Source organism: Rhododendron vialii, chromosome 10a (assembly GCF_030253575.1).
Source record: "Rhododendron vialii isolate Sample 1 chromosome 10a, ASM3025357v1".
Classification (NCBI taxonomy): domain Eukaryota; kingdom Viridiplantae; phylum Streptophyta; class Magnoliopsida; order Ericales; family Ericaceae; genus Rhododendron; species Rhododendron vialii.
The window spans coordinates 39,080,018-39,152,106 of NC_080566.1; the positions used below are offsets into that span (position 1 = coordinate 39,080,018).

Consider the following 72,089-nt stretch of genomic DNA (forward strand, 5'->3'; position numbering starts at 1 on the left):
TGCCAAACTGAGATCACTTTTAGCAACTCATGAGCTTGTCTTTATAGGTATCTCGATCACTAGCCACATGTATTATAAATAAAATTTTACTCCCTCCGTCCTCTATTCTTTGTTCGGTTCATAAAATGGAGTGTTAAAGATAATGTAATTTTTTCAAGAAAAAATTCAAAATTTTTTCACAAATTAAAAATAATCATTGATATTTAGTAAATTGTTGAAAAACTTTTGATTTTTTCTTACAAAAATTATATTATTTTTAACACTCTATTTTACGCACCAAACAAAGAATTTAGAAGAGAGGGAGTAGTATTTTATTTTAGTACTCCTAACAATTAAAGGATCCACTTGATGCATGTGTCATATATATAGTATATATGCATATATAACTCCGTGTGCTTCAACAAGAATACCGCGACATTGCAATTTACGTATCTCTAAAATGTAACTTTACACTTACGCTCCGTTTGTTTAGGTATAAAATATTTTTCGGTAGAATGTTTTATTTATTTTTTGGTGTTTGGTTGTATAAAAAGTGAAGAAAATATTTTTCCATTAATTGGATAAAAATGACTTACTCTTAAATTTTCCGTAAGTTATTTTTCGAAATGAATCTGCTGCCTTCTACTGCAATTCTTCCTGCTCAATTTTCTCGATCGTCAGTCTTGATCCATGTTCAATTCCATTATTCTAAGATCTCTCCACCGTTTAAGCCTCCCCCCCTCTCTACACTATTTTGTCGATTTTTGAAAATATTTTTCAAGTGTCAACTAAATACCGAAAAATAAAAGTTTTTTTTTTTTTGCTCGGCAAAAGAAATTTTTATTAAACTCGAAGAGAGTACATCGAGTAGAGGGGAAGGGAGAGCCAAAAAGTTCACCACATCCCAAAAAGGTAAGGAAAATAAAAGGAAAGATACACCCAAAGACACCTAAATAATGAGTCTTCTAACACCGTCAAGGTTTCTTTTGATATCTTCTACCGTATACACCTTTAAATCAAATTTGGCTTTGATCCACAATGCCGCCCATGTTTTTATTAACTCCTTCATTTGATTACGATCCACAACTTTGTTGTTAAATATAGCATCATTCCTTGCAAGCCAAATAGACCATAAGGTTGCGTAGAAGCAACATTCCCAAAGATGTTTCTCCAAAATTTTAAATCGAGAAGAGAACCACCAAGAAGATAACTCTAACAAATTTGAAGGAGCCACCCAAGCTAGGTTCCATCAATCTGCTATCTTCGACCACATGTAATTAGAAAAGGGGCAAGAAAGTAACACATGCACTAGAGTTTCCAGTTCCCGCAAACAAAAAGGGCAAGCCAAAGCATGATCATCTACTCCCACAATTACGTTTCTACTGCTCAAAATTGATCTAGTCGCAATCCTGTTTTGACATGCCATCCACAAGAAAATCTCCACCTTTGGGGGGCTAAGGTTTCTCCACAAAGATCCCAGCCTAGAATTTTGGTTAAAAGTATCAGCTTCCCAAAGATCATACACAAACTTAATAGAAAACATGTTATTTGAAAAAAAAACATTTTACATCGAAAAATAAAAATTTAAAGTTTGTTTTCTAAAAAAACATTTTACATCGAAACAAACAGATGTCAAATAGTAGCAAGTAAATTTGCAATTGCTTTTGCTCGTGGTAGTGATGAGTTATGTTTCTTATGAAAAAATATGGCCAACAAATTAAATACAATATTGTAGCTAGAACTAAAGAGGATTCAACTCAATAGTACGCGATTAACTCCCAAGATAATTTTGACTTGTAGATATATACTAGTTAATTGGCTATAGTATTATTGTTGTATGAGAAAATTAAGGTGACCAAAAAAGTTTTTTAAGGGATTATTTGCCTAAAGTCAATTCTAATCTAACCAGGAAAGCGACTTATTACATTTTTTGTTTTTTGTTTGTTGATATTCTTATTTCTTACTATAATTGGTAGTAGTAGTAGTAGTATATATATATATATATATATATATATATATATATATATATATATATATATATATATATATATATCGGGGCAATTCCGGGGACACCAAACAAAAACACCTTAAAAAACACCTCATAGTTTCCGATCAAATTTTGATGATCCGAGCCGCTCAATGTGATTAGAACGTGATTTTAAGGATACCCGCGAGAAATTAACAAAAAAAATGACCGGGAAGGGCTTGATCTGAACAGTTTCGAGCAGTTTTTTATTGAACGGTTCAAATAAAAACTGCTCAAATCAAGCCTTTTCTAATCATTTTTTTGTTAATTTCTCGCGAGCACCCTTAAAATCACATTCTGCACACACTGAATGGTTTGGATCATAAAAATTTGATCGGGAACTATAAGTTTGAGATTTGGGGTGTTTTTTTAAGTATTTTTTTGGGTGTCCCTTGAACCGTCCCGTATATATATATATATATATATATATATATATATATATATATATATTGTGAATTAGATATATATTAACTTTTTTTTTTATTTGGTTAGGTGCGTTTGATGATCATGAACCACGGCAACGTGTACTGTGCGGGACTCCCCTTTTCCAATCGAATTACGACGATCCGAGCTGCTCAAAGTGATCAGAACGTGATTTTAAGGGTACTCGCGAGAAATCAGCAAAAAAAATGATCGGGAAAGGCTTCATCCGAATAGTTTTTTATTGAACGGTTCAGTAAAAAACTGTTTGGATCAAGCCCTTCCTGATCATTTTTTTCGGTTCAGTAAAAAACTGTTCGGATCAAGCCTTCCGATCATTTTTTTTGCTGATTTCTCGCGGGTACCCTTAAAATCACATTCTGCACACTTTGAGCGGCTCGGATGGTCGCAATTCGATCGGAAAAGGGGAGTCCCCCACGGTAAGCCCGTGCGGGATCCCTCATTGGATTCCGAGTGTGTGTGTGTATATATATATATATATGCTGTTGTCATCCTATTTCTGTAGACTTCGTTTTATTTATTCCTTCACATTACTCATATGGCATTTTTTAAAATCAAGGGTATGTGAAAATGCTTTTTTTATTTGTCGACAATGAGATTTATATGCTGTTGTTTTACCAAGCCCAGAGGTAGAGCTAGGCAACAGACACGAGACACGATAACACGACACAAATCGAAAACGAAGTTAGCGGGTTAGGGTTGAACATTTCTGACACGAAACACGAAAATAACACGACTCGAGAACACGAATTCTAAATGGGTCGGGTTCGGGTTGAACACACGAGACACGAAATTGACACGACCAACACAGTTACGAATCTGTGTCACCCATTTTCACGAACATATATACATAATATATGGTATATCTGCAATTCTATATAGAGTTAGGCAACAGACACGATAACACGACACGAACCAGACACGAAGTTAACGGGTTAGGATTGAGCATTTCTGACACGAAACACGAAAATGACACGACACGAGAAACACGAATTCTAAATGGGTTGGGTGATTTGTGACACGAACCCGACTGACCCGACCCGACCCGATACCCAGGTCTACCCAGAGGGTATTGTTCACTTAAATGGTCAGATAGCTTCGGTTTTAATTAGGCTTCCAATAAAAAGGCGGTGAGATATTAATTGGTCCTCTAACGTTAGTCAAGGTGTGTGTAAATTAGGCAAATAAGCGAAATAGGTGACTAAATTAATTTGCATGCCTTTGTCGTGTTGTAGTGAAGAGTAATGTTTCTTAAGAGTTTGGCTACCAAAATTTTGTATAATATAACGGCGAACTTTAAAAAAAAGAGAGGGGGTTCTATGGTATGAATTCGAAATAGTATATGATCGACACCTAAGATGAATCTGACTCATAAATTTTTCTTTCCTAGCTAGATAATTTATCGCGTATAGAATTGTTATATGAAAAAATTAAGGAGGTTGTATGATAGGTATGTTGAAGGGACGCCTAAAACTACCTGAAGGACGGCTTAAGGGTGAATGGAGTGGACCGGGTGGTAGCTAGGGCCGTAAATGAATTGAGCCATTCGCGAACTGTTCGAGACTCGGTTCGGTAAGAGCTCGTTCGAGTTCGATTCGTCTGCTAAACGAACTGAACTTGAACCTCAATTCTAGGTTCGTTCCGTAAATGAGCCGAATCTGAGCCTAATGGTATTCGGCTCGGTTAGGTTCGCAAACCTATACTTAAATTTAATTAATAATTCAATAGGGGTCTATTTGTAAATGTAAAAAATTTTAAGGTTGTATATATAATTCAATACTTATATTTCTCCCAAATTCTATGCGATCAATGAGAGAGTTTGGGTTCGCTTGAGTTTAATGAGCTGAGCCAAATCAAACCTGAGTCTTGATGAGCTCAATTCAAGTTTAGATTCGGCTCGGCTCGATTCATTTGAGTTTAACGAGCCAAACTCGAGCCAAGATGTTCAAGTTCGAATCAAACCCGAGCCGAATCCGAGCCGAACTCGAGCCATACTAGTATCTTAACGAACCCAACCGAGCCGAACCTGAGCCTTGAAAAATTTTCACGAGCCGAACTAGAGCCAAGTTGTTCAGGCTCAAATCGAACCCGAGCCGAATCCGAGCCGAACTCATACCTTAACGAACCCGAGCCGAACTTAACAGGGTTTGGCTCGATTCGGTTCGTTTACAGCCCTAGTGGTAGCCGAAAGGGACGTTCAATAATTCAAGTTATAATAATAATCGGTCTTTACATACAATGTGACGTTAAGGCGCCTTTTTATTTTTTGTTCACCTTATAATTTTAAGTGGTAGCATTGAGAATTAAATTATGATATTTTTCGCCGGTTAGAGAAATTGCATCTGATGAACCCCACCATAGTTGATGTTGTCATCCTCTCTTTTTTTCTTTTTTTTCTTTTTTTCCTTTTTGGTAGATTTCTCCTTGATTTATAATTACCCATTCACATGTAGTTTCAGTGACTCAAGCTAAGGGGATGTGAAATTACTTTTTGATTTGCTGACAAAAGTGAGAATTAGAGATCCATGCACACCCAAAATGAATCCAACTTATAAATTTCCTATCCTTGAACGTTTCATTGGAGAAGGCTGTAAATTAAGTGAAGAGAAATCCCAAAAAAATGACGTTAAGGATAATTTGTCGTAACTAACTGGGAGAGCAACGTACCTAAAATGTGACGTTAAGGCACTTGTTACTGTTTTTTTATTTTTATTTTTTACCTTGCTAAGACCCTTGCGAATTAAATATGACATCACCATGGCATGCTGATGATGTTGTCACCTCCAATTTTTGTAGACTTCCGATGATTTGTATATATATAATTATTAATTCATTCACACTAGCTACTCATGTGACATGTGATTCAATCAAGGGGGGAATGGGAAATTGCTTTTTTTATTTGGTGATGATCAGAACAAGTGAGAAAACTCAAATGTGGTGCCGGAAGTCACGCAGGAAAGGTTTTTTATGGTTCAATTTGAGACACTATGATGTACTAATTCACACCTGAAATGAACATGTGGCTCGTAAATTTCATATCGTAGCGAAAGCTGTACTGTATCGCTGTAGGGTGAAAAGAAATCTAAAAATCTATGACGTAAGGATCGATTATTCGCTATAAAGTGAACTGTAATTATCTAGTCGAGAGAGAGCGACTTACCGATCATACAACATTAAGATACTTGTTTGTTTGTTTTTATCTGTGACGTCCGGTGGTAGCATTGTGAGTTAAATAGGACTTAGTCTTTCGTTAGCTAGGTTTATTGGATCTGATGAACCACCCCTAAGAGCTGATCATAGTTACCAATTTTTGTGGACTTCTCATTGGCATATAATTATTCCTTCACAGTTCACACTAGTCATATGAAATTGCCTTTTTATATGGTGACAACAAAGTCAGATTCATGTACACCCAAAGGGTTAGTTTCGTGATTCAGGGATGAGACTTAAGGATTTGCGTTCTTCTAAAATTTCAAGTTCGAAATTCTACAGGTGTTATCAACTTCTTCAGAAACAGTTCATATGGAGTTTTGCTAATATGAGTACAATTGGGTTCCCCGCAAATTGACGGTGAAATTGGACATCTAAAATTAGGTGAGATGTGTGTAAGCCGACCCGGACACATGAACTATCAAAGAATTGAAGTGGGATTTAATTACATCGAATAACAAGCCAAGTGTTCTCTGTGTTTTGACAAGTGGAAAGTGGTTTTTTTTTTTTTTGACCAGAATTAAACTCAATGCATATATTAAAGGTACAACACAAAGTTGTACAGCGCAGTGATACGAACATAGAAAAATTGGAGTCAAAATCACGCATGTTTGTGATAGCGCAATACTAGAAACTCAACAACAGGGAGTAATTTGTCACGAGACAGGCGGTATTTTATAATTTTCCAAACGTGAGGCGGCAATATTTATTTTTTAGATACCTCGGGGGTGATGGTAATTTATCCTTTACAAAAATGCTCAATAACGTCATTTGAGTTTGCACTGGGTAACGACAAATCTAATTTCGGAATTGAAAGTAACACACTCGCACCAACTCTCAATAATTTCATAAAAAAAACTATTAAATCAATAAATAAAAAAATTAAACCAGATGATTATTGGCAATGCTAGCCTTTTTTTTTTAAAGAATATATTATGATACAATTATATAGACATACTAACGTAATGTGAAGGAATAAATGAATCCACATTGACAACACCAATTGATAATTATTGGAATGAAAGGTTGTCAACTAAAGCTAAAAGAGTACTAGGAGTACTATTTAATTTGGGCTGTCTATGTCTTAAAACATATATAAAATGAGCGAGGGTACGGTACGAAATTTGACCAATATTAACATTTTTTTGTGATTGTTTTACATACTAATTAATCCGTAACTAATTGGAAGAGTACTTGACAATTAACATAGAAATCGTACAAGCCGGTCTAAACAATATCAAATTCATTTGAAATATAAAAAAATACATAACACTAGAACCTTAAAGTTCAAATTAATTAACTAACAGTAAATATGAATGATGTCAATTTTCATGGTACCTATCAATGTGTAACTACACCAAAATAATACGTGACATAGACAATTAAAGACATATGTAGCATTTATCATGATGCACGGCTACCTGATAACTATATCACAACAAGGAGTAATTTGTCACGAGACATGCGGTATTTTAAAATTCTCCAAACGTGAGGTGGCAATATTTATTTTTAAGATACCTCGGGGGTGATGGTAATTTATATCCTTTACAAAAACGCTCAACAACGTCATTTGAGTTTGCACCGGTTAACGACAAATCTAATATCGGAGTTGAAAGCCACATACTCGCACCAACTCTCAATAATTGCATACAAAAAACTATTAAATACAATTTAACCAGATGATTATTGGCAATGCAAACCTTTTTTTTAAAGAATATATTATGATACAATTATAGACATACTAACGTAATGTCAAGGAATTAATAACTGAATCCCCCTTGACAACACCAATTGATAATTGGAGTGAAAGGTTGTCAACTAAAGCTAAAACACTACTATTTAATTTGGGCTATATATCTAGGTCTTAAAACGTACCGAGAAACTGTACAGTATCAACCAGTCAAATAATTTTCACATATTTTTGTAAATAGTCGAAAATATATTTGTAACATGTTTGTGAGTGTCTTACACGCTAATTCGTAACTAATATAATTAGAAGATTACTTGACAATTAAGATAGAAATCGTAAATTAAAGCCTGGTCTAAACAATAACAAATTACTAATTTGAAATATACGGATTATATAATAATACACAACTCATGAACCTTAAAGTTCAAAATAACAGTAAATTTGCATATATGATGTCATTTTCCAATTGTACATAATTATCAACGGTATCATAGTGCACTTTACAAAAGTGCCCAAACCGCTAAAATATTATAATAGAAAAGTACACCCTAAAACTCCTATAAAAGTATCTAAATCTAAACTTTAGGGCTCTATAAAAGCGCCTAAATCTAAACCCTAGGGTACCCTAAACCCTTAAACCCTAGGGTACCCTAAAACTCTAAGGTGACATTTTCATTAATGATAAATGTATTTTTGAAAAAATAGACTTATTGGTAATAAAGTATTTCGGTCTATCTTTAATGAGAATTAAGTTAACTTTTCTATACTCAGAGGTACAAATCTCTTTTTAAAACCATACGAAGAAGTCAACCAGAAAGATTTTCCAAATTTTGGAGGGGCCAGCTGTCAAGCAATTCATGTGCACTCTTGTTAATTACTCCTATCAGGCCGTACAACATAATGTTGTGTTCCTCACATGAGGCTTCAAACGATTTTTTTGGGAAGGACATGAAGCATCATTAAAACACATAGAGTCCGTTCGTTTTGAAATTTTAGATTTTGATTTATAGATAATAAGTGTAGAGAAAAAATAGAGTAATAATTAAAAATAGAGGTAATAATTAGAGGGAGATAGAAAAAAAAAAGAGTAATGATTAAAGAGAAATAGGATAACGATTACAATTCAAAATCTAAAACCCTTAAACGAATGGGGTCAGAGGGTTCGTCCGTGCGATCAACACGTACGCATGGCCCAAATTTTATGAAGAAAATGTACATGCTCTTTCAAATGCAGGATGTATGTCCGAACCAAGTTGCGAGGATCTTGAAAACTTTTTGAGAAATCAACCCTATTGTGCACTAGCAGAGGGGCTCATTTATAGCTGGGATGAAACCCCGTATAAGCTATTCACATACACAAGATTTGATAGCACTTAAATTTGAAACATGAAAATTAATAGTATAAGATAACAAACCTCAAAGTCTCGAACCCTAGAAATGTACGTGCAATAGTTATTCAGAAGTACTCGAACAACAGAAAGTCTACACACACATACAATCTGTGCATAGATTTTATTGTGGGGCCCACCACGGGTCCCATACAAATTATCCGAGCTGTTCATTAAATGTAAAACATTTTTTCAAGGGTCCCCGTAAAAAATAATCTCAATCCGATACCTATAGGTGTTCGATTCAATCATATAACTTTTCATTTTCTGGAAATCTGAATGAAAAGTTAGATGGTTGGATGAAGCACCTATAGGTATTGGATTGAGATTATTTTTTACGGGAACCCTTGAAAAAATGTTTTACATTTAATGAATGGCTCAGATGATTTGTGTGAGACTCGTGGTGGGCCCCACAATAAAATCTGTGCACAATCTGTGCACAGTTTGCTGTGTATGTAGCAGTACTGCTTGAACAATGCATAATTTAATATGCACCTAGGAGAAAAATTTCAGTGCCCAACGGGTACCACGTGGTTCCCGTTCATGCATCCGAGCTGTCCATTCCGTGTTTGAACGGCTCGTATTTGGAGAGAAAAAAATGAGAGAGAAAGTGTTGGGGTGAGAAGAGAGAGAAAGTTTCAATTCTAACCGTCCAAAAATATATCGGACGGCTTAAATGTGCCAAACGGATACCGCGTAGAGTATATCCGCTCGGCACTGAAAAATCTGTGGGCACCTAGAGCTAGCGAAGACTTTTGTGGCGCGCTAACATCAGCTGAAAGACATTAATTAGACCCGAATGAGAAGGAATTGCACATGGGCATGCCCCTATTTTTGTGACAACATAATCTTCATCGTCATAACCTAATTATTAATTGTTAAACTCGATCATGCCTGCTGTTAACTTAGGACAAAGCTAGGTGGGCGTGCATCGCGGTGGTAATGTTACGAATATCTTTTAAAAAAGGGTTTGTGCATCCCCACACCCACACCCACACCTCCACCTTAATTAATAATTAAGTGGGACCCATCTCTCATTGAAGGGGTGTGAAAATTCTAGCTGTCATATATTTATATATAAATAACTTCTTCTTTTTTTACACACACACACACATATATATATAGAGTCCGGTTTTCCTAAGGGATCCTGCACGGCTTACCGTGCGAGACTTCCCTTTTCCAATCAAATTGCGACAATTCGAGCCGCTCAAAGTGATCAGAACGTGATTTTAACGGTACCTGCGAGAAATCAACAAAAAAATTGATCAGGAAGGGCTTGATCCGAACAGTTTTTTATTGAACGGTTCAGTAAAAAACTGCTCGGATCATGCCCTTCCCGATCATTTTTTTTGATTATTTCTTGAACGTACCCTTAAAATCACATTCTGAACACATTGAGCGGCTCGGATCGTCGCAATTCGATCGGGAAAGGAGAGTCCCTCACGGTAAGCCCGTGCGGGATCCCTCATTGGATATAAAGTGTGTGTATGTATCTATATATATATATATATATATATATATATATATATATATATATATATATATACAGTCAGGTTCCGGTGAGGGATCCCTTATTTTTTTAAAATGCGGGACTTTCCTTCCCGATTGAATTTCGATGATCCGAGCCGCTCAAAGTGATCAGAACGTGATTTTAAGGGTCTCCGCGAGAAATCAGCAAAAAAAATGACCGGGAAGGGCTTCATCCGAGCAGTTTTCATTGAACGGTTCAAAAAAAACTGCTCGGATGAAGCCCTTCCCGATCATTTTTTTTGCTGATTTCTCGCGGGGACTCTTAAAATCACGTTCTGCACACATTGAACGGTTCGGATTTTCAAAATTTGATCGGGAAATGAAAGTCCCGCATTTTAACAAAGTAAGTGAGGGATCCCTCACTTGATAATTTGTGTATATATATATATATATATATATATATATATATATATATATAAACTGAACAAGACTTTGAACCCATTCTGTACGAGGTAGTACTATGTATGTTGATAAGGAAACTTGACGAGAACAAAACCAAGAGTTGAGTGCATATTTACATATATGGACGCTTTCGTATTTAATTTGTTGTTAAAAATAATTAATCATTCTTTTTTGAGGTTTTGTTCTCCTCTGACGACATATCATGGGAGTATATTTTTCCATAATTACTTCCTCATGGCATTTGAATTCCACGATCTTCATATCCCCAGAAGGATACATTAAAGGCTTTTCTCGGAATTATCCTACACGTATAAAAGATTATTGTGGTGCAGCCCTCAAAGGATTAATCTGGTTGGTTAGGGTCAAGCTGCAAGAAAAGAAAAAAATCTTGTGAATTTTTTAGTTCGGTCGCGGATGACCTGGTTTTGATTGAGCCGAGAAAGGGGATTAAGTAAGGTGCGCGTAAGCTGACTCGAACAACCCATAACCTTCCAATCGATAAAAAAAAGATAAAAAAAAGAAGAAAGAATGTGCTGCATGCTCGGGTGATCCGTGCTTGCTTGTTGCTTTAAGAGTTATATACATATATGACAACAATGCAATTACCTGGCTTTTAATGTTTTGATTTTAAAAAATGTTAGGCTAACAACAAAATCATACAACATACTTACGCGTCAGCACTGGGGCAGTGCTGATGTATAAGTATGTTGTAAGATTTTGTTGGCTCCAGTGCTGACGCGTAAGTATGTTGTATGATTTTGTTGTTAGCCTAACATTTTTTTATTAATTTTGGTGTGCTAGCTTACTAGTACGTTAATTACTTTTATATTCCTTAAGTTTATGTATAACTTTCACTGACACCCCTAAGGTTTGCCTTAATGATGAAAACCCCCACGCATATGAGAAATAACAAGCAACCCGGCCACTGTGATTTCTATGTGCGTTCTCAATTGATAATTGTCTTTCCAAACACGTAATGGAATGTGCCACAAGTGACTTGTATCTAAAAAGTCACCCTATGGAGTAAAAAATATCACCTCTCTTGTTTAGAATCAAAATGATCATTACTCATTGAAGAAGCTGTTATGATAATAAAAAAAAGGGGGCTAAAATTAATGAATAACTATTTATTTTTTACTACTCAAAAGAACAATTTTTTTTGTCAGAAATGACAAATTTATTACGTTTGGGTAATTTTGTTTGAGAATTGACATCTTTTTATTATTTATTCTGTTATTAAAAAGAGTGAATTTTGTCTATATAATATATATATATATATATATATATATATATATATATATATATATATATATATATATATAGAAAATATATCTTTTGGGTTTAAAAATGCACGGATTTCCTTAGAGGATATTTAAAATGGGACGGAGGGAGTACATTTTTGACTAATTCTATGATATGTTTGGTCGAACAATTGTTTGTTTTTGTAGGTAAAATGAACATTGAAAGCACGCGGAATTCATAATCATTTCTAATGCGTAAGGAAAATATATGCATTAAGGCAACCTTAGTGGGTTGTCAGTGAAAGTTACCCTAATAAGTAGTTTATTTCTTTTTCATTTCAACTCTCAAAATTAAGGATTTTTTCAATGATTTTCCTAATTCGCAAGAACTTGTAACTTCCGTGTATTAATAATTAATATGGGACGTACCATGCGAAACTGCCCCTTGATTACTAGTAATTGGTAATTTGGGATTTTTTGTTTGTTTGTTTTGGTTTTGTTTTGAGATTCAAGTGTATTGCGATGAGATCGAGGGTAATTATTAATTTGGGATTGATGTAAGCTAATGATTTTTAAAGTTTGATAGTACTAGAAATCAAGGAGCAACGCGGATCGATGGATCGCTCTGAATAATAGCTAGAGCAAAGGGAGGGCCGGCCGGGTATCAAAAAATGAGGAAAATCAAAACAAAAAAACATACCCCGGGCTTTTTGTCTAGCTAGCTAGGGCCCCAGCTTGTCTCTGAGCATGCAAGCAGTGCAACTGGAGTACTATCTCTTAATTAAATTAATTACCAGCAGTACTCAATTAATTAATTAGCTCTAGTACTGCATGAGCGCATGGTATTCAATTGTAATTAGTTGTTTGTTAGAGATGCATATATATATATATATGCTACTGATCTCATATAACATGCATTAATTAATTCAATTCAACATAAAAACATATATATGTATTACATTTTGGAACTCCTTAATTAATTAATTAACTCTAATATTGCATGCATATATTATCGGCTTCATCATAAGTTGATCATACCGTAATTCGAACATTTGAGATTTGCTTGAACAAAATACGTCGTATATGGAGTACTATTACCCAACTTACAAAAACTGGAATTGCTCCTCCCGGTGGTGGAGGTGGAAACACATCGATCAAATCCATAGGATTCCGGGACCCAATAATGACTAATGAATGAGAGAGAGAGAGAGAGAGAGAGAGAGAGAGAGAGAGAGAGAGAGAGAGAGAGAGAATTTTGTTGATACTATATGTTTGTCCAAAAAAATGACGCAAGAGAGTTGGTAAATGCTCGGTAACAACAGAAGCAATGGTGGCCACATTATCGACAGTACAGTATACAAAAAAAAAACAAAAACAAAATGACAGCCTACTTTTCGTGTAGTTCCTTTCAAGTTTTTCACCATTGCTAGCTAGCTAGCTTGGATTAATTTGTTTGTTTATATATTATTACCCCTCCTTGGATAGACAAACGAAATCACACCGGAGTTTTCCGATATCGTACTGACTTATATTTGTCCGATCGACCTTTTTCGTGTTTTGGCCGATTTCTGAGGACTCCACTTTCGTAGAACCATCCCCCTTCAATGGAGGGACGCCTTTGAACCATCTCTCTCTCTCTCTCTCTCCAATTTCCTTTTCCATTTTTTTTTAAAGGCAAAAAAACTTCATTAAATCTCTGAAATTGTTACAAAGATTAATAAAAGCAAGAAATGATGGCATCAAACCCCTAACCCGAGATCCAAACGATCTATAAAGGTACGAATAATCTTATGCCCTTCCGAAACCCAATTCTCAAATTTGACAAGAAACCAAACACGGAAAAATCCATTCGAACGAAACTCACACCCGTTGGCCGACTATCATGAACCCAATTTCCTATTTGACCGACTATCAAACTATAGACTACATAATAAAATTGGCAAAATTTCTGGTGTTGAGTTAGAATACGTAAGATCCAAGTTGAGTACCATCATATCCATAATCTAACAAAATGTCGATTTACAAAGATTGCGGGATCGGGTAATTTTTAATATTTTATACTCTCTTTTTTTTCTTCTCACCAAGTACTTACTTTTTTTTTTGTCCTTCTCTTTGCTTCAAGAAGTTCTTGTAGTTAGAGACTTGGCCGTCTCGATTTACCCTTTGTCGAATTCTAATAAAATTTTGTTACCTATAAAAAAAAAAAATTTGTTATCCAATTACTAAAAATATAGCATGTGAGACCACTGGGAGACATGGCAAGCTTCAAAAAGTCGCATATTTTATTAAAATTAGTTTTAAATCTTAAAACTTTAAATTTCCAACACATTCGAATCATGAAACTTTTTTCCATCCAATATGCATGGCAGGAAGCTAATATTACCCCCCAAAAAAATTCAAAGCATACAATTAATAATTTTTTTTAACACATGATCAGCCTTTTTAATGTTTCCATTATTTTTTCGATAAATACTTCATCCAAACAACGCCTTAGTCTGCCCCATACCATGGCAAAACACGAGCTAATTAATCGACTCCTACTAAAAGAAAGTTCATCCTTTTTTTTTTTTTTGATTGGCAAAAAAAAAATAATAATAATCGGAATAATCTACAGTGGCCATGGAGATTAATTAGTGAGGCAAATCCAATGAATGGTCTGATATTTTACCTCCTCTCTGCATTATTTGGAATGTAAATGTTCCATGATACTGTAGATCCCATTGTCGCCTATCTTTATTACCACATGACAACTATTTATAGCAAGAAGAAAAACAACCACAAACTAGCCCTTCTTCTAAATGTTCCATCACACATCCCATTGATGCCTTGCTTTATTACCACATGACACGTACCTATTCATAGCAAGAAAAACAACCAAAAACTAGCCCTTCTTCGTATGGGTTGGCCATGGCCCATGAAAGGGGGTCGGTCCAAGCCGAATCCCATTCGGTATCTCTACTTAGGCCATATCTTCTTGGCATCATTCCTTTCGAGAAAGTCTTACTCCACCTTTCAATTTGATCATGACTGTTCTTCCAGCATAGCGCTCAATTTGACCATCCGTCTCGACAATTAATGGTCCGATTTGGGAGCTGGCCATTTTTGGGTTTCGCGGTGGCGTGGGCTGCCATTGTCAAGTTCTGGTGGTGGTTTTCTGCTTGCAGGGTGACGATGGACGGCAGTTGGGTGGCTGAGAAGTTTTGTCTAGTTACGGTAAGGGTTAGGGTTTGGGGTTTTTTGGGCTTTGTCCCATTGGGTGTTTTTTTTTTACCCAACATTTGGTTAGATTATTCTCCCCTACCGAACTTTTGGTTGGATTCCTCTCCCCTTTTCCCCAACTTGATGTATCTTTTGTCAAGTTTTCCTTAATAAATTTGTTTCCGATCAAAAAAAAAAAAATTAATGATGGGGGAGTGATGAATATCGAGAGCGGTGGGGTAGACCCTTTGATTCCTTTCGGCTTTTAGTATATATTACGCACAAGATGCAGTATCTCTGCTTTTCCTGTACTAGAATGACTGATAAGATCAATCAATTATACAAAGAAGCTAGAAACTAGTCCAGAAGAATTTTTTTAAAAGAAAAACTAATTAATTGTGTGATTATTAATTGAAGATGAAACTTCAAGAACCATAGTCTGATCAATTAATGATCACACAAACATTTTGAAATGGTTTTGAAATACATTTGAAGTCTGTTGCAAAAAAAAAAAAAAATCACGACAAGAATAATTATGAATCTATAATTTCGTGTTTGTGAATAACAAGTATAATTTTTCTTGATTTAATTGGTTAGCATATGTTAAGTGGGGTATAGGATTTACGAAAAAACTACTGCCATTTCAGGACCAAGGCACTCATATTTATTGATAAGAAAAGTGAGTAGTAATATCAGTGAAGACAAAGAAGCAGCAGGCTAGGTAGAAGCATGTTTTTGCTTGAGCTAATTGAGAGGCTTCTGGTCCATAGATAGGTTTGTAAAATTTACTAGGATAAGTGGTATTATTGAACCAGACAAAAACCAGTGGCGTACGTAGATGTAGGGGGTTGATGTGGTTCATATCATCCCTGTTTCAAAAAACAAAATTATTTTACACAAATGAAAGTTGATTTGGTACGTACCAATACTCGAACAACTTCATTTTTTTTTATACAAACAATGAAAAAATATCAACTTAAAAAATAAATCATTTGGATCATATACTCCATCTCAATGACTTCCATTTAAAGACTAGCTAGCTATGAGCTAGATATAGTTGAACCAAGCCTTTGTTCTTTATAACAGAAAAATGCAATTCAAGACAAAACCGGATTAAATGGTACATTTTCCGTTTGTATTTTTACGAACAACATGCAACAATTATTAGTGAACTTCCATCGAAAAATGTCACCCCCTTAGTCAAATCCTAGCTCCGCCATTGGATAAAACAATAAGCAATGAACCCACAAACAGTTAAAACAGCTAAACTATGAAACATGTAAGCCTCTCCGAACCATACAAGCACACGTCGAGCCCACGTGAAGGGTATGTTTTGCATGACATACATAGTACAATTGTTTGACATCTTCTACTTGTTGTTTTTCGTTATAAGGAATTATATACTTATGAACAGCCAAAAGAAGAAATGGCCCTTTCCCAGACAACAAACTGAAGCATGACAACAAGCATATGATTTGGCTATATATATATAGGCTGTGTCAATTAAATTCAAGTGGTTACAATTTGGAGTATGTTGAAGTAGGCCAGCCAGGCTTCATGTGATGAATCAAAAACAAATTGACAGCTATTTGTTTTCTTAGTTGCTGCATGATGGTTGATGGACATATATGTCACACGAGTACCACTCTAGCTATCACTTATAGATAACCTATATTATCTGTCAGATGTCCAAATTGTTAGTCATAACTGTGCTTTTCAACATGTGGAATATCCATTAATGCCTTCTCCATATTTTACCATGCAAACATCAAGTTGGAGACATATATATATAGACTTGGAGATATATTTAGACATGTCTATATATGTGAAGTGTATATGCTTTCTTTTGATAACTAGTGTCCGGACTAGCTTACACGCATTTAAATTCATGCTAGAGCGTTGCACGTTTGACGACTGTGTAAACTTTTAGTAGCCTCTATTTTTCAATTTTTTTTTTTGGTGTGTGAGCGTCAAAATACTACTTCCCAATCACCAAAATACTATATACTTAGATGCAGAACAACGAAGACTAATTTCACGACATCACGGAAAAGAGAGAAAACTAAACACTAAATGCCTAGGCCCCGTTCCAGAAAGCCAAATAAGTACTTATTTTTTAAGAAGGTAATTTCAAGCTCAAAAATAATGGGTTTATTGAAATCTAAAAATATGCAAAATGGATCTTGTTTAAGAGATCTTAATGAGATCTTTAATACGGTGCAAAAAAAATTGAAAATTTATTTTTCGTTTACATTATTTTTGAGTTTGAAAATGTGAAATAAGTACTTATTTTTTAAAAAGGTGTTCTGGAACGGGCTTAGTGTACTTGGGATGCTGTCTCAACCTTCTCCACCATCACATCACATGTTCAATCATACATTTTATCTTGGGCCCCACTTTAATTTTTGGCGCTTTAGCGAATTGGGGCCCAGTGAATAATTTGTCTTGGAGGATTATTTTCTTTACGTAGGGGCCCATCGATAAAGATAAGATGAGAGAGAAAATAAATGAAGGTGGTTTAAACATGTTGACCAATGCGATAATCAGGAAGAGCAGTATGGCTATATCGTCTAAGGTACTAACATTAAGGTGGATGGCTATCCAATTCAAGGTGGCCACTAGAGCTGAGCTATTGGGCAGAAATTTAATTCCAGAGGGACAAACTGTTTTTTGCCCGTTTTGCTCGTTGCACTTGGAAACATCTCAGCACCTATTCCTTCATTGTCAATTTTCTTGGGAGGTTTAGTCGCGTATTATGGATTGGTGGCATGTGAGATGTGTGTGCCCTGTCTCTCTTTGGAAGACCTTTTTATTTGGTGGGGTGACAACAGTTTCAGGAAATGGGAGAAACATGCGTGGGAAGCTTCGTTCTGCGCAACCTTGTGGTCTTTGTGGCTGGTAAAAAATGCTTACGTGTTCAACAATGCAACTACAAGTGCTGGGAAAATAGGTGATTTGATTAAAACTAGAGTCGCAATGTGGGTAAAGGCTAAATTCAACATAAAGGTGTGTTCGGTGGACGACTTTAGGATCTTTTTGGATGGAGTCAGTTTGTTAAAATTGTAATTTGATTGGGTGGTGAGATGGTTGCCATCCAACTTTCTGTTGGAGGATTTTGTTTTAGTTGTTCTTTTTTCTTGTTCGAACTAGAAAGTGTGTAATCTTACTGTGTTCGAGCCAGCTCGATGTATCCTTTTGAGTGATATAAAAGTTTCGTTTGCCGAGCAAAAAAAAAAAAAGGCACTAACATTAACGAGAGGGGTAGACAAAAGCTGACATTAGAGGCAGTAATCTAAGTTTTTGGAATATCATGGAACAGGGAAGTCATGGACAGAACTCACTGAACAAAAACAAATTTATGCAGCCGACCCCAGTTGACTGAGACTTAAAGGCTATGTTTGGTACGGTTTGTGTATGATTTTGCTCAAGTAGCTTAACCAATTCCTTGAACTGGCCAGCATGGAAAGTCTACTCCAAAGCCCAAGTGGCCAAGTTTAAGAATTGTGTTCGAGCCCAACAGCTTCAGGCTGGTCCTTGACAAGGCCCACACAGGTTTCTTTCTAGAAGAAACAAGCCCAAAATAACTCTCAACACACAGCTCCGGCCCAAGCGCCATGCCCTGCCTTCATATGGGAGGGTCTCATATAACATTAGGGAAATTAAAACGATGTCAAATAGGAGTAATTTTTAACGCGACAAAAGTCACAAAACCATGCCAAAATCATATATAAATGATAAGATTAAAAATCGCCCCGTTCCAGAACTCAATTTAAGAACTTATTTTTTAAGAAGGCAATTTTAAGTTCAAAAATAATGTGTTTACGCAAATAATTTTTCTAGTAATATGGATCTTGTTTGATAGATCTTATCAAGATATTTTATACGGTGCAAAAAAAATAAAAAATTATTTTTTATTTACATTATTTTTTAGTTTGAAAATATGAAATAAGTACTTATTTTTTAAGAAGGTGTTCTGGAACGGAGCCTAAGTACCCTATAATTATTGCTTATACCACGAGTAAAAAAAGTCCTTGTGTGCATAGTCGAACAAAAAAACAATATAGTCAGAGACATTTGTTGATGACTTCAAGATCATTTATGCACGCAACATGAGATATTTGTGAAGTTCGGATTATTGTATGGAGTGCAGTAGGCACGGATAACTCGCTTGTGTAGGCAATGAGGTAGATGAGATGACAATGACGATGGAAGACGAGAGAGAGAGAGAGAGAGAGAGAGAGAGAGAGAGAGAGAGAGAGAGAGAGAGAGAGAGAGAGAGAGAGAGAGAGAGAGAGACAGAGAGAGAGAGAGAGAGAGAGAGAGGTGGCTGCCAACGCTAGCTACTTTGCGAGTTGGGGAGAAAATGCCGATGCAAGTGTTGAGGTGGCCAGGTATGCTATTTGGGGTGCGGGCTAGCCATTTTAGCTAATTTTCAAGATTTACTTAGGCCGTTGGAGATGCTTAACAATTCACAAGGCATGTTTTGTTTATTAGTTTTCAAATGCATTCTCTCTTTCTCTCTCTCTAAATAGAAATAGGCAAAAAAAGAAATGAATTAATATTATAAAGGGTGATTGCTAATCAGAGAGCAATACTGGAGTATTGATTGAAAAATAATTGGCTAAAATGATAAATTGAATTATTTGGCTCGTTATTTTATCTATTTCTTGTTGCATTTTAAGAGAGGGAGAGAGACGTATCATCTCTCGCATCCTCGTTGACTTAATTTGTTTCTTTTTTAGAGAGAGAAAGATGTGGGGAAGTAATGACTATAAGGTTCCCTAGAATAAAAGATTGGTTTAGTAAAGAAATGAGTTACTAAAATTTATTTAATCATTAAATAGGTAGAGTGTTTCCTTTCAGTACATGACTCATACGTGATCTAATTATTATATACAAATAATAGAAGACCCCAATGCCTATTGCCTAACTCAATCACATTTCAATTTTTTTTTTTTTGAACGGCTAATTTTTTTTATTAATTTTTAAAATTTTCAATTGAGGCACTACATACCGATCGATTGAAAAAAATAATTCATTGAGACACAACGCGACAATGACCTAAAAACACCCAATTCTTCCACTAAAAGACAAATAAAATTAGAAAGGCACCAAAAAATTCAACAATCATCCGATAGATACCCACAAACATGCCCAGCTTGACTTTTGAATCATAGTAATCCTTTCGGTTTTGCTAACCTTCGCCCACTAGGCGGATGATAATATACACATAATTTTAAATAAATTCGAATATCAATGCATACCTCACAGATATTAATATACTTTCATAAATATCAATACACTTTTTTCGGATATCAATATAACTTTGTAGTACCTATTATCCTACCCATTTGGACAGATTTTAGAATAATCCTAGTCCTTTAATGTCTTTTCGCCAATGCCTAGAAAATGGAGTATACTTTTCGTCCTCACATTCTTTTTTCTTTTTACGTGGAGTATAGTATGTTTTAGTAATTCCGTGCAATTTTTTCCACTCTCTAGTGCTGATCAATTTTGTTATTTTCTTCTTCCACTCTTGGAACATATGGTAGCACATGCCACTGACTATTCTTCCATTATCAACGGTTTGGTTACATCACTGGGCCCAATTTTTCCAACTTTACATAATTAGTCGTGATTTTTTTTTCCCAATTCAAAAGAATGTTCCGAAATGGAAAATGTAAAGGAAGCGTTTGGTAACCTTTTTGTTTTCGGTTTTTTCTTTTTTGAAAAACAAATGAAGAAAGCTTGTTTGGTAACAAGTTTCTACATTTTTGTTTTTCATAAACTTTTTTAGAGCTTTTGTAAATTATGAAAACTACAAAAATGTGTTTCCCCCCTTTTTTTTTTTCTTGAGAAACACAAATTTTTATCAAACATGCTTCTTGTTTTTGTTTTTATGAAAACATAACATGTTTCTACTTGTAGTTTCTTAAAAACAAAAACTGAAAAGGTTACTGAACACACCAAAGATTTGCAGTTTTTTCTCCACTCGTTAGCGTATGCTCATTGCCATACCAATTTCCTTGTCATTACACTTATGCATAGGGTGCAAATAAGCCGAGTCATGCTGAGCTTTGTAATGTTCAAGCTCACTTCGTTTACTATATAATAAACAAGCTTAAAACTTGAGTTCTTCGAGTTCACTTTGTTTACTAAATGAGCCTAAAACTCAAGTTCTTAATGAGATGAAACTATGTTCATTTACTAAACAAGCTGAGTTTTTTTGAGCTGAGCGAGCCGAGCTTTAGAGGATCGAGCTGGTTAGAGTTCTGCTCGTTTACTATGGGGAAATAGAGTGTTGAGCCATGCAGAGCTCGGCCGAGCTCTAGGGTTGAATGTTCAGAGAGAGAGAGAGAGAGAGAGAGAGAGAGAGAGAGAGAGAGAGAGAGAGAGAGAGAGAGAGAGAGAGAGAGAGAGAGAGAGAGAGAGAGAGAGAGAGAGAGAGAGAGAGAGAGAGAGAGAGAGAATTGTTGAATGTTTATATTTTAATTCTTCTTCCACTCTTGGAACATATGGTGGCACATGCTGTGACTATTTGTTAGGACTTAGGAGTAATTATCAACGGTTTTGTTACGTCACTGGACTCGTATTTTCTTCTTCCAACCTTTACGTAATTTAGTGTCGTATTTTTTTTCCCAATTCAAAAGAATGTTCCGATCGAAACAGAAAAGGGAAAGATTTGCAATTTCTGTCTGGCATATCAAATCACCACAGCCTATACATATGGGCCGGGTCACCCTCGTTCACCTGGCTCGGTTTGGAACTCAAGAAAAAGAAAAAAAAAAGTTTTATTAATGTTTGGTTGGAAGAGAAAGAAAAAAAAAAAAAAAAAATTTTAAGTTTAGTGAATAGTAAATTTTTCCTTCAATTTTCCTTTTATCTCCGTTCTCTCTTCTTTTCCTTTCTTTTGTTTTCCTTTCCTTAAGTTCCAAACGGAACCTTAATTTCGGGTAGAGATAGAAAAACTAAAAAGGTTGAATTACCTGATTCATAATTTTCATCACTGTGGCTTCTATTTATCCACTCCTTTAGTCCTTGGTGTAAGCTCACTGCCATGCCAAATTCCTTTATCATTACCATACTTTTACAAACACACAAGCATCCCATTAATCGGACTTTGGGCCTGGTTTGTCTTCATTCCGATTATCTATACGAGGCTTTGCACCCATTAAATTTAAATAGCCTAGCTGTTATATCGGTCTATACGACCTCGACTTTGAATATTAAGCTTCACTAGTTATTTGTGAAGTTAGTCCCTCTACTTTATCGGTTCATTCGTTGGAAACGAGTTATCAGGAAAAAAAAAAAAAAAAAGGAAGCCAATAACGAGCAGAGGGATCAAGATATGGCGCTGGCATGGCATCACATTTTTGTGGTATCGTTGATGAAAAACCGTTTTCAACAACTGTAAAGCCGATTGGACGCATTCCGGCGGTATATCTTGGACTGTGGGAACCAATTTTTGACCCTTGAATGAAAAACAAAATCCATTATCAGCCATCAATTTCTTAAAAAGAAGATAGTTTGTGTCATATGTTGTACCGATAAGATAAACCTGCCTCCCTTCTTGTATGAATTTAGTATTCTGAGTCAAAAAATGTTAATAAATTGTCCACTTCAAAAATAGATTATGACAAATATTGAAGGAACTATTGGTCCTTGTAAAAAGGAAGAAGAAGAAAATTGTTGGCAAAACCAAATTATTTGCAACAATCAAGTTCCTACCCAGCTCAGAATTCAGTTAGTTACTGCTAAGAACACATTCTAGTGTAACCCCATTAGTAGTAGCTTGGCAGCTTGTGAGGAACCTATTTGTTTGAGAGCTCGCAAATTCGACTCAGCTCGCCTCAAAAAACTCCTCTGGCCACACACACAGACTCCTGTAAGATCATACCAAAAAAACCGATACAATTTGTGCTCACAAACTTGCCCGGAACACTATACAATTCCAAAAAAAAAAAAAAAAGGAAAAGAAAACACATTCTAAACTCTGTACAAAATGTGGATGTATAGTGACCGTGCCTCTGCTCAGCACTGTGTTGTCTTTACTCTTCGTGCTGTTTAGTTAGTTCAATCCATCTTTAGTTTTGTGGTTATTATTAAGTAACCGAGTCAGCTTTCGCGCAACTTGATTAATTACTCGTTACCAACACTGATCCGTCTCCCAATTCCGAGGAGTATAGTAACCTGAAAACCTCGACATCACCGTTGTTGGAGAAGCCGAGATACCGGAATAAGCACCAACAGTACGGTACTGCCGGAAAAGAGTCCGGTCGTAATCGGCCCGCTTTCCGGGATCGGACAGGGTAGAGTAGGCAGCGTGAACCTTCATGAACTCGTCGGCCGCCGACGGGCCTTCCCGGTCGACGGCGGAGGCCACGTCGGGGTGGCAAGTCCTGGCGAGATTCCGGTAAGCCGTCTTGATCTCCTGGCAGGAGGCCCCCATCGAAATTCCGAGAACCTCATACAGCGATGAGCACGGAGAGGCGCAAGAAGCCGCAGCGGCGGCGCGTGGTGGTCGGAAGCCGATGGAGGGCGGCGAGTGAGGGGAGCGGTCGACGGAGATTCTAACATGAGGTGATGAGGATCGGGGAAATGGAGAGGAGAGAGAAGGGGAGAGCATGGTGATTGATGTGTGAGGGAGGCGATGTAGAGACACTGTTTATATACAACGGAACGGGGCTGAACCGCGGGGGTTTGAACAATTAATAAACAAGTCAATGATCTCTCATGCGACGCAAAGTGGAAGTCTCACGGTCCTATTTCATAATCGAACCCGTTTATGTTGTAGGGCTCGATATGTTTAACGTCCAAGTCGAACATCAAATTTTTTGGAGATTGATAAAGTTTGGTTTAATCACATTTATCTGAAGATAAATAAATGGTCTGAGTGTTAGACTGATTATTCCTCTTCTGATAAAATGATTCGTCTGAATAGATAATGATATCCAATGACCTTAAGTTTTTCCATAGAAATTAAATATATCGAGACCTCTATCTAAAGTAAACTCTAAATGAAAGGACTAATTTTTTTTTTTTTTCCGTCAATCAATAGTATAGATCATTTCATTATACATGAAGTACATAGTATAAACCCGATATACTACATTAATTTTGAGAGCTCACGAAACAATTAAGCTCAACAACTCAACGAATACAAGAAATAAGCCTATTATAGGATAGAAAGAAAAAAAGAAAAATCTCATATGAGGATAGAACACCCACACGCATGTGAAAAAATTAAAATTTATAACCTCCCAATGAGATGCAAGAGTCATGTTCAACTGAACTAGCCCCAATTGGTCAAGAGACTAGGAGTTAGATCGATTGCTTTGTAGTATTACACATCATCAATTACGTAGTTTTGTCGTTCATCGATCAAACAATCTTGACAGATGAGTAACCCAACCAAAAGATATTACCCTCTTGCCATCCTTCAAAGCAATCAAGTCTTGCCCATCCGTTGTGGTTTGGGTGCTTGACTTCTGGTGCAGGTCCCTTGGGCCCTCTGTCGTGGTGCCACTCCTTAGTGGCGAGGCTCTTGGGCTTGCGTCAGCTGGGCTGGTTCCCACATCGGGAGTTTGGGTATTGTGTGTGTGTATGTGTGTGTTTGTTTAAAGGGTCCATTATACCTTTTCCTAGTCAGTAATTGCCTAGGTGAGTTAGTACGTAAAATTACCTTTTTGCCCTCCTTTAAAACCCAACCAAAAGATAGGCATCCTACGTGCGGTGCATAAATTCTATTCCCGTTCGGAATGCTTATCTGCTTGGTTTGGATGGATGTGGTACTGGTCTGGTGGGGTCCGGAGCTGACTCAGCCAAGGAATTAATTACTCCTATCCAGAGTGATGAATTGGAGTACTACTCTCTATCCACCTTGTTCGGGGATTCTTTTTAAATGCATATATATATTATGATAGTGTCGGCCAATAAGTTAAAACTTGACTCCATATGTGGATTAATTTCGGAAATTAATTTCATTTTTCACTATCGAAAAATTGTGCTAAAATTAGAAAAGGGAAAAAAAAAAAAAAAAAACTTCGAACGTTGTTTAACACAAAAATTGATGGTACGCAGATGAGAGTTATGCGACAACCAAGAATCTGAAAAACTTGCATTTTCAGTCTTAAAAGAAACAATTTTGGCAAGTCCTACACTTGTCCCTAACAAATTGCAAAAAAAAAAAAAAAATTTAAGAAAACAATCTGGTCTACAAGTGTTACCACTTGTTTCCTTTCATCTTTATCTAATTCACAATCAATCACCTTCCCAAGACATAACAAGAGGTCAAAGATGATTATGCAAACCCCTTCATTCATAGATTGACCAATAAAAATGCTGGTATGTTTTTTTTAATAACTTAGGTATCCAGGTCAACTTTTTTTGTTTACTCGGCATGTCGTCTGAACCAACTTATGCGTTCCTCGACTAAACTTGAAGAATGATATCACCACCCACCTGTGGAGATCCCAATTAAATTTTTTAATAAAAAAATGCATATTTTATAAAGCATAATTTTGCGCGCTAGATACTTATTTACGAACGGAATGAGTAATTGATATGCTTTTTAATTGGGCATAAATTACTTTCATGGTGTAGGATGGGTTTCACATCGTTTTCAGACACTAGTTTCAACCATTGCAATTTGCAAGAAAATCAGGGCTCAGTGAGAAAGTGATTGTGGTAGGCCACCATTTGTTCGACACAATTAGAGAAATTCATTTTTATTTTTACTATGATATGAAATAGACACATTCATTCATCCAGTCTTTTTGCATAATAATAACAACAACGTAATCACATACTAATTTAAATCCTTAAAACGGTTCTCTTGGACACATCAATATCATCACTGAGGAAATTCCACTGCCACAAACTCCAGATCTTTCCATGTTGTCATTTTCAGCAAGAGAATTGATAAATGAGCCGAATACTGAATTGTTCAAACATTTTAGTTTTGATAACTTAGCAAGTATTTCAATAATTTTGTATAAGCTTTGACTTGTTTATAAAACGAGACAATCTTAAACGAGTTTATCAAATTGGTCACCAATCAATCTCGAGTGACTTGAAATTTGAAACATTATCTTTATTGATATCTTTTCAAATCTCATAAGCTGAATGAGTCAAATAGCAACTTGTTCACGCTTAATTTATAAGCTTAACAACCTTTAAAAAAAGCGTTCAAGGCTAAGAACATTGAGCTCAATTTGTGTCGTGAATATGTTTGTTCTTGTGCTTCAGACGCGGACTACAAATTTTCAATATGTTGGACACCGACGCTTGTGGATATCCTTGTTTCGTATCCAATTTCTCAACCCAAAATCGCAAATCCAAAAGCTCAAAATTGAAGTCCATTTTAAGCTGCACCATGCCCTAACTTATTCATTAAAGAGTGGATTTTTCCTTTTTCAAGTAAAAAGGCACATGCATATATAGAGTATAAGCATTTATCAAGGACGGGACCAGGAGAGGATTAGTAAAGGTGCACATAAGCTGTTCTAGATACTCCTGACCGTTGAACCAAAAAAGAAAAGTATTTATCAAGCATTATTGTGTCACAACTCAGGTCAACATTGAAATTGGATTAGGAGGCTAGCAATAATATAGTGAGTTCACACCAATTGTACAAAAAAACGTAACCGTGAAGATTACAAAGAAATTCACCCAACTTTCTCCCTGTTCCTATGCTGGAGCGCGCACAGAATGCTGGTTCTGTGCCTGCCTTGTCATCAAAATCTTGATTTAACTGCAATCATGAGGTTAAAATGAAAATTATGCGGGAAAGTATGGAGCCCATTATCCGTGAATTTGAGGAAATGGCAACCGTTAACGAACTGAAGTACCACAAATTCATATCTTACAATAAGACACACAAACATCCCACGAGCCTGTGGAAGTATGGAACAAAATGCAGTGTTCATTGTAACATGTACAACGAAACTGGCAATAGATAGAACCAAATTAAAGCGAACAAAAATATGGTTAAATATTCTTAAGCAGCAGGACTCAAGTACTTGAAAAGCTGACGTTAAACAGGTGTTAAGGGTAAGTACGTTGCTTAATTGCTTTCCAAAATATAAATTAACAAAGATCATGTTCTTAATTTAGGACTGTAGTAAGACATGTTGCTGGCTAATACCCAACTTCCTCAACCAATGCAGTGCAACACTGCTATAGAGATAACGGAAGGAAAGATTAGTTGAATAGGATACTAAGAGGCTAAGCTACATACCTTACAAGAACTGCATTCAGCAACAAATAGGGGAGGTTTGGGGTCCAAAAAGGCAGCAAATGGGGTGGCTGACATCTCATGAGAAAAACCTTAACCTGAATGAGAAAACCAACTTCTCATCAGCAATTGCCGTCATCTTTGGCCCCTGGGCTTGGAAGCAGCCCACTTAAAATATCCGCAATTTGATTCAGGATTTGATGCTGGGCCCTGTAAAAGAATCAGGAAAGAAGTTTCTGTAACAGTAAGGATTTAAATGGGAAAGTATCTACAATATGGTGGCTCTTTAGTTGATGGTTTGATTTCTAGCTGCCCCCACTCAAACAAGTTCTTGGCCGCCACTGCAAGAGTGTTGACAAATCAAAACTAATCTGGCTAAGCTGCTAAAGTGGCATCATGACTCACGAGTAGATCAACTAAGTGTACAAGCTAACGGGATCGAACAGAAAAACTAATGTACTGAAGAGGCTTCAGCAAAACCTCTTTCCAGTAATCTCCAAAAAAAATTCTTTCCAGTTAACTTAATGTCACATGTAGTGACTTGCATTCTGTATCAGCACCATGCTTAACTTCCAGCACCCAAGGATGATACTCCCTCTGCACCTTCATGTCGGTCCAATTTGGGGAAATGAACTATATAAGGAGACAAAATTATTGCACTTTTTAGGTTAAAATTTTCCAAAAATAGCTTTTGGTTGCGCATCATGAGTTTGAAATTTAAAACGAAAGGTAAGCAGTAATAAAGTAAAATTTTATCCATTTACTTTTCAAAGTGGACTAATAAAATAGGGCATCCCAAAATGGAACAATGTACCATCAATAGCGTACAAAGGGAGTAGCTTTTTTTCCTTTTCACGAAGGTGATTTTATTTGAATCCAAAATAATTCTCTCTAGACCCAAATTTTACCCATATCCGTCGACTGAATTTATATTAGTAAATTTACCGAGTCCAAAGAATAGGTTGTTCAAACGACTGGAACGACATTGTGGGAATAAAGTACCTCAGCACGAGCACAGACATAGAATCTGCGGCCAAAATTAGGGCCTTCTTTCTTCACAACCCGAGAAACACAATGTTCATGATGGCCCTTGCAAAAAGGCATGCTGTTCTGCATCAGTTGCCGAATCCTTTGCCACTCTGATAACGCAACATTACTCTTGTCCGCCTCAGAAGAACAACAGGCATTTAGATCACCTTGATCCTGAGTGGATATACAATCATTTAACTGGGACTGCTCAGGACGACAGCTCTCCTGCTCATCCATGGTAGGTTCAACTGGTGTATTGTCAGATTTTGCCACATCTCCCAGCTCATTGTTGATCGCAGTGCTAGTGTGGTCATGCCCAAAAGCAGATGTCAAACTTTTCTTAAAAAATGACTTCAGTGAGAGTTGTTGTGACGATTGACCGTGTCTTGCTTTTTTCCTGATTTCTTTACCAGGGGTTGAGTTAGCACGGACAGTTTCAAATGCAGACATTTTAGCATGGGCAGTCTCACTAAAGGAACCTCCAGAAGCATCACAACTTCTTTCAGAGGGCGAGCCTGATGTATTGAAGTCATAAGATGATCTTTCCAAATTCTCAATGCAAGTCCCAACTGTCATATTTTCCTCTGAAAATGAACTTGACACTTCGTCGGTCTTAACTTGCTTCTCTACTTGTCTTTTCATCATCATTGACACTGCAAAATGCCATTATAAAATGACAAAACTGTAGGATAGTAGAATCACAAGGGCAACTATTTGAAACGTTTTTACCTTCTAGAACTAGAAATATTAAACTAAGAATGATAAAATATGGAAGGGACCATAGTTCGTTTTGGTTTGGTTAAATTATTTCAGACAAGAAGCAACATAATCGATGTGAAACATATTTGACAAAACACTTCTACATTATTTAAGTGTAACATTAATGTAGTTGTTAGTCCATTTTCAGGGTAGTCGCATACTCATATCGGACACTAGCACTGCAGGTAGATGATTCCAACATTAACAAATTTGGAAGCAAATATCTCCATTGAAGGGAAAAGATCGGGTTACTTCTATACTCAGTGAATTGTCTACAGAAATATCATTAACTCTGTTGACTATTAAAAACCACAAGTCAAGCAAAAAAAGGAACATAAAAGTTTTAACTGAACGTTGCTGCCATCAATTTACCAAGTTCATGTCAGCGCAGGATTTAATGGAAGACGTCTCGTTATGTAGGTCCGCATACTGCCTATATAAGTGGAAACTACACCTGGCAAAATAGATAATATAGTAAAGGATAGTTAGCTTCTCATACCAATAGTCTGCTGGACGCCACGAACCTCGGGAACAAATCTAGCAGATAAAGAGGGAGTACTATGCTGCGCAATATCTGGGATTTCCATCAAACTTGTATAAACAGGGACATGATCAGAACCTTCCAATTTGATGCTTCTCCCGGCCTTCCACCTGTGGACAAAGCGTCAAGTGAAATTACTTCCTCTGCTTTCATAAGGACAAAAAGAAACACAGGGTTTAGAAACAAGTGAGATGCAAATCTGTTACTCATTGATAGACAGAACTGGCAAAAAAATGAGGAAAATTTTGCTTGTAAGTTGCAAGACTTCACACTAGTTTGTTATTTGCAATTTCATGCTCAGCAAAACAAAGTACCACCACGCAAAACCGATATATACCAACTCCCTAAATCACATAATTCAACCGACTCAATGACACCTAAATACCTAATTGAACTACGATGAAACGCGTTTCTCTAACTATTCCAAAACAGAAGAAGTAGAGCAGGTTTTGCAGAAACAGCCTCTCCGCTTGTGGGGGTGAGGCTGCATACATGAAACCCTTCCCCAGACCCTGCAGCAGCGGGAGCCTCATGCACTCGGTAGCCCCTTTTTTTAAGTCAGCAGGTTTAATAGACTGCGCAGTGGTTTGAACTTGAATTCTCTCCTATTGTAGGTATAATATCCATGAACTCTACCAACACCAAACAAAAATTGACAACCATCAGACCATGATGAGGAAGCACAATGTTTTGAGTATGAGAGCGCTGAAAACAACTCTTATATATTTGGTCTAAAAGCAGAATAAAAAGCATAAGAGTTACGTCCTTAATACAGGGAAAAGTAAATGCACCTAAAATCCAACCAGATTTAAGCTTCAGATGTGTAGCTATTTATATCCCAAAAGACGGTGCATCTAAAAACACAACCTAAGTAGAACCCTAATTGCTTTCATATAAAGAGATATGAGAGCTCAACGCCTCGGACATCAAAAAATGCATATCTTAATGCCTCAAACCATTTCCATCTGTAAATCACACTGTAGCACAAAGTGGGCAACATTAGACAGCTATAATAAATAGTTCAACAAAATCGTGAACTGCTTCTTCTAGGCAGATGTGTTCCCAAAAGGAGAGGGGTAACACTGACATGATGCGCTTTCATTATGCAATAGTTTACAAAATAACAAGGGAAATGATGGTGTTATAGCTATAACACATCTGAAATCATTTTGGGTACACTGTGAGGAAAGCAAATATTTATCTCTCTACAACTGTATGGGAGAAGTGAAAATGCATCTCTTGTATGGCAACTGAACTGCTTCTTTTTCCATCTAAACATGAGGGTCCGGCTGCGTGTGTTGGAATTGCCCATACCCTTAGTGATGACGTGTCAAGGCATGCTTACCTTGCGGGAAACATGAGATATGAACTAACAAAAATAGAGAACGAAAATTTACACACAACGCAACTTAGGGGGCTCATATTAAGGAGAAAATGCAAATAATTACGCGCACACACACAGACAGAGGGAAACAGAGAGGAACAAAGATTCATTTGATCAACAAATTCTTATCAACTGTAGAACTGCCGCCATTTCAAATTACTTAATTCACCTACAGAGCTCAGACTTCTACCTAGGTGAATTCCCAGGCCTCCATCGTTTGAATTGGCTCATTATGTCACACTCTTTCACATGGCAAGTCACAAAATTATGGCCTTTCTGTCCACTATCTTCATGTAAACATACTCCACCACTGAGAATATGGTCTATCCTAGACCCATAATTGAATTCTTCAGCCCCCGTGTTCTGCGGCCAGTGAGTGAATGCTTCCGTCCTGTAGAACCAAGGATTACCCCCACAGATACACGACTAATAAATAAGTTGACTAGTTGAGAAATAACATTACGAGGAAGGCAAGTATTTGGTGATGTAAAGCAAGTCTGAAATTGCTAAACAATAATGTAACTTACAACTATTCTACAAAGTGCAAGCATAATTTATAGTTGAACTCAATTGGAAAGCAGCACAATCACAGAACTCGTGTTCTTTGATGGATTAACAAACACAACAGATCAAGATTGGCACAAAACCTCTCAGGATGCTTTGCTCTGAAAACATCAAAGAAATCGCCACCATTTTCAACAAGTAAGGATCTAAACCACCTCCTGAACCTGCAAGGCAGTGCACTGTAATACATCAAAACTTCTGAATTGTATCTGGAAGGGTAGAAAGAGGATGAAACACCACTCCACTCTGTAAGTATATGTGCCCTTCACAATTAAGTATATGTGATTGATGAAGGAACACACACTTTTGACAAATTTGCAAGCAACTCACTGGTTCTTATCAAAGTCTGGCCCCGGATTACAGCTATCCATAGCAGCAGGAGCAATATTAAGATCACCAACTATGAATATTCTTCGTCCTTGATGCAAAAGAAAACTCCATCTTTTCTACAACAACGTTACCCAATATCAAACCAACAGTATGAATATCAAACAGTTGGTGATAATTCTATTTACATGCTGCAAAAATAAACAAGTAAGAAAGTAATTAGAATATTTGGGCTGCAAGCAGCCCTTGATATCCATCGTCAGACATTTATTATTGTTAAAGCATCCAACTCAAAAACCAATTTGCTATGAGTGAAGAGGGCGCCCAAGCTCATACACTAGTTTTGGAGATTATAATTAACCAATGTGGGACAAGCTCTAACACTCCACCGAGCGTGCGACTCCTTACCCGCACATAGACAGGTAAACAAATGATCCATAACATAGGAACCACAATGAAACAAGGTGTGCTCAAGGCATTAAACAAAAGAGTCTTGTCCAAAAGCCTTCAAAAGCCTATCTCTAATACAATATTAAAGCATCCGACTCAAAACCAATTGGCTATGAGTGGAGAGGCTAGGTTCTAATTAACCAATATGGAACAAGCCCCAACAATTGTCATTACAACTTTCATTCAGAATCAAGATTCATTAAGTACTCTATTTAACCAGATTATAATCTCAGGACTTGAGATGACCAACCACAACACAGGTTTTAGTCAACTGTAGGTTGGACATCAGCGGGTGGTGACTCATGAGCATTGAGAATAAGATCCACCCGACAGGTATCGGCCTATCCACCCAACCCCCACTATGACCCTCAGCCTACCCCACCCCACCAAACATCGTTTGCTTAGCAGCTGGACAATGAAACATGTACATAAGAAACAAAAAGTTCCTTGGTGCTTCAGACATGGATATATACCCCAGATCATAGTTAGAATTATTCCTTCCCAACAGACTATTTGATCAGATAAGGAAGACAAGGATACCTGTAACATCATAAAAAAGGTGTGCTTAAACTGAATCCTCTCCCTATCATCAGAGACTGCTCGTGGTCCATAGATGTTAAAAAGCACTGTCAAATTCCCTACATTAGTCTCAATGCAAAACTGTATTCACAATTCCAACAAAAAAGGATATTGAACCAACATGACAATGCGATGAAACTACCAATGAGAAAGCATATGAAATGCAAGATCCAAGAGGTAATGTATTATGGTCAATACTACTAGTGGAAAATTAACACAGGGTAGAAATGAGATTCTCAAGGAAGACAACACACTTGTTCGTTTATCCACAGCATGTCCAACTCACCAAAATGGCCATGGTCTGTTATGACACATCGCCCCTCACTATCAATCTTAAGAAGCTCTTCCTTTGAGAATTCCTCAAGGCCCCCTGCTTTTGCCGGTCCTTCATCTTCTCTCCTTCTCAACCCTTTTGAACTTTCAAGAACCCCAGTAAAGCCCTCCTCGGCTGCAAGGGGTAAAGCCACTTCATTGCTTGAAAATGCTGACTTTACGCGACAAAATGTTGCAACGCCTGCGTTGAAGTTACAAAATTCTAATATCTCTTCACACAAAACAGGCAATATCTGGTCCGTAAGAGAAGCCCAAGCAGTTTCACTGATGACCACTTGGTCTGTATGAGGTGATAGCCAAGAGGCTCTGTTCGCTAGGTTCAGTGCGACATCAAAGATGCATGTCCTGGTCATTTGGCTAGATTACTGGAGAAAACAGAAGGTAGGAATCATAAATATTAGTTTTAAAAATAAAAAATAAAAAGATTTATCCCCAACTTTGATGAGGCTTCCGAGCTTCTTCTTTGTTATTGAGTGAATAGTGTTTTTTACGAAATGATCTGGCGTTTCATAGGTTCCCCGACATACAAAAGTTCCACGGGCGAGATATCCAGCATATGATGGTCCGTTATTTGGCATGAACCAATGCAATGACAAGATAAATAAACATTACTCAATGCCCGAAAAAGGTGGATTGATGCATAGAAGCTGCTCACGAGTCATGGCACACCATGGCAAGATGGGTAACGACTCCATCATGTCTTTTAACCACTGATGACTACTATTTAGTAAGTGCTCCCGGGGCATGCCCCAACCGCTTCCGCCCCCCCCCCCCCCCCCCCCCCCCCCCCCCACACACACACACACACACACACATTAATTACTTCCCTATAAAATCAGCCCTGTCAATTGTACATCATTTCTAACTGAATGCTAATTGTTGCTCACTCATTTCATGGAATGCCCAACCCTAATCGCCCAACCCTCGAGCTATTACAACGAAAATGAAATGACATTGGTACAATTAGTAAGGGAATGGTACAGAATCAAGGACCTTACCGGAGTAGCTGATGCGTCCTTTATCGGTGGTGCGGGTGCAGGAAAAGAAGCACTCATAGCCGTCGGCCACAAGCAAATCCGCCGTTAGGTCCTGTCTAGATATCTTGGTCTCCTGTAAACAGATGATATCGGCATCGAGAGAGTCGAGTAATTTGAGGAGAGAACCGAACTGCGAGACCCGAGGCCTGAGGCCGTTGACGTTGTACGTCACTATCTTCATTTTCTACATTTCACAACCACCATATGCTGCATATGGAGAACGACTACGAGTGTGTTCTTCTCAACTTCTTTGTTGGTGACCGAGTACTCCTATGTATGTATGTATACCTCTGGAAAACAACAAGTACTATCCTATATTGAACTTTTCTGTCGGTCGGAGATTGCGTTCCGTAAACCCTTTCTCCGATCAAGCTATTGAAGTCGACCACCCAAGGAACGAGACTGAAATCACGTCGGACTTTTGGGTCAAAATGGGCTTCTTGAAATTATTGGGCTTTAATTGGGTGGGTCTGACCTACCTCTATTTTCAGTCCAAAATCATTTTCACAAATCTCTTTCCAAGTGGCCCAACGTTAGATACCATCACTGTCGTTTTCGGTTGGTATCCTCGTGGCTCGTGGAAACCACGAGTCCGTAGTTAGCTCAAAGTGATGCATTCCCCTGAATGATGTCTACTCCTCTCTCTCTCTCTCTCTCTCTCTCTCTCTTTGTACTACATCATCCTCCCATCAGAATTCAGAGGTGATCAAGATCAAAATCTCCACCGGTACCCCATAATCTAACAAGAATCAATAAAACCCTACAAGCAACGATTTCAAGTGGCCTTTCAGTTTATTACGGAATTCCCTCTACCCAGCAATGGATAAAAGGTTTGATCTTTTCCCCTTCCGTTTCTTCGCGTGGCTTCAATCGCCGTCATTTACTCTATCTCACAGACTAAAAACGTACTATTAGAAGGGTAGTGAAAGGAAACGCATGACTGAAATTCAAAGATTAAAGCTTTTGTTAGCGTGTTGAAATTCTGCTATCATGATTTAGATTCCTCCATATTGATTCAATTTGTGTACATCATCTCTTGATTTTTGCTTCATGCTCTCTTTTTTTTTTTGGTTATTTTATTCTGAATGTGTGGATGCAAATCTGAAGCTGCTTACGACTTGAGTGGAAAAAATTGAAACTTGAAGCACATGGAAGCCGTGAGATAGTATGTAGTAGATGCTTTTGGACGTTTTCGTATTTGCTGTGATTTATGTGATCTATATGCACAGATGCATATATTGGGCTTTCTGAAGGGTTGTTCATAGCTCTTTCACATGAATCTCAAAAATAAAAAATAAAAATCAGCAACTAGTTTTAGAAGAGCTTAGTTGCTTTGATTCATCTGTTTTGATCGGTCCGCATTCTTCTCTTTTGTGGTTGGATTTGCTGACAGACAAAGGCCAGAGGTGGAAGTAAAAGATCCAAATGCTGCGAGAAAAGTTCAGAAGGCAGACCGTGAAAAATTGAGGAGGGATAGGCTAAATGAACATTTTATTGAGCTTGGAAATGCACTAGGTACAGCATGGGTACCTTTTGACTTTCATCCTTTTTGCTAAACATGTCTTCTATATCGATATATAGTTGATATATTATCTTCTTCACTAGTTCATACCACTTTTTTTTTTGTTCCTCTGCCAAGGGGGAGGGGAATTTGGTTTTGCCTTCCTCATAGACACTGAAACTCATGAAAGCAATTGAGAATCGGAAGTTTGGAACTATGTCTAGTGGGCTGTTTTACAGAAGCCTAACCGTAACCGGTACCAAATATGAGATATATTCAGTCCTTGAAGGTCATGGGAATGGAAGATCTAGAGAAAATGGCTGATTAAGCAAGTTTTGGGCCAAAAGTCATGCCTATATTTTGCTTCTAAAATGTTACCTGGTGGCTTTAAAATTTGATAGAACTAAAATCAATCCATTGGTAATTGGCTTGCTGTGTTAACCTATTTGTATTTAGGTGTACTAGAATGTTTATGTATCAATGAAGATTGTAAAGGTCCCACTTTATAGTGGCTGTGCGCAGGTATCTGATAGCATGGGTGATGATGATGTCTTTTACTCATAATTGCTTTTAGGTGGCGAATATGCATCTTTCCAGCAACAGTTGAAGACGATAGAATTGCCTTTTAAACTATGTACTGTACTCACACTTGCTGGAAGGGTGTTAGTTTTGACTTTAGCTTGATGTGCATCTGTAATTTCCATATTTTACTTGGTTAACAAACCAGTACCAGTATGGACGGCATTCTTTTGTAAATGAAGGAGAAAATGTTATTGGTTTCCTGGACTGAACTAACACACTATTTATAGGAAAGAGAATCACTGAATAATGAATCTTGTTCTATTCAATATTGAATGGATTAAGTATTCGTTTCATATTATGTCCTGTTAGGATCGACACACACTCATACGATTTACGAGTATAAACAATAAAGAATCAACACAGAGATATACGTGGTTCCCCAAAACCGGGTACGTCCACGGGAGCGAGAGCGGCTGCTGTTCTTTGTTATCATAGTATGAATTAGGGTTTACAACATAGAGTATTTATATTGACTCTATTCTAACCCTAAACTGGTATTTGGTCTGTATCCCAAAAATACCCCTATACGAACCATACCGTATAACGCCCCCTGCACCCCCCAATAACATATGAGCCATAGTTCTAACAATCTCCACCTTGGCGAATTCACTCTCGCCCCTTCAGAAGATAATCATCACTATCCAGTAAGTTGGGGGGATGCCTCCCTTTTCCTAGCACCGGGAGACATTAACCAAGTCCAAGCAATGCTTGAACTTGTCTGCGGTAACCGTCTTTGTCAACATATCAGCTGCATTCTCAGAAGTGTGCACCTTTTCCAGTATCAAATCTCCTGCATCAATCAACTTTCTCACCTTGTGAAACCTCACGTCGATATGCTTGGTTCGAGCATGATACACCTGATGCTTTGCCAAATAAATGGCACTCTGACTGTCACAATGCAACTGAACTCCACCTTGATCTATGCCAAGCTCCTTAACAAACCCTTTCAACCACAATGCTTCCTTAGCTGCCTCAGTCACCGCCATATACTCAGACTCAGTAGTGGATAAAGCCACCAGAGGTTGTACCATGGATCTCCAACAAATAGGCTCACCCACAAGTGTAAACACATAACCAGTTGTAGACCTTCTGTCATCCAAACCCCCAGCATAATCCGCATCCACATACCCAACAACTGAAATCTGACCCCGTTGCCTACCAAACATAATCCCGCGATCTGAAGTACCTTTCAAGTATCTGAACATCCACTTGACTGCCTTCCAATGCTCTCTGCCTGGTTTGGCCATGTACTTACTGACGGTGCTAACTGCATGTGCCAAATCGGGCCTCGTACAAACCATTGCATACATTAAGCAACCCACTGCACTTGCATAAGGCACCCTTGACATATCCTCAATTTCTTCATCTGACACCGGACACTGAGCTGAAGATAATCTGAAATGACTTGCCAATGGAGTGCTGACCGGTTTGGCATTATTCATACTAAACCTCTCCAACACTTTCACCACATAATTCTTTTGAGATAACCACAACTTACCAGCTGACCTATCTCTGCGAATTTCCATCCCAAGTATCTTCCTAGCCGCTCCTAAATCCTTCATGTCAAACTCTTTACCCAATAAAGACTTCAACCTATTTACCTCAACCATACTCTTTGCAGCAATCAGCATATCATCCACATAAAGAAGCAAGAAAATATAGGAACCATCATCAAGACTCTTAACATAAACTCAACAATCATACTCACAGCGTGTGTACCCAATCCGTATCATGAAAGAGTCAAACCTCTTATACCATTGTCTTGGAGACTGTTTCAGCCCATAAAAGGACTTCTTCAACTTACAAACAAGATGCTCAGTCTCTGGCTGTTTGAACCCCTCAGGCTGTTCCATGTATATGACTTCCTCCAAATCACCATGGAGGAATGCCGTTTTCACATCCATCTGCTCTAACTCCAGATCATAGCTAGCCACCAATGCCAAGATAATCCTGATTGACGTATGCCTCACCACTGGAGAAAAGACCTCATCAAAATCAATCCCCTTCCTCTGTGAATACCCCTTTGCCACTAACCGAGTCTTGAACTTTTCCCTCTCCTTTTCTGTTGCTGCCTCTTTCCGCTTGTATACCCACTTACAACCCACTGGCTTTTTTTTCTTGGGCAGTTCTTTCAACTCCCAAGTCTTATTCTTATGCAAAGACTCCATTTCCTCTACCATGGCTTCCATCCATTGGTCCCTTTCAGAACTCGTAATAGCATCCTGAAAAGTAGATGGATCCCCACTAGTAGTAGTCAATGCATAAGAAACCAAGTCATCAAACCCATACCTCACTGGTGGCTTGATAGTGCGCTTGGTTCTCCCAGCGGCCAAGCTTTGCTGCTGCTCCTACTGCTGCTGTTGATCAAGCTGTTCATCTGGCTGAGTATCATCTATATCAAAACTCTCCAGCTCAATCTGTACGCCCTGTTGTTTGCTGTTCACTTCCTCTGACTCGGAATTTTGAACCTTCTGATGTGCCTTGATCATAGAGTCCTCATCAAATACCACATCCCTACTGATCACCACCTTCTTTGTCTCTGAATCCCAAAGCTTGTACCCTTTGACCCCTTTCTCATAATCAAGAAAGATACACTGTCTAGACTTCGCATCAAGCTTTGACCTCTCATCACTGGGAACATGAACATAGGCCGGACACCCAAAAATTCTCAACCCTGAGTAGTCAACCTCTTTTTCTGTCCACATCTCCTCAGCTACCTTCCCATCCAAAGCAGCACTCGATGACCTGTTTATAACAAAGCATGCCATACTCACTGCTTCTGCCCAAAAAACCTTCGGAAGTCCCGCATTCAATCTCAAACACCGTGCCCTTTCTGCAATGGTTCTGTTCATTCTTTCTGCCACCCCATTCTGCTGTGGTGTCTTTCGAACCGTAAAGTGTCGCTGAATCCCATGTTCCTCACAAAACTTCAGAAAAGGCCCATTCTTGAATTCTTTCCCATTATCTGTCCTGAGGCACTTAATCTTTTTCCCTATCTGATTTTCCACTTCAGCTTTCCACACTCTGAACTTAGCAAAGACTTCAGACTTATGCTTCATGAAGTACACCCAAACTTTCCTTGAAAAATCATCAATAAGGGTCAAGAAATACAGAGATCCTCCTTTCGAAGCTACCCTCACTGGCCCCCAAACATCTGAATGAACGTGGTCAAGAATTCCCTTCGTTCTGTGAGTTGCATTCCTAAACTGCACCTTACACTATTTTCCCAGAACACAAAACTTGCAGAAATCCAATTTACACGATTTAACCCCTTTCAGCAGATTCCTCTTATGTAGCTCTAACATCCCACGCTCTCCCATGTGTCCCAACCGCATATGCCAAAGCATAGTATCGTCTGTTGTAGTGGCAGCAGCTCCACCTACAACTGTACTCCCTACCAACTTGTAAATATTACCAGGAACTTTACAAGACTTCATCATCACCATAGCACCCTTTGTTACCTTCATGACTCCACTCTCTGTTTTATACCCACAGCCATTGGAGTCTAAGGTTCCCAACGAAATTAAATTCTTTCTCAATTCTGGAACATGTCTAACATCCCCCAAAGTTCTCACAACACCATCATACATTCTGATTTTAATTGTGCCTATTCCTATGACTTTACACGATGCATCGTTACCCATAAGAACATTACCACAATTCACTGACCTATACGTGTTGAACCATTCCTTGATAGGAGATATGTGAAAAGAACATGCTGAATCCATAATCCATGAATCTGCCATGTGATCTGAACTTGCTGAGACCGAAAGCATATCACCATCATCTGACTCCTGCTCCACAACGTTTGCAGAAGTTGATCCATCTTTCCTCTCCCCTGTCTTTCCCTTCTTCTTCCAGTCAGTTCCCTTACTCCTCTGCGGACAGTCTTTCTTCATGTGCCCCGGTTCATGACACCTATAACACTTGAACTCAAACGTGCCCTCGGACCTGTTCTTTGACTGAGACCTCCCACGCCCCGAAACTGATTTACCCCTCTCATTCTTCCTGCCACGATCCCCGTACCCTTTAACCACCAGACCTTCACCCTGCAGCGATTCTGTTTGTTGCTTGCGTTGATTGTACGCCAGAAGAGCTGCAGTGACTTCCTCCAGTTCTAGGGTTTCTTTCCCCCAAAGTAAGGTTGTAACTAGGGTTTCGAGAAAAATCGGTAGTGAACACAGTAACATCAGCGCTTGGTCTTCCTCCTTAAACTTTACGTCAATCCGTTGCAGATCGTTCACAACCTGATTGAACGTATTGATATGCTGAATCAGATCAGCACCCTCGGCCATCTTCAACCCAAACAGTTTCTGCTTTAGAAACAGTTTGTTCGTCAACGATTTTGACATATACCTGCTCTCCAGTTTAGTCCAAACCCCAGCCGGCGATTCATCACCCAACACGTGATACATAACTTCGTCTGCAAGACACAGACGAATCGTACTCACCGCCTTCATCTGGAGTTCTTCCCAATCGTCGTTAGACATGGCTTCTGGCTTCGCCTTCAATCCCTTGTACAAGCCCTGCTGCACCAACAGATCCTTTACCCGCTGTTGCCACAATCCGAAATTCGAAGTTCCATCGAACTTCATCACATCGAACTTCAAAACAGACGAACTCGATGACATCGTTCTTCTGTGTGATCTAAAACAGCCTGTAGCTCTGATACCACTTGTTAGGATCGACACACACTCACACGATTTACGAGTATAAACAATAAAGAATCAACACAGAGATATACGTGGTTCCCCAAAACCGGGTACGTCTACGGGAGCGAGAGTGGCTGCTGTTCTTTATTATCACAGTATGAATTAGGGTTTACAACATAGAGTATTTATATTGACTCTATTCTAACCCTAAACTGGTATTTGGTCTGTATCCCAAAAATACCCCTATACGAACCATACCGTATAACGCCCCCTGCACCCCCCAATAACATATGAGCCATAGTTCTTGTTAAAAAAAATGTAATTTGTAATCTTCTAGAATAATGTAGAATAAGTGTCTAAGTTAAAAATAATTAGAAGTGTGTGGAAGTAATAATTGTATTAGAAGTGTGTTGAAGTAATAATTGTATTTATGCACATGGGTAGAATTAGATGATTCTAGAAGATGGGAGATCTTTCATGAAATTAAGCACATGTGCTTATCTCTAGACAATTCTAGAGAAGTGTAGGTTGGTAGAAGTGCTCTATAAATAGAGCCTTGTTGTACTCATTTTGTGTAATGAAAATCTACTAAAAGCCTTTCACAACTCCTCCTTATAACATCTCTCACTCATCCTTTCCCACTCTCTTGTCCAATTTACTTCAAAATATAACCAAGCACCCCAACAATTTTGGTATCAGAGCCAAGTTTAACCGATCCATCCTTGTCCTTCTTTCATCCACCATGGAGACCAACTCTTCCACTTTCAACTATGCACAAAATCTCATCCCTATATTTGAGGGAGAGAACTATGGCTATTGGAGCATCCAAATGCATACTTTATTTGTCTCACAAGAATTGTGGGATCTTGTTGAAAGCGGATACGAGGCACCGGCACATGCCGAAGAAGAAGCAACTTGGACGGAAGCAAGGAAGAAGAAATTCAAGGAGAACAAGAAGAGAGATGCTTTGGCCCTCCTCAACATTCAACGTGGGGTAAGCAAATCTATCTTTCCACGAATTATGGGTGCAAAAACTTCAAAAGAAGCATGGGAGACATTAAAAATTGAATATCAAGGTTATGATAGGGTTATCTCCATTAAACTTCAAACACTTTGGAGAGACTTTGATAATCTAGCAATGAAGGAAAATGAATCCGTTCAAACGTTCTTTTCCCGAGTTGCTGGAATTATCAATCAAATTCGAAGTTATGGAGATACCCTTCCGGATAAAAGAATCGTTGAAAAGGTTCTTAGGAGTTTGCCTCCAAAGTTTGAACATGTTGTAGCCGCTATTGAAGAATCCAAGGATTTGTCTAAACTTACTCGACATGAACTAATGAGTTCTCTCGAGGCCCATGAACAAAGAATGAGCAGGTTCACAAATCAATCATTGGAGCAAGCATTTCAAAGCAAAATCAATTTTGGAGGAAAGAATCAAGAAGATCAAGAGAAGGGCTCATCTCGAGGAGGAGGCATGAACGGACAAAGACGGGGAGGCCAAAATGCATTTCAAGCTCGGAACAAAGGAAAAGGATACGACAATCAGAGAAATCCTAATGGCGGTAACTCTAACTCTTCTTGCATTATTTGCAAAAAATCTAATCATGCATCCAAAGATTGCAGATTTAAATGCAAGAGATGCAAGGTTTCTAATCATTCTGATCGAGATTGCTGGTTCAATCAAGAAAAAAACAAAGCTAATTTTTCAGAAGAAAATGAAGCTGAACACCTATTCTCTTGCATGAATGCTCAACAAGAGTCAGATAACATTTGGTATTTGGATAGTGGATGCAGTAATCATATGACAGGCGATCGTAAAAAGTTTGTGCAGCTGGATGATAAAGTTTCTTCACAAGTGAAGCTCGGAGATGGAAAGCTGCAGAATATCGAAGGAAAAGGAGTTATTGCCGTCTATACCAAGGGAGGTAACAAAAGACTAATTTCTGATGTCTTTTATGTTCCGGGGCTTACTCAAAACTTATTAAGCGTGGGGCAATTACTGCAAAAAGGCTATGCACTTAACTTTGATAGTGATGAGTGCACCATCATTGACAAAAAGAAAAATTTTAAAGTGGCAACAGTCAAAATGACTCCAAATAAAGTTTTTCCGTTAATAATGCCACTTAATGAAAATTTTGCCCTTAAAGGAGAAAAAATTGATGACTCATATTTGTGGCATCTAAGATATGGCCACTTAAATTACAAGGGCATGAGATTACTAAAGGAGAAAAATATGGTGAAAGGGCTACCAAATATTGATAAAATTGATAAAGTTTGTGAGGGATGTATATATGGAAAAATGCATAGACTACCATTTCCAAAGTTCGCTTGGAGAGCTAAAGCGCCTTTGGAATTGGTGCATTCTGATATTTTTGGCCCTACCAGAACACCATCTCTTGGTGGAAAAAGATATTTTCTCCTCTTTGTTGATGACTATACAAGGATGATGTGGCTATACATCCTTGACAAAAAATCAGAAGCTTTCTCTGTATTCCTCAAATTTCAAGCCTTGGTGGAGAGACAAAGCGGAAGACAAATAAAGACACTTCGGACAGATCGTGGTGGCGAATTCATCTACACTCCATTCATGGACTATTGCCAGGAAAAAGGAATCAAGAGGCAACTTACAATCCGGAAAACACCTCAACAAAATGGAGTGGCAGAACGAAAGAACCGGACAATTGCAGAGATGGCACGGAGCATGCTTAAAGGCAAAGGGCTTCCTAACACATTCTGGGCCGAAGCTGTCAATACTGCTGTTTTCATCCTCAACCGTTCTCCCACTAAGGCAGTTCGAAACAAGACACCATATGAGGCGTGGAGCAAAGAGAAGCCTCAGGTAAATTTTTTAAAGATTTTTGGATGCATTGCATATGCATTAGTTCCCTCAGAGAAAAGGGAAAAATTTGACGAAAAAGGGGAGAAATATATTTTCATCGGATATAGTGACGAATCCAAGGGCTATCGTCTCTATAATCCAAACACAAATAAATTTACTATTTCTCGAGATGTAATATTTGATGAAGCTGCGGCGTGGAAGTGGGAGGACAATTCCTTCCAAGAGCCAAAGCTTTTTGAGGCTGATAATGCAGAACATGAGCAAGAAACTTTGACTCCAGACCCAGGTCCAAATCAAAGCCCACGGACCAATCCAGAGAGCTCATCGTCGGATGATCTCAATCCAATAAGAAAGGTACGTTCCTTACGAGATATATATGATTCTTGTGATTTTGCCTTCTTCACTTGTGAACCACATAATTTTGAGGAAGCAGCAAAAGAAGAAATTTGGCTAAAAGCAATGAATGAAGAAATTGCAACTATCGAGAAAAATCACACGTGGGATCTTGTGGAGCTACCAAAAGGAAAGGACGTAATCGGACTCAAATGGGTCTATAAGACAAAATACAAAGAAGATGGATCAATCCAGAAGCACAAAGCACGCTTAGTAGCAAAAGGCTACTCACAGCAGCCTGGAGTGGATTTCAATGAAACATTTGCTCCTGTCGCTCGCATGGAGACCATCAGAACAGTTCTTGCCTTGGCAGCACATCACAAGCTTCCCGTATATCAGCTCGATGTTAAATCTGCTTTTCTCAATGGTGAACTAGAAGAAGAGGTTTACGTGGAGCAACCACAAGGCTATACAGTCAAAGGAAAAGAAGGCAAAGTGTATCGACTTCGGAAGGCCCTCTACGGCTTGAAGCAAGCACCGCGAGCTTGGAATAGCAATATTGACAAGTACTTCTGTCAAAGCGGATTTCAAAGAAGCCAAAGTGAACCATCCTTATATGTCAAAAAAGGAGGTACGCAAGATTTTCTCATTGTTTGCCTTTATGTTGATGATTTAATCTACACAGGCACCAATGTAGCAATGCTCGATGAATTTAAAAATGCTATGATGAAGGAATATGAGATGACAGATCTAGGCCTTATGAGATATTTTCTCGGCATTCAAGTAAGGCAGTCTAAAGGAGAGATTTTTATCTCTCAAGAAAAATATCTTGAAGACTTATTAAAGAAATTCCGCATGAGCGACTGTAAACCAGTCTCTACACCCCTCTCTTTAAATGAGAAGTTGCAATTAAATGATGGAGCGGAGAAGGTCGATGCTACGGCCTATCGAAGATTGGTTGGATCGCTAAACTATCTCACTCATACAAGGCCTGATATTGTGTATTCTGTAAATCTTATCTCGAGATTTATGCACGAGCCGAGCAAGCTACACTATGCAGCAACCAAGCGGATCCTCCGTTATCTCCAAGGGACGAAGAAATTTGGCATCAAGTATACAAAAGAGAATGACTGCAAGCTTATTGGCTACACCGATAGTGATTGGGCCGGATCAATTGACGATCGAAAGAGCACATCTGGCCAAGTATTTTGCTTGGGAACTAAAATTATATCTTGGAATTCCAAAAAGCAAAAGACAATTGCCTTGTCCTCAGCAGAAGCAGAATATATTGCAGCAACAGATGCAGCATGTGAAGCTGTATGGCTCAGAAGAATACTTTCTGATATGGAGCATAAAGAAGAAGGCCCTGCAGTCATCTACTGCGATAATATGTCAGCCATAGCAATGAGCAAAAATCCAGTCTTTCATGGCAGGACAAAGCACATTGAGCTTCGACATCACTTTATCAGAGACTTAGTGCAGAAAGGAGAAATTCAGCTTGAGTTCATCAACACGAAGGAGCAGCTAGCTGACATAATGACCAAAGCAGTGGCAGCAGATAAATTCTCTCAATTTCAAGAGATCATGAAGATTACAAATTAAGGAGGAGTGTTAAAAAAAATGTAATTTGTAATCTTCTAGAATAATGTAGAATAAGTGTCTAAGTTAAAAATAATTAGAAGTGTGTGGAAGTAATAATTGTATTAGAAGTGTGTTGAAGTAATAATTGTATTTATGCACATGGGTAGAATTAGATGATTCTAGAAGATGGGAGATCTTTCATGAAATTAAGCACATGTGCTTATCTCTAGACAATTCTAGAGAAGTGTAGGTTGGTAGAAGTGCTCTATAAATAGAGCCTTGTTGTACTCATTTTGTGTAATGAAAATCTACTAAAAGCCTTTCACAACTCCTCCTTATAACATCTCTCACTCATCCTTTCCCACTCTCTTGTCCAATTTACTTCAAAATATAACCAAGCACCCCAACAGTTCTAACATGTCCATTGGGTCAGACAATTTCCTGAGAGGGTGAAAACATATTTAATGTGACGGTCTGATCGAAGTGATTGTGTGCTCCTCTTGGTAATAGCTAATAACTTCTATATTCATCCTTCTCCCAAGTCCCAATCATTCACCCACCTAGTCATACAATTGCACTGTAATTTGGCTTTGCCAGTTTCAGGATGACATATTGAAGATTTATGAAAAGTAATTACATTGGCTCATCCTTTAATTTTTGTTTTTGTCACTTGTGCCACTGGGTTTTGGTACACTTTAAAGCTGAAGAATTAGCATTTGTTCACTTTTGGTCTTAAGTCTTACCAGCCCATAATTCATTGATATACAAGAAATTGTTCTTTTTTTTGGTTTTATTTGGATTGGTAAATTCAAGTGACTCACATTTCTACAGACCCCGATAGACCCAAGAATGACAAGGCAACGATCATCAATGACACTATTCAAGTTCTGAAGGATTTGACTACTGAAGTTAATAGACTAAAAGCCGAATGTGCAGCACTTTCTGAAGAATCGCGTGAGGTGAGCATTTTCATGGTTAATTCTTTAGTTGTGGCAAACCCCTTGTTTCTCAGCTCATTATTGGGTTTTGTTTTCAAACAGCTGACACAGGAAAAGAATGAGCTCAGAGAAGAGAAAGCCACTCTGAAATCTGATGTCGACAATCTCAATTTACAATATCAGCAGAGAATGAGAGTTATGTTTCCGTGGGGTACTATTGATCCTTCAGCTGTCATGGCACCACCTTATTCATATCCAGTTCCTATTCCTGTGCCCACAGGCCCAATTCCAATGCACCCAGTTCTCCAACCATTCCCTTTCTTTCAAAATCAGAATCCCGGTGCCATTCCAACTCCATGTTCAACACTTATCCCCTATCCGGGCCCACCTAATCACCCCATGGATCAGCCATCTTACCGATGTGCATCCACATCCCGTGTTTCAAGCAAGCAAGATTCCAAAAGCAAGAAGTCGGACCGTTGTACGGGCAGCATTGATGACAAAAGTGACGATTCTAATGACGTGGTGACAGAGTTGGAACTTAAAATGCCGGGTTCTAAAGCTCAGCAGGTCAGTTTTAGAGGGTGTTTTACAAAACTTGTTGAGACTCTAGAGAAGCATAAAGTTCTGATTAGCCTTAATTCAAGAAAACTAGAAAAGATTATAAGAATCAAAATCCAGAGAGACACATTGCAGAAGTTTTGTTTTTGACTTGGCTACTTTCTTTGCATTTCGCAGGAGCACTCACCAGGAGGAACAGCGGGCAAGCAAGCAACACGGAAGGAGAAAAGTATCGCTGACGGGAACCCCTCCTCCAGCAGGTACTCATCCTCACCAGGTTTTCAGGACAGTATCTCCGACGGCATAGAACATCGCGAAGATTAGCAACTCTGGAATTTTGTGTAGAAAAGCTATGGTTGTTTGGGCCAAGGTTGCACTATGTAGTAATCAGGTGTCTGATATTAGGTTCAAGTACCCGGTTAAAAGGGAATGGTTTCGGGTGCAGTTAATTTTTGTGTAAACTACTTCAGCTGTAATCTTTTTTGCCCCAAAAAAAAAAAACTTCAGCTGTATGCATGTTGGCCTACTCCAGTTAAAAAACCTCTAATTTGTATTTTTGTCACTGGAAATTTTAACAACTCATTTAGGCCATGTTCCGCTAAGGTTCTTATATTTTAAGTACTTATCTTCCGTTTTACGAGACAAGTCATTCTCTCACAATACATCACTTTTAATTCAAAAAATAAGTACTTATTTTTGTCACTGGAAATTTTAACAACTCATTACACTATTAAACTTGGAAGCGGGTTATGTCTTTGTATAGATCCTTCTTTGGTAATCAAGAATGTTCTTCAAGCATTTTGTAGAAGAAAATTTGTTAATTAGTTGAAAAAGGAAAGAAGATGATGTTTCTTGAAGAGGTGAATGTTTTAGAGAGCCTGAAGAGTGCATTGGAGGAAAAGAAATTGTTTCTTCAGTGGAAAATGTTCCTTAATTCTGTGCTGTAATTAAATTAACCTGACTATTTTGTCATCTCCATCGAATGCCCTCCATATTTCCAATGGAAATGTTTCTTTAGTCCGTGCTATAATTACCTTAATTTGGCATCGCTTATGTAAACCATCCAAACTTAGTTAATGCAGACTACTCCACATATTGCAAATTGATTTAATGAAAACCCTTCAAAAAATTTAACAATTATTCACTACCATCTTAATTGCAGTGTTTTTTTTCTCACATAGCGTAAGTTGCTCTATTTTCATCGATTAGCATCAGTGGATCCTATCATGTCTGGTACATTCATTTTGTAACTGTCAAATTTGTTACTACTATTTCAATTTATCTCTATTATTGACCAATCCGAAGGGGGCATACCTCTATTATTGACTAATTCGAATGTGTGCTCACTTCGGAGATTGCCTCATAAAATTAAAAAAATTTAGACGGATAGAGCTCGATTATGCGCTGGGCCCTCGGGTGGAAGATCTTCCTTCGCAAAGGTGATGAGGCTCGCCTGGGGGTTACTAGTGCCATTAGCTCCTCGGGGTGGTCTCTATTATTATCATGTCATCTGATCTGTCGCTCAGACAAACAAACAATTGTGGTTTGAGAAAAATTTCGAATCACTCAGATACTCAATAGTATTTCCTCCGTCCCTAAACAAATGTCCTGCCCGCGAACTTAGATCTTTAAAAGACGTTTTCTTTTGTTTAAAAAAAATTCAAAAAACAAATCACAAATCAATAGATCTTTCATTAAAAATTTTAATTTTTTTTCACAAATCGATTGATTGATTGATTTGTGAAAAATAAATAAATTTCTTAAAAAATAAAAAAGATTTTTTTTAAGATCTACATTTGCAGACCGAACATTTATTTGGGGACGGATGGAATATATTCTTTTGTACTCCTATGTTGGAGTGTGTTTTTCAGCGCTTATGCGATGTGTTTCACATGGGAAGATGGAGAGGAGCCGATCGAAGTCCTTCCCATAATTAATTCGTGATTTGGACGTCGAACAACTCGCGTTGGCGTGACCCCACCTGTTCACTCTCACTAGTCAAACTAATGCATTTACTAGTAGTACTAAAAGTCTAAAATTAAGGAGCAGTTTAGTTGCGGATCAAAAAAAAAGGAGCAGTTTAGTTTGGGACAGAACAAAAAGCAGAGGAAGCCAACTGCTAACACGGGATTCCTTCCTTGCAGTTCCAGAGAGAGAGAGAGAAATGGGGTGTTTGAAGATTTCGGCTGTGCTGGTGGCGGTGGTGGTGCTGGTGGCGGTAACCAAGGCGGCGGAAGGACAATCAACGGCGTCATGCGCGCAGAAGCTGGTGCCGTGCGCGGACTACATGAACTCAACCAACCCACCGGCGTCGTGCTGTAACCCGCTGAGAGAAGTGGTGACTAACGAGTTGAGTTGCCTCTGCACTCTCTACAATACCCCTGGCTTGTTGGCTTCTCTCAACGTCAACATCACTCAGGCCCTTCTCCTCGCCGGCCGCTGCAATGTCCCCGGCGATCTCAACTCCTGCCTCAAAGGTACGTAATTGCTTCATTCTAAATTCTATAGTCTAGCTCGTGTTCGATTCTCCTTTACCAGTAATTCTCGAGGTCACCTAACCCACACATAAGCGTGTGGAAGTTAAAACGGCTGTAGTAGGAGGCATTGGGGCCATCATTTAAAAGATCAATGTACTCCATTGTTCCCAATTCCAAACAGATTATCTGATCCGTAAACATGAAGTCAAAGAAAATAAGTACTATGTTTTTATTTGAACAAATTCAAACTTTTTAGTCTAGTGTGATTCATTGCACTATATTCTATTATCGTTTTTTCATCTGTCATATAGCACTTGTTTTGGCCAATTCTTGAGTTTTGGCCTATGCCTCGGGACTTTTAACGTCATGTTCTCATATTCACTTTGGTTGGTTCGTCGAAGAAAAATAAAAGTAAGGGTAAATACCAAATTTCCATATGTTTTCAATTCCTTTTCCCGATTCGTATCTCTTCCGTCTGCAAATCCTAGATTAAACACAGCCTAAATCATTTCTGCTGAATCCTATGAATATTTTGTTTGAGATTTCCAAACTAAAATTTATTACTTGTTTTCTTCTTGTGCATAACTCACTTTCTTCTGTCTTAGGTTGTGCGACTACGTACTAATTCTATTTTACTTTCATATTCTTCTTGCAGCTTCAGCTCCATCTCCCACTTCCTCAACTGGCTCACCTCGAGGTAAGAACCTGACTGTCATGGTTACGCTAATGCAGTTATCATAGAAGTAGTGAACATACTGTAATACTTTCGTAGGAACACATTTTGATCCAACATGTTGCGATGATTGACTTGGTCATCATCATAATTTGAAGGCAATTGGCATGAACTTACAAACATAGGAGTCATTTACTTAGATGCTAGCTGTTCTTTGCTTCTGGTGCCCTCCTCTTTGTGTTAAACTCTTAGTACTGGGATGCTAGCTGTTCTTTGCTTCTCCCTCCCGCAAATTTGTGTTAACCCTTATCGACTAACCTTCCCATCCATTAAACTGCATAGTTCGGGGAATTGAATTTCAGCTTTTCTCTGCTTGATAATACAATTACGAAAAGTTGTTTCTCCTGTACTAGCTAGTATACTCAAAACCTGCTCCCCCAACCAGCTAACCTTGTAAATGGTAGTACTATAGTCGACTAGAATTCACTTTGTGAACAGTACTTTTGTTGAGAAACAAGATTAGGAGTATAAATTCATGTCAAATTTTCTTATTCATGCACATTCAGTTTTCTGATTTAACAATGTTGGTCACTCAATTAATGGGGATAAATTTTGCAGCAACGCCCGGAAACGATAAAAATGGAGTGGGCAGGATCACGTGGACTGGAATGTCTACCATACTCTTGTTTTGTACTTCTATGATGGTCTACTAGAGAGGTTTTTAAATCGTTTTGGCACCGGTCATTACATTTCTATGATATGATCGCGGGATTGCACACCTTGGAGGCTTCCTTTGTTGTTTTGCTTATCGGGTATTATATTGATTTGGGTAGTTACTTGTTTGTGAAACTTTATTATTGATTTTTTTTGCTTTCCAGATGTTACATTTGAATGAATTCACTTTTCCCATCGCATTTGAAATGTGTTCAGCAATTCGGCTGTGTAATCTCAGCATATATAGAATATCGTTCCATCAGGATTATTTTGACTAGCTATTTGCCTTGGGACCCGGAATCTTTAATTGCTTAGGAAAATGGAATGGTGTTTACTTCCCATAGAGGTCAAGAAACCACTATTTTCTTTTCCACCTTCAGTAGCATCATGCTCAAGCAGTTTTTTTTCTTTTTTTCTTTGGATGACCGGATGTCCGAGCCTCTTGCACACACCTCGATCAATTCGGGGCCATGAAGTTAATGGACGAGCAAACCCTGTGGTGAACCCAAGATATCATGCTTAAGCATTTGACAACTGCTTGCATACAGTTCTGCTGGTATTAGTATTAGCAGGGAATTAGTTGCTGCTACTATTTATTTAGCTTTCCATCTTCTCCTACCCTTTTTCATATCCAACAAGGGTTCATTTCAGATACTTATATTTTTCCAAATTGCAGCAACAATTACAGCAAATTACTTGGTTCGGCCCCGGTTACCTACCCCATGGGAGAAAGAGAACAATCCAATATAACAATGAAGAGTACAATGGCGAGATACAAATATCAAAGACCAACACCTATATTTTTCATCATACCCCTGGCTGCCTCACAGTTACAGTCCTTTCGTTCCATTCACACTTGCACACACTGTACAACTCTTTTGAGAAATTTTTCAGTGCCGAGCGGGTATATCCCACATGGTGCCCGCTCGGCACTCCCGAGTCGTCTGATGCACTTTTGGACGGCTCAGATTAAAACCTTCTCCCTCCTCTCTCCTCTCACCCCTCCTCTTTCTCTCTCCTTTTTCTCTCTCCAAATCTGAGCCGTTCAAAATCGCATCGGACGGCTCGGATGTGCCGAGCGGCTTTTCCTATGCTCTAAGTCCACTTAAACCCACGCAGAGATGGACTTTTACAATGCACGAAGTGAAGATTCTAGACTGGAATGACTTGAAGGACCTTTAGAGTGCAATGTAAATTTACCTGCCATCATCCGGGGACTGTGCTGCACAGCAAAACGACGTCGTTTTGACGCTGTGCTGGTCCAAGTTTTTCAGCCAACAAGGGCTCCTTTTAGCTGCCCAAAATTCTGCAATTTCACATTATACCCACAAAACAGAACGACGGCGTCTTAATCAGTAGAGAAAAACCCTAACATCTCTCCCTAATCCCTCATCGACTCCCGCCAAAACCATCGACTCCTACTCCTCCTGCCAAAATCGTTCCTCCTCCTCCCCCCTCATGGACTCATGTTGTTGCTTCTCCATCTCTGATTCCTTCTACCTCTTATCGATCCTCCACCGCCGAAGCTCTCCAAAACCGTTCGAAAAGGTATGCCAGAACTTTTGATTACGAAATTACACTCAGGATTTGATAAAAAGAAAAGATATATGAAAGTTGTATCTAACTGTTAGTAGTCATTTAGCAAACAGGGGGTTTGGAATATGTGTGTGAAATTTAGTGGTCATAAACATTAGTTTATTTGCGTTTGTTGCTCTTAAAAAATTAAAAAAGAGAAAGGCACTTGGGTTTTGCTTTGGTTCTAAAAAATTAATTGAATAAACTGGTATTGACCGAAGCTTTGGTTGCCCAGTTCATATTGTTTTGTTGCCCAGTTGATTAAAATTTTGGGATGTTTTACTCTGTTTTGATTTGTGCCCAGTGGACTTGATTTGTTCCCAGCGGAATACTGTGGTGAAATACATATTTGTTCATCTTTGGTTGTCCATCAGACATCGAAAACTGTGATGAAATACTCTGTTTTGATTTGGGTATAATGTGAAATTGCAGAACTTTGGGTAGCCAAATGGAGCCCTTGTTGGCTGAAAAACTTGGACCAGCACAGCATCAAAATGAGCTGTATGGTTGCCGAAACCCAGCAAGTACTGAACATCGACTTCAAGCTTAATTCCAACCCTTGCACGTAAAAGATAAGAGAGTTGGAATAGCCATTTTATGTCTGAAATCACAATTGCAAGATTCCATGGCAAAATTTGCGATTTTTCTTCTAAATTGTCATTGTCACAGTCGACACTGGTTTTGTCTCCGCAAAACTCCTTTCCTTTGGCATCAAGTAAGAACTAGCGCACGTCAAAAGAGTAACAAATAGTATATCATTGGGTGATCATTGATTCATTCTTGTGAGGTAAGGTTTGAATGAAAATCCAAAACGTATGCATGTCCAAAGGTTTTTCCATTCTTGTTTAGATGTTCGTGCATAATATAATGCAGAGAGAGAAATGTATGAGGCCAGTCCAATAAAAATTCATGTCCTAGCTAGGTTAAGTTTAATCTTGCGAGTTTTGGGGCTTTTTTTATGGATATTTCCAAAAATACTTTTGTAAAAATCATAATTTTTTACTTTTTCGATTTCTCTGTCAAGACAAAACAATAATACATAAAAATTTGGCGCAAAACTAACAAACGTGAAAAAAAAGTGAATAAGAACAAAACAGTCTACAACTTTTTGGTTAACGAAAACAGAGCCTTATTATCCTCCATCTAGTGGACAAAAGTTATTATAGGTACTACCTATATGCTCGTTCGATGAACGGGACAAAAAAGAATCACATTGATAATTCTTTCCGACCCTATGTATCAAACGGGCATAATACTAGTTGATAAAAAAGGATAATAGTTTAAATTTTTTCCCGGGCCCATTTTACATGCATGCTATCTTTATTTCCATTCTATGTAGAGGGAAGATATGCATCTACCATTATGAATTTAAATTTGAAGTATAAATAAAAATTTTAATTTTGGAAAATGTAAAATAAACAAACAAAACTAGTTAAGTATAAAATTTACTCATATTTTGATATAATAAAACTTAACTCCCTATTCCCCTACAATTTCTCTCTCTCTCTCTCTCTCTCTCTCTCTCTCTCTCTCTCTCTCTCTCTCTCTCTCTCAAAATTACTAGTAATAAAAATCAAAACCGTAAGAATTTAGGATTTGGAAGATTTTAAGCCTAACTACATTTGTTAGCGTATGTATTGACACAAAAGGACGAGGTTCCAAATCCCAAAATAAAAATAAACCCAGAAGAAAAAGATGGGTGTCGTGAGCAATAGCACAATAAAAACGAACTAAATCATGAATACATTGTATAATTTCGATAATATCTCCCACATTACAATGAGGCAAAGAACAACAGAAGACTCGATACAATACATGTAGTATATACATTACCAGAAACATCACGGCAGCGTGATGACCTGACTCTAGATCATGAACCTATCAGAATTCCTGTCCCTAATCATTCAAAATTTTAGAAAGGTCCACAAAACGGCGTAAATATCGAGTGGAACAGTGATATCACGTCATAATATCAGTATCACTGTTGCAGCCCCATATTTAATTGGTTCAACAAAATTGCACTAGACAGAAGCACCAAAAGAGCCCAAGTACAATCAATCTTCAAGCAAAAGATTCTGAAAAGGAACTCCAACTCTTTCTCTTAGTCTATGTCTTCCGAGAAGTCCGGTGACCAGATGGGCTAGTTACATTTCTAGAAGAACTCAGGCTCGCAGTTCTTAGAAGCCTACGGAATTCTGGTAGACTAATCTTACCGTCTTTGTCGATATCGGCCTCCTCTAGAAGTGGTTCTAAGGAGCCTTTCAACCCTGTGTGCTGCAATGCAATAGCATAACATGAGGAGCCATTCATCATATTAAATGAATCAGAGCACCAAGATAAGCCGCCATTCCAAAAATTTAAGACAAACATGGGAGAAATTGAATTTTTTATGAAACAAAGACTGACTGATATGCCAACTTAATATGCTCATTCAACTCAATATAAGATATTCATAAATGAATTGGAAGAAACAAAATTCCATGGTTAATAAATAGGTGACCGATGTCCCCAATTTCATTGGTAGATAACCTTTGGAACCTGACTGCTCTATGATCTAGATTATGGTAAGATTAGCCAAGAGATTCTGGGTTGGATCCGTGGCGAAGGTAATTATTATACCTTAAACCATAAGGGTTCCATGAAACCTTCTTGATGGCATAGAGAATATCAAGGCCAAGGAGAAGATCTCATGTTAATATCACTACAATTGGCTAAGCAGCCAAAGTGAAAATTATGTAGGCGAAGGCATTGAGAATAAAAATGATAGGATCTTCTGTCTGTTACCCTCGTTTTCATATTTAATCTACACGTTTAGGAAATGGGATTTGGCTTTAATTTCCATATCATAGCCAACCGCCTAAGTCCCAGTCTCATTATTCTGAAGGGCAAGGAAATGAATCAAAAACGTCAACCAAGTGTAAAGCACAGGAGGTACTAACCATTCGAAGTTCTTCTGGGGTTATATATCCATCTCTATCCACATCAAATTTCTCGAAAGCAGCTTGTGACCACTGATGCCACTTTTCTGAGTTGTGTTCCTCTAATTGATGGACATGTAATGTTGCTGCAACAAACTCTGTGAAATCCACGAGTCCATCGGTGTTACTGTCAATCTGGCTCAAGCAAGCAAATAAACACCATCACTATTCCAGTCATACAATGAAGGTTGTGAATATCATGGTTGAATTTATGAAACTGTGGTCACTCAAAAGAAAAAGCTACATTAACACTCTTGTGGAAACAAAGACAGTTCGCGAAGTGGATGTTTATTGTTGGAAAAAAGGCTTACCGCCTGAAGAATCTCTAGAACACGTGATTCTTTCAACTTCCAAGGTAGATCTTTCGCAAGGGCCTGCATTAAGCCACCTTATCACACATAATAATTGAGTACATGTACATGTATGAATGTATTCCAAGAAGACCAATTTTCTCAACACATACTTCCAATGGCAAAATGTGAAGAGAAACAGGCAAAGTCCATTTTGACCCCCTGTGGTTATTGCCATGTGCGGATACCCCCCTCATGGTTCAAAACTGAGCACATAACCTACCTGTGGTTTTGAAAATGTGCGGATACACCCCCTGCCATCATGTTTTCCATCCATATTAACGGACACAACATTAAAAGACCGATATACTCTCATCATGTCCCTTGATTCTTCTTCTTTTTTAAATCTAACCACACCATCCCCTATACCAAAAATTAAATCCAAACTGTCAGATATTGTAAATTTTGACGAGTACTACATCTATGCCAAAATTCAAGTCAATCAAAAAAATGAAAAGCTAATGGTTGAATCGATTTCGTTATGAAATTAAAATTTCAAATTTGAATTTACTAAAAATTAGATCACTGGGTTATTGGTGCATGATCGAGATGATTTTTTGCAGAGATACTTTATTCTTTATTTAATACATTATGACCGACTCAGATTACATTCTAGAGGCGTGTGAGATATACCTCCGTTAATATGAATGGAAAACATGACGGCAGGGGTCTATCCGCACATTTTCAAAACCACAAGTAGGTTATGTGCTCAGTTTTGAACCATGAGGGGGGTATCCACACATGGCAATAACCACAGGGGATGAAAGTAGACTTTGCCCAAGAGAAAAATACCTGTCTCATTTCTTCAAGACTAATAGCACCATTTTTATCGGCATCAATCGCATCAAACTGATCTCGAAGATCAGCCAATTCTCCATCATCAAGTATGCTAGCTAATGCCTACAAGGCAATATTTTGACCAAATAATAAGTTGAAATGAAAACTATTTTCTTACAAAAGAACAATGATATACCAATACTAAAATATTACCCGAAGAGCAAACTGTTTTAAACGACTGTACTTCACAAATTGCCGCATGTTCGATAGGACCGAGATATCCAAAGGAATCTCTGAAGCATCCCCATCTTCTCTAACCCATGGGTGTGCTGGAAATGTTGCAAAACGTCAAACAAGTTGCAAAAGGAAAGGAAATAAAGAGAAGACAACAGTGCGGGTGTGTTGTTAACTTGTTATCAAACTGAATACCTGTTACAAAAGAATTACTAGAACTTCCGTAACAAAAATAGGCTCGTCATTCTAGAATTTCAGATTGTGCAAGACAAAATATCAAGCATTTATTTCTTTCGAGAAACAAAGAGAAACATACACAAGGCCTGAGCGGCGGTAAGTCTTGCACGAGGATCCTTAACCAGCAGCTTCTTGATGAACTCTTTTGCACTGTTGCTTATGGTTGGCCATGGTTTGCGACGAAAGTCAGGCTTGTTTCTTAAAACCTGAAAACATAAAACTAATAAATAGGTGAACCAGATTCAAGAATCATGATAAATGCAAAACAAAAGCATGACCAAAACTCAAGATTCTTTTACTATGATCATCCAACCTTAACTAACTGCGTGCAATAGCTACATGAACCGTGCTCTACCCTTCAATCCTATCAAGCATTGCATGTTTGAGCAAATTGAAGAATTTTCAAATTTTATCATTACTCAACCCACCTTATACACTTGGTCAGCAAGATTTGTTTCCTTTTAGGCCAAATTTGCTCGTACAAAGATTCCTTAGAAAGGCAATATTCATCCATTCAGGTGGTTGACTCAATGATTGCAGCTCAAGATTTATCCTTAAGAAACTATGCCAAGAATCTTTATATAAAGGACAATTTTCCGTAGGACTTGGTGAAAATTGGTTCAATAATGTTTACTAATTGCAAAGACTTCAACCATTGGAGGTATTCCTGTTTGGAGCCATTTCTCTACTGATTACTATACATCAAGAAGCTTCCCGCTTTATTAGAAGAGAAAGGGAATCAGGAAAACAGTTAGACCTGTGACTTAGCATGTGAAGCAACCAAAATGGGCATGAGCTGTTTAACGAACGTAATCTTCATAACATACCAATTCATAGCATACCGATGCCTCATAGGAAAGCTTTTGATGAAACAAACCATAACATCACCGTCATAACAAATTCAGGAAATATGCAATGAGAGTTCACTAAACAGAGCACCAGTAAGATATTACTATACACGGGATACATATGACAATCTAATCAAGCATATCTTGAAGAAATCAATCAAAGCATTTAATAGAAAATGAAAGAAGAAAAGTAATATGGAGAAAAGGGATGTCAAGAAATACAACTCCAATAACAGAAAAAAGTAGGGTTCCTAAGGAAATACCAAATTACCCACAGAAGAATTTGAAGAATTACTCCACCAACAGAAAAGAGTAAAAAATGGAGAAAGGGAAGAATGACTTAGAATTAAGGATAACAAATGGCATAGAAAAGATACATTAGCATAGCAAACAAGAGGAAAAACACTGAATCCAGGAAAAATTTCCATCGAGCAGGAAATAGGAATAGGAAGATATTTTCGAAGGATAATAAAAAAGGCACTGCACCTCCTTAAATATACCATCCTCGGTTCTGTCCCAAAAGGGGCGTCTCCCACAGAGCAATATGTAGGTAATTACACCAATACTCCAAACATCTGATTCTGGCCCCGATTTACGTTTCAAAACTTCAGGAGCGACATAGTACGCACTGCCAACGATATCCTGAAACTTCCTCCCTGCATTCGTCATAAAACTTCAAAATTCCATGAAAGATGCAAAAAAAAAGGTTCATGGCAAGAAGCTAAGAAGACCTCCACATGAAAGAAAATATGAAATGAGAACTACTTCCAATAAAAACTACAAATGTCTGTACATAGAGGAAGAACTACTCACCCGGTCTTATGAAGTCTGACAAACCAAAATCTGTTGTCTTCAAAGGTGAATCCTCTTTCGACGACTTGAAAAGAAAATTCTAAAGCAAAACAAAAAGAAGAGAAGCAAAATCAATTTTAATAGAAACATAGAAAAGTGTAATGGGAGCCCATTAGGTTACTCAACATAAGCCAAAATCCCTATTCTAACAATCCTATCTCTGAAAGAGAATTATACCTCTGGTTTCATGTCACGGTGCACCAAACCATGTAAATGACACTCGGCTGCTACTTTAAGCATCTGCCGCACAATTACGGCTGCATCTTTCTCAGAATAACGACTATCTTTTCTGATTCAAAGAGAACAACAGTAAGTACTTAAAATGATGATTGACAACCATAATATGCATCAGAGAGCAACTAGGTGAAGCCCATATAGAAACACCAAAAGTTTAAAGTCTTACTTGGACAAAATACGGTCCAACAATTCACCACCTTCGCACAACCTAACAGGAGATGACAGAAAGGATGGATATATTAGAAGTATGACGACTTCGTATCAATCAACCCCACCAAAGAAAAAGAGGCCCAACCAATGACAGGAATACATATATTAAGTGGGGAAGCAGAGGACCATAGACCTTAGACCAATTCAAACTTCTTTTTCCTTTGGTAAAATTACAAAAACCAGAGGTCTAAAAAAGGGAAAAGAGAAACTCGAAACACTTACTCCATGACTATATACACATAAGAATCATCCTCAAATGCATTATAGAACTGAACAACATTCTCGTGGCCACCTAAGGCTTTCAATATTTTGACCTCTCGCTTAACATCCTCAACAGCTATCGGAAGAATCATCTGTAACCAAATGCAAGAATTTATAGCAATGCGTTCCACGCAACAACGCTAACAGTGTAACATATAGCAGCTAAATTGAACATACCAGAAAACATTTCTAAAAGATTTGGATTTCACATAACAAGTCTTTACGCTTTTAATTCAAACTAAGATCCCGCAATTAAAATAGTAGAGTACCATATACTACTCAATAAGCAACCAAATTACCTAGGTTTCTCTTTTTGAAGCAACCATTGCATGAAGATGGTTAAGCACAATCATAAGAAGCAAGCTACCATCACAAGCCCCACAGTCAATAGAAGCCTAGGAAACTCGAAATTGTAGTTTTTTGATGTGACAGAACCATAATAAACCAGTCTTCTCGATGGTGATACTCCAGAAATCAACTGTAAATACATACAGGACGTGTTTGGATTTTGGATATGCGGAGGAATTTAAGGAGAAAGGAAGAAAAGGCAAAAGGAAAAGAAAACCACAAAAGGAAAATTAGCTTCTTCACATCATGATCTACTTGTCTTTTGCTTTACTTAAACCTTTCCCTACATTTTCCTTCAAAAAATTCATGAAAGTTAGCAACCACTTCAAGCAAAACCCTTTCCTTAACCTGTTAAGGCATGGAACGATCGTTTAATTCTAGATACAGCAAACCTACCCATGTCTACCTTAATCTGATAAGCTGGCCAAGAATTAGGTTTATTCTTCGCCAACATACGGGAATTTCGTATCAGAACCAAAATCTTAGAACCACTCATAGGATAACGACCCTCCAGTCACAAGATAGCAAAAAAAAAAAACTATCCAAAAATAATTCTCCATCAAATGAGTAGGTGCTTATGAAGCCCTTATTAGGAAGCTGGGCGACTCTGGGAAAGACTACAATACACACCCCTTATTTAGGTGTGTATCATATGCACCCCCAAAATGTTATGAATTGTAGAGAAAATGTTAAGAACCGTATTGTTAAAAAGTTACGAATCGTATAAAGATTGCGAGATACACCAAAATGTTATGAATCATAATGAAAATGTTACGAATCGTACGGCTGAAAGGTTATGAATTTTAGAACAAAAGTTACAAAAAACACTAAAATGTTATGAATAAACCTTAAAATAAGTGCATATGGTACACCCTTTTAAGGGGCGTGTATTGTAGACTTTCCCGGCGATTCTTACCGAAAAGCCTAAAGACCCTTTCAAGATCTTCCAAACTAAATTATCTAATACCAATTATCAGAAAGATCAAAATTTCCCATGATTCAGCAGCAGCCAATGAGTTGCTAAACCAGTGATTTATTGAAGTTCCCTCCACATGGAAATCAACCCAATTCCCCACAGATTAGAGCATGCCATAGAAAAACCAAAAACCAATTTGGAAAACTCAAAAGGCATCAGACAAAAAAAAAAAAAAAACCCAATTTGGGAAAAAAGGAGAGAAAATAACCCAATTCAAAATTTTCAGAAAATTACCTTGTTCTTCTCAATTCTCTTGACAGCAACACGATCTCCGCTAGACTTGTCGGTGGCAACGTAGGTATACCCAAACTGACCGTGCCCTAACAGCTTCCCAATCGTGTACCGTCCATCGAAATCCTTATCGTACCCAAAATCCGTCCTTTTCCCGCACGGAATAACTCCCCCGCCTTGCCTCTTCGTCTTACTACTTCTCTGAACCTGAGAATTCCCCTGTTTTTCGTCTCCACTTTCTTGCGCCTTCTGTTGATTATTATAATGGGACCCATTTCTTTTCTTCGTCGTTACCGTTGTCGTAGCCGTTGGTTGTGGTTTTGTGGTCTCTTTGCGGTGTTTGGGTGCGGCGGAATTGCTGTTTGACCCGTTCACCTTGGTGGTCGAAAAACAGCTACCCATCTTGTTTCCTTTGCAGAAGAATAAAATTAAATTGAAACAAATTTGGTTTTATATATACAGAGAAATGGGTTTTGTGTTTATCTATGTGTATATATAGACAGAGGGGAATGTAAAGGGGTTTTGATAAAGAGGAAAGTTGGAAGCAGATAGGAGGAAGAAGGGAAGAAGGAGATGACGGTCAAAAGAGACTTTTTTTGAGGAGGAGGAGAAGAAGGAGGGGAGGAGAGGAGAGAGAGAGAGAGGAGGGGAAAGAGGGTGGCAAGACCCCTCCTATTCTCATTTGTTGGACGGAGGGAATTAAAATATGGGAAAACGAGTTGTGTTTTTTTTTCTTAAATTGATTTTAATGTTCTTCTTGCTCCTATTGTGTGGGAAATTGCTTCTTTTTTAATAATCGAACATCCGTGTACTTATGTGTACTTTAATTAATTTTGAAGCACTGAAGTTCAACTAAACAAGTTTTTCGGTCTTCAAGATTTGAAATGTATGACATTTATAAGATTTGAACATGCTACCTTACAGATGACTTCCACGTACTGTTTTTTCTCATTTTTATTTGACCAAATCCTTGAAGTTTTGTGGGAAATTGCTAATGTCATTTGGCCTATGGGAAATTACTAATGTCAGCTGTCCTATACTCCAGTTTTTTTCTTTCACGTGTTCTAAAAGATTTTATGGAGCTTAAATTTTGAAAAAAACAAAAAAAATTGAGGAAATCCGGATAATGTTTATACTACTATTCCTTATCCGCACTTGAGATTTATGTCTCGTCATAAAAGCTCTGATTACAATGCACTACTCATATTCAGAATTGATACTTAATATTATTTCCTCCGTCCTAATTTACTTATTTCAATTTTATTTTAACTGTATAAAAAAAATTAGTTATATCTTTAAATTGATAATGAATTTTATATTCAATATGGATCTTATTTGATAAATCTCGATTTATTCTATAATATAATATTTTTAAAATTACATAAAATATTATAAATTACAAAATATAATCAATTAAAAAGTGGCACAAACTCCCAAATGTGACAATTAAATTAGGACGGAGGGAGTATTATGCTATTTCAAAAATTTGTTTGGCTCCAAAATGGTACTCCCTCCGTCCCATTTTCTCTGTCTTTTTTGTTACCTGTTTTGTTCTTTATATGCTTATATGTTTCAATTTATAATGTTGATCTCATAAGAGAAAGTAAATAATGCAGCATCATACAGACTAATGTCAATAAGATTGAGCTCAGCTAGACATCCGGTCATAAAAAGAAGATAGAAAGATTGAGTTGGGCAGGGTATGCATTGTGAAGGAGTATATTTGCGTGCTCAATCTTGTAAATTTTTTATGACCACTTAGCTCGTTTACTATTATTTAAATAAAAAAAATCTGTAGTTCATATATTTTCCAGTCATTTACTGCCTACATAAATAGTACAGTATAAATAAAATATGGGAGTAAATTTCATACAACAATATTAGGAGTGTTGATAAGATTTTTTTTTTTTGTTGCGTGCATTTCTAGGCCCTACAAATATCTAATTATTGTAATTAAGTAGTAAACAAATGTCAATAATTGACTTGAATTATGTATGGAGAATTATTTTCAAGCACATTTTATGTATAAAATGGGTTTAAAACCCCAATCCAACACGATTTTACAAACATTAATATAATTTGCAAGAAAAAGACGCGGTTTATCAAGTTTGTACTTACCTCACGTATGACATAGTCACCTTCATTTTGGATGAGGCCGGCTCACTCCATGACGCAACGCGTAGATGTCTTATATCCACCCTTAATGTGACATAATCATATTAATTTTGAAATGGGACCCACCTCACAACGCGCGAATGCATTCAAAGTTTCTTACCATTTCTACGGATTCATGGTTATCCTAATGTTGCCGGCAATGATTCTGAAATAAAAATCTACCATTTCAAAACATCTGGATGTCATTTGTTTGGGGGAGATGTATGGTACACTGTAAGGACTAAAAGGATACACGGTTCCATAATTTCGTGTTGACCTAATTCCAATCTTGGTTGTAAAATGTTGGACTTTTTAGAATAAAATTTTAGGGTTGAGTAGGTTATACTTCATTGAAGTATTTTGCCACATGTGGGAAGACTACTATATATATATGCGGTTTTCAAGGTGGAATATTATTGTATATAGATGTGTTCTTGTTTGGTGATCAGAAAAGTGGTGAGAAAAGAAAAGAAAAAACCCAAATCAAATTCAATCAAATTTTGCAATCTGACAAGTTCCAATTGACGACTCTAGTTCTATATTAGCACTAAATCAGCACAGGCCTTTTTTTCCAAAATTATTTCTATTAAAATATGGTAACAGGTGGGATTGTGGTGGGCCTTCCGGTTTCAAATGCCTTATAATGAAGCTAAAGAATACGAGCAATGCTATGGATACAGATGTTTTAATCAGATCGATCTCCACACAAAAATATGGCCATGCAGAGTTATCTTATACATGTACATGGACCCCACAAAATGAATATACGTGAGAGCTAAAAATTAATATCGGATGACTTCGACCATAACTTTGTCCCAACATTTGTGTAGCAATCGTATTCCAAATAAAATACACTCTGATGACGGATAACTAAGTAAAATGTGTCATTAGTTGAATGAATCAAGCCCACTATAAATTCCCTTGATTAATGCTTTCTTCATATACTTTTTCCCCGTAATTCCTCCCCAACTACCAGTTTAAATTTTCTTCTTCTTCTTCTTTTAATAAATCAGGTGTTTAGACCAGCTTATGTACAACTCGATCGATTCTAGGTAAAAGCACATGATTAGTTTTCTGAAAGGAATTGATAACACCTCAGAGGTTTGAATCTGAGACTTTACGAGAGAACAAGTTTCTAGTTTGGAATCTGAAACCGGTTAGCATTTTCCCAAAGGACCCAAACACAACACACAAATCATACAGTATATGCCACAAAATTATCTGTCCCTGTTCTTTAAGTGTATTTTTTTTTTTTTGTCAAAATAATAGGAGTTGTATTATAACATAAACAGCCAAGTACAACAAAGTTGGATATCGTCTCAAAGAAGTAAATAACCAATCAAGAGGCCTAGCTATCCAAGATCACCCACTAGAACCTTACAATCAGGCTTTGCCAGCAAATCAGTCATGACCGATCTCCAAACAGAGAAAACAACAATGATGAAAAACGTTTTTCCAAGTATGAACTACACTGAGTGTGTTATTGAGAGAGAACGATATAAATGTGATTATGTTGGTGATTAGCACAGATAATATTGGAACAACGATGTGATTACAAGTACGTCGGTGTCTTTTAAATTAGTGGAGTAGTTCTTTGTTTTTGTCTGGTCTTTTGAAAGTCTTCTTAGAAAGTTGAAGAAACTTATGTTTGTAGATTTTTTTATAAATCCGCCTCAAGTGACCGATTAAACAAGAAATCAGCATCACCGTCCACGAGACGATAACCCAGGTGTTCGGCCAAGTGAGGATGAGGAAGCAAATAAGGCTACTATCAAGTTGTTGATTTCAGAAACCCGAAATTAATCCAGGTCCTTGCAATTGTGAATTGACCTAGACATCCGACTATAAAATAAATAATAAAAATATCTATCATGATTTGGTCAGTTCCACTTGGTTTTTTTCTTTGTTCATGGTATCACAATTTGGTCAGTGTCCAATTGGTTTTTGTCTTTGTTTGTGTTTAATTATACGTATATATAAATACGGGTAGTAGAAGTGAGTTCCAATGAAATTCCGGGGTTGGTATCATAGTAGTACGTACTGTAGTATATAGCTGCAATAATTTGCATTATGGTTTGAGTTTTGATTATTCTTCTATTTTTCCGACTTCCAAGTAATCTGAGTGATATTTATTTCCAAGGCTACCGACACGTAATATTAATTTCCAAGGTTTCCCACCAGTACTACACATTCACGTGGAGTTTTTATGTTTAATTATGGACCCTCATGAATGTGTGGCGTGGTAGAGGCCTGAGTATCACGTAGCAGTGCATCAAGAGGAGTACTGAATAATTATATCTGTAATCAACGTCGATCCGAAAAGGGCCAAATATTCAATATTATTTCCGAAGTAGCAGGTGGTATTTCCTTTTTTTTTAAAGGTAATACAGGGTGTCTCAGGCCAGCTTATGCGCATCTCGAACTAATCTCTACAGTCCCTCCCACAGCTATTTCACACGCTTACGCGTGGGGTGAGCTGACTCCAAAAGTTATTGACAAAGAGAACATGTGGTATTCCCTATAAATAAAAGATCGTCACTCCATGACATGGATCATTCCTTATCTTTCAACTACCTAACAAAAGTGAATGATAATGTTCCTACTGCAAATGTTATTCCAACATAAATGATTAAAAGTACCACATAGGAAACTGTGTCACGTGATAATCCGGGAGTGCTGACCAAGTCAAGAAAAAGAAAAATGTCCGTGAAGTCTGAAGTGAAGACCAAGTCAAGAAAAATAAAAATGCATGTGGTCATATATGCTCCAACTAAAATCGACTCTAGTGGATAATGATGTCGAAAATTCAAAAGGATTTTATTTGCATAATTTGCATCTAGAGATCCTGTGATTATATATAGACTGCTTTTCGAGTTCTTGGCAAGTTCGCCTGGCGGCCTCTCGTTTTGCAAATGCAACACGATTTTCTCTTTCTTCTTCTCCTTTAGGTGCCGTACGGATACCTGATTATAAAAATAAAAATAAAAATAAAAAATATTAGTCGGGTAAACTGACCTGTGTTTCGAATCGTGTGTAGTGTTCAGTCTCATTTTCCAACTGAATGGGGTGGCTAAAATTTACTGGTTAATTATGATTCACTTATGCACATGTTTATAAACTCAAAAAGACCTGCATAAATCTGTACCCAAGAAATTTTTTTTTTTTGTCACATTTTATACATCAGCGGAGATTAGCGATGTATTAGTATGTTAGTCAATAAAAAGTTCAGGGGTTGTCCATAGTCCTCAACCCCAAACCCGTTTCTCGTAAGGCTCGAACTCCAGCCTCCACTGGAGAAATGAGACATTGAGCTAGCTTGGTTTCTCATCTGTATCGAAGTTTGCTCCCTACTCTTTCCATGAATACGATTTGTACATCTTTTATGGATCGAGTATTCGAGATTAATTCTATTTATGCACTTGACTTGTTCCAATGTGAAGTATATGTTGTGTAAATACGCAAGATGATAAGTACAATTTTTGGGTATTTAGTCTAAATGTTTTGTGTGTTAATCCATAACTAAAAAAATAATATTGAGAATATCTTAAATACTGTATAAGAATATCTGTTCATACGACTAGTAATGCTTTTTCAACCAAGGCCGAACAACTGAGTTCTATAAATAAAATAAAATTGGGCAAAGTCTATTTTAACCTTTTATGATTTGGGTAATATGCAGATACCTTTTTCATAATTTAAAAGTGGGCATATAACCACCTTGTGGTTTGTTTACGGGGGTTCAGCACTTATGCCGTTAACATTAACAACGAAATATCCTATATGCCATCATCTTCTTTCTTAATCTAACAAATTCATCCCATTTACCAAACCCCATTCAAAAAATCCCAATCCAAAATCACACAATCTCAAATCAAACCAAGAAATGAAGACGAAAGGGTTGTTGGGCTTTGTGGTGATGGCTAAAGGTTCGCCAGATAAAAATGGTGGAAACATGGGGTGGTGCGGCAGCCGAACTGATATGAGTAGCGGTTGAGGGGCGGAAAAAAAGGGGGAAAAAAAGGGGAGAGAAACAGGGGAAGAGAAATGGAGGAGAGAGAGAGAGAGAGTGTGAATTTTTTAGACATTTGAGGGCAAAAAATGCCTCACATGAAAATACGCATGCTTCACACTTGATGTTAATATGGACGAAATTGGGTCTTTGGGCAACCGTAAATAAACCACAGGTTATGTGTTCACTTTTAAACCATAGAGAGGGAATTTATTTAAGAGAGGTCAAAGTGGATTTTGCCGTTAAAAAAATGAATTTGCAAATAAGGAATTGGGAAAGTGACCGATAAAGTGAACCATGCAAACCATTTTTTGCGATTCAATTCTGGTTCGGTTGCCCATTCCAGATTTTCAAATAAGTACTTAAAAAATAAAGACCTATTTTCAAGCTTAAAAATAATAGGCTTACGAAAATAAATTTTCAATTTTTTTGCAGGGTTCTCAAACAATATCTATATTGCATATATATTTTTATTTCAGTAAGCCTCTTATTTTTAAGCTTGAAAATTGTAAATAAATACTTATTTTTTAAGAAGAGAAAATGGAATTAAATAGATATTCAATGGTCTGACTATGGTTTGGTTCCAAATTTTAATACTCCGTAGTAGAGAATAAATTCTTTACACTGCCGGTGTGAACATTTATTTCCTTTAATCAATTGCATTGCGTCACGTCGCCATGTTTTATTAATTTGGACTACTATTTTAACACGTGTCGCAATGTAATTGATTTGGAGGAAATAAATGTTTATACCGACGGTATAAAAAATTTATTCTCTTAATAGTGACAGTAGATACCGGGTTTAGTACTTGGATTAAGTGGAACTGTTGGCCGACACAGGGGGTGAACAGAATACCTTGTTTTATCCAGAAATATCTCTTTGAACCCCAAGGAGTTGCTAAGTATGTAGTATTGATCTGAGACTCAGGTATTTACTTTATTCTAAGGTCTCAAGTTCGATTTTAATTGCCATCAATCCTTGGAAGTCACCTCACTCCATGCGTAAGCGTGTGAAACGGTTGTGCGAAAGGCTGTAGAGATTAAGCCAAGGTGCGCGCAAGCCGACCTGGGATACCCTGCATTACCAAATATATACTACCTCCGTCCCAATTTAATTGTCACTTTTGGAAGTTCGTGCCACTTTTTAATTGATTATATCTTGTAATTTATAATATTTTAGGTGATTTTGAAAATATTGTATTATAGAACAAATCGAGATCTATCAAACAAGATCCATATTAGATATAAAATTCACTACCAATTTAAAGATATAACTAATTTTTTTATCCAGTTAAAATAGAACTGGGATAAGTAAATTGGGATGGAGGAAATATCATGTGGCCGGAAATAAAGTCCAAAAAAATGCACAACTGTTGGGTGTATATATTGAGTCCTAGGATAGGAAAAATATTACTCCTACTACATGTAAAAGTCCAATGGATCAGGAGGCTCTGATGTTATTGTTGGGCAAAGGATAATAGAGAGAGAAGCTTCCAATTAATTATTGAATAGCTGAAAGGGTCAAGCAACGAATGAACAATCCATACATTAATTAGAGAGACTCCCCAAGTTAAAGTGAAGACAACATAGAAATGTGAAAGTTGGATTCTTTTATACCAAGCAAATAGGGAAGGATGAGCAAAAAAACCCTGCGGTGCATTTCTATACGTATAGGTGATTCGTACGTACCTATTTGCATCACATAAAAAGGTGCATAATACGTTTATCTTTGAAGTGCCTTTAGGCTTGGGATCCTAACATTCGGTGAGACTAGTTATTGGGTTGAATCAAAACATGAGAATAAGTCTAAAGGTCATGAGGTGCGGCCGTGCATTTTTTGTGTTGCCTTATTCAATCACGTTATGTCACATATATCGTTACATCAAATGGTATCAAAACGTGATCATTGTGAAGAGTAAATATCGAGTCATTGACCTATCATCCGAGTAAATAAAAAGGCCCATGAAAGTACATCTCAGTTGCAAGGACTAGAAATTCAAGAACAATACATTTGCCTGTAAAGAACCGAGATTGTGAGACCAAGCTAGGTCCAACCTTATGCACCTTTCAGAAATTAAGAAAGAAAAGGTACCGAATTTGCTCCAAAGCCATCTGGGCGTTTGGAACCCATAATGTTCAGATGAAAGAAGAATGCTAACCACAACTAACAGTACTGCGAAGGTAAGGGTTTAAAAAAGTGTCTCGAATTTTTCAAAAGTTTTATAAAGCTAGATGTGCAAATTTTACATTGTTTTTTGCCATGCGGTAGAATGTTAGTAGCTGGATATATATGTATGTATATATATATATATATATAAAAGTCCGTCTCCCGTAAGGACCACCTCATTTTAATAAAATGCGGACCTCCCTTTTCCGATTGAATTTCAATGATCCGAGCCGATCAATGTGTTCAGAAAGTGATTTTAAGGGTACCCGCGAGAAATCAGCAAAAAAAATGACCGGGAAGAGCTTCATCCGAGCAGTTTTTGTTTGTTTTTTATCGAACGGTTCAAACAAAAACTGCTCGGATGAAGCCCTTCCCGGTCATTTTTTTTGCCGATTTCTCGCGGGTACCCTTAAAATCACGTTTTGAACACATTGAGCGGCTCGGATCATCGAAATTTGATCGGAAAATGGGAGAAATGAGGAGGTCCGCATTTTAACTAAAATAAGGACTCTCTCATTTGAAACTGACTATATATATATATATATTTGGATATGTACTAGTTCGTGAGTTAGATTCTTTACAACGCGGATTCGGTGCTCCTCCTTGAGCCTTGAAACCAAACCTCCCCTGAAGCCAAAGTTACAAACCACTTGAGCTAGCCTCAAGGGGTATACAAATATACATTGAACTAGGTGAAATATACAAAAAAAATTTCCTGGTAAGTATGAAACATATAGTTGCTATTACTTTTTGACGCGTTTACACCGTAACTGTGAAGCTGTAAGCAGGACCTGAAATGACTAATTCCTTCACGTAGGTCTGAATCCTATGTTTCGGTCTAGATGCAATTGATATGTAGCAAAAAAAAAATTCAAATTGGTTGATCTCCACATATTGAATACATGCGGGGAAACCAAATACATGTCAATTACACACGTGCCAAGAACAGTCGATCTATATGGAATGGTAATGCTTTACCATATATGCAGGAATTTTCAATACAGGCAAATTTTGACATGATCCAAAGCTGAACGTTATGTATGAAATTAATTTCAATGCAGCTAATTAAGTACTCTGGCCATGTGACAATTACTTTACTATTACACAAAGGCCTCGTTTGATTCGCGGATTGAAAATGATGGGATTAACAGTCCTGGGATTAATAGTCCCTGGATTATTTGTCCTGGATTAATTTCATCCATAATTTCACCCAATCCCATGTTTGATTCGCGTGGGATTAATTATGGGATAAGGAATAGTAACTTTTTTTTAAAAAATTCAAAAACATTTTTTGAAAAAAGAAACTTTTGAAAAGTAAACATTTTAAACAAATAATTTTGTGAAACATTTTTATTACAAAACAATTTGGGAAAAGGTTTTTTCTTTGAACTAATTTTTGAAAAAAAAAATTCTGAAAAAAGTTGAAAATCAATTTTCTGAAAGAAAAAAAACTAGCTTTTGAAACTTTTTTTGAAGAAAAAGGTTTTTTGAAAACATTTTTCAAACAAAATAGTTTTTGAAATCATTTTTTGAGAAAATAAAGTTTTAAAAAACATTTTTGGTATTTTTTTAACAAAAAAAATTTTCTGAAAACATTTTTGAAAAACATGAAAGTTTTGAAAATAGTTTTTTTTAAAGTTTTTGTAAAAAAATTTTGAAAAATGAGAAAGTTTTGAACATATATATTTTAAAAACAAAATTTCAAAACAATTTCTGAAATTAATATTTTTTAAAAACAATTTCTGAAATTAATATTTTTTAAAAACATTTTCTGAAATTAATATTTTTAAAATTTTTTTGAAAAAACATTTTCTGAAATTAATATTAAAGAAAATAATTCTGAAAATACTTTTTGAAAACAATTCCTTATTTGTTAATCCTACGTAATCCCACCTCCCCCCCTAGGATTATTTAGTACCCCCCATATAGGGATAAAAATAATCCTGGGATTAATAATCCCGACAGTCATTTCGGGAACCAAACGTGGGATAACTCAGGATTAGGTACATTTAGTCCTATCCCAAGCAGTTAATCCGCGAATCAAACGAGGCAAGAGAAATGGGACGCAACAGGGAAAGAGAGCACATGAATTCCTCCATGAAGTCTGCGTGGCATTCAACAAGTCATTCTTGTGGGGCCTTGCTCCTTTACCCTTTCTTCCTAAATATTGTACATACATCAGAAAGTTTACGGGAGAGTTTAGTGAGTTAGTTCAAAGGGGATCTAGAAGCTGTCCATAGTCTTGAATCTCAAACGTTCTATTGAGGTTCGAACCCTGATTTCCCTTATGCGAGGACCAAAAGATAACCGCTAGGTTACAAGCCATTTGGTTCCTTACATCAGACATTGCCAACCCGTTTCATGGGTTTGAGGAGCTCACTCCTTGTTATTTGCTAAGGCCCGTTTGGCATAACTCAATCCAATTACTGATTTATTGATTTTTCTTGGGTCT

The 72,089-nt window shown here is 37.5% G+C and overlaps 5 protein-coding genes across 13 annotated transcripts; 2 read left to right on the forward strand and 3 right to left on the reverse strand.

Moving 5' to 3' along the window:
• Positions 1–22,983: 22,983 nt before the first annotated feature.
• On the reverse strand, positions 22,984–23,791 carry LOC131303680 (chaperone protein dnaJ 11, chloroplastic-like). The gene has a single exon (XM_058330664.1). The coding sequence runs from the start codon at positions 23,729–23,731 to the stop codon at positions 23,252–23,254; it is 480 nt and encodes a 159-aa protein (XP_058186647.1). The 5' UTR covers positions 23,732–23,791; the 3' UTR covers positions 22,984–23,251.
• Positions 23,792–26,673: 2,882 nt separating this feature from the next.
• LOC131304322 (DNA-(apurinic or apyrimidinic site) endonuclease 2) lies at positions 26,674–34,524 on the reverse strand. 9 transcript variants are annotated; one of them, XR_009192361.1, is made up of 10 exons: positions 34,305–34,524; positions 33,260–33,487; positions 32,935–33,020; positions 31,948–32,063; positions 31,701–31,781; positions 31,244–31,444; positions 29,628–29,779; positions 28,343–29,022; positions 27,344–27,550; positions 26,674–26,857 (listed from the first exon to the last, which is right to left on the reverse strand). XR_009192361.1 is itself a non-coding variant. In XM_058331531.1 (10 exons), exons 1-10 carry the CDS (start codon positions 34,522–34,524, stop codon positions 26,854–26,856), a joined length of 1,863 nt encoding a protein of 620 aa, XP_058187514.1. In that variant the 3' UTR covers positions 26,674–26,853. The 9 variants fall into 9 exon arrangements, 7 of the variants coding, with proteins under 7 accessions (XP_058187514.1, XP_058187512.1, XP_058187513.1 ...); XR_009192360.1 differs by having other exon boundaries at positions 31,701–31,796; positions 32,935–33,032; XM_058331531.1 differs by having other exon boundaries at positions 27,344–27,438.
• Positions 34,525–34,613: 89 nt separating this feature from the next.
• LOC131304325 (transcription factor bHLH121-like) lies at positions 34,614–47,921 on the forward strand. The gene is made up of 5 exons (XM_058331538.1): positions 34,614–35,173; positions 35,737–35,858; positions 46,663–46,790; positions 46,872–47,339; positions 47,508–47,921. Exons 1-5 carry the CDS (start codon positions 35,163–35,165, stop codon positions 47,652–47,654), a joined length of 876 nt encoding a protein of 291 aa, XP_058187521.1. The 5' UTR covers positions 34,614–35,162; the 3' UTR covers positions 47,655–47,921.
• A 1,385-nt stretch (positions 47,922–49,306) lies between these two features.
• LOC131304327 (non-specific lipid transfer protein GPI-anchored 9-like) lies at positions 49,307–51,471 on the forward strand. The gene is made up of 3 exons (XM_058331550.1): positions 49,307–49,807; positions 50,463–50,504; positions 51,099–51,471. Exons 1-3 carry the CDS (start codon positions 49,495–49,497, stop codon positions 51,191–51,193), a joined length of 450 nt encoding a protein of 149 aa, XP_058187533.1. The 5' UTR covers positions 49,307–49,494; the 3' UTR covers positions 51,194–51,471.
• A 3,020-nt stretch (positions 51,472–54,491) lies between these two features.
• On the reverse strand, positions 54,492–62,009 carry LOC131304323 (calcium-dependent protein kinase 28-like). The gene is made up of 12 exons (XM_058331536.1): positions 61,312–62,009; positions 59,715–59,845; positions 59,449–59,490; positions 59,223–59,334; positions 59,007–59,085; positions 58,680–58,849; positions 57,425–57,551; positions 57,088–57,203; positions 56,890–56,997; positions 56,059–56,121; positions 55,709–55,882; positions 54,492–55,043 (listed from the first exon to the last, which is right to left on the reverse strand). Exons 1-12 carry the CDS (start codon positions 61,708–61,710, stop codon positions 54,876–54,878), a joined length of 1,689 nt encoding a protein of 562 aa, XP_058187519.1. The 5' UTR covers positions 61,711–62,009; the 3' UTR covers positions 54,492–54,875.
• Positions 62,010–72,089: the final 10,080 nt, after the last annotated feature.

Excerpts from the sequence above, each read along its gene's own strand:
- LOC131304327 (XM_058331550.1), top strand. The coding sequence starts at position 49,495 with ATGGGGTGTTTGAAGATTTCGGCTGTGCTGGTGGCGGTGGTGGTGCTG. Across the intron at positions 49,808-50,462 it reads TCTCAACTCCTGCCTCAAAG|CTTCAGCTCCATCTCCCACT; the intron begins GTACGTAATTGC and ends TTCTTCTTGCAG. Across the intron at positions 50,505-51,098 it reads CTCAACTGGCTCACCTCGAG|CAACGCCCGGAAACGATAAA; the intron begins GTAAGAACCTGA and ends TAAATTTTGCAG.
- LOC131303680 (XM_058330664.1), bottom strand. The coding sequence starts at position 23,731 with ATGCTCTCCCCTTCTCTCTCCTCTCCATTTCCCCGATCCTCATCACCT.
- LOC131304323 (XM_058331536.1), bottom strand. The coding sequence starts at position 61,710 with ATGGGTAGCTGTTTTTCGACCACCAAGGTGAACGGGTCAAACAGCAAT. Across the intron at positions 58,850-59,006 it reads GTCAGACTTCATAAGACCGG|GGAGGAAGTTTCAGGATATC; the intron begins GTGAGTAGTTCT and ends TGACGAATGCAG. Across the intron at positions 55,883-56,058 it reads TTCTAGAGATTCTTCAGGCG|ATTGACAGTAACACCGATGG; the intron begins GTAAGCCTTTTT and ends TGCTTGAGCCAG.
- LOC131304322 (XM_058331528.1), bottom strand. The coding sequence starts at position 34,524 with ATGAAGATAGTGACGTACAACGTCAACGGCCTCAGGCCTCGGGTCTCG. Across the intron at positions 29,023-29,627 it reads TGGCGTCCAGCAGACTATTG|TGTCAATGATGATGAAAAGA; the intron begins GTATGAGAAGCT and ends GGCATTTTGCAG. Across the intron at positions 27,439-28,342 it reads ATGTCTGTGCTCGTGCTGAG|GTTAAGGTTTTTCTCATGAG; the intron begins GTACTTTATTCC and ends TTTCTCATTCAG.
- LOC131304325 (XM_058331538.1), top strand. Across the intron at positions 35,859-46,662 it reads TGAGCTTGGAAATGCACTAG|ACCCCGATAGACCCAAGAAT; the intron begins GTACAGCATGGG and ends ACATTTCTACAG. Across the intron at positions 46,791-46,871 it reads TTTCTGAAGAATCGCGTGAG|CTGACACAGGAAAAGAATGA; the intron begins GTGAGCATTTTC and ends GTTTTCAAACAG.